This window comes from Trifolium pratense, linkage group LG2, assembly GCF_020283565.1.
Source record: "Trifolium pratense cultivar HEN17-A07 linkage group LG2, ARS_RC_1.1, whole genome shotgun sequence".
NCBI lineage: Eukaryota > Viridiplantae > Streptophyta > Magnoliopsida > Fabales > Fabaceae > Trifolium > Trifolium pratense.
In genome coordinates this window covers 20894878-20955825 of record NC_060060.1, presented here as the reverse complement: position 1 = coordinate 20955825, position 60948 = coordinate 20894878, and the positions used below count along the sequence as shown (strand labels likewise).

Sequence of the window (60948 nt, the reverse complement as noted above, 5' to 3'; positions counted from 1 at the left end):
TGGTCTAAGGCTTCAGTTTACAGTACAAGTCGAATCGGTAGATATTTTTCAATGATTCAACCAAATCCAAGTTTTTAAGAATAATTATTCAAATAAAATTTTTATTTAAAGTTTTTATAAAAAAAAATTATACAAAATTATGTAATAATATAAAATCTATTTTTAAAAAAATCCGAAACAAACAAGCCATTTATTTTTGACAAAAACTTTGTTAAATAACTTCTTATAAACATTATATTTATTTTATTTGATGATTAAATTGACTAATCCATTAATATACAATTGCTTATCGTTTTTCAATAAAAACAAATTAGAGTTGCTTGTATCACTTGCAACAAACAAAAATTCTATCAATGCTAAGTATACCCTACTAGGCTATACGTACTACCTTACAAAACCAGAGGTACCTAGAGATCCATGCTTTTGTTCTGCAATAAAGGAGCCAAAGAAGATGGTTGAAAATTATTTTCACTTATTATGTGTTTTTCTTGAGCTTGTGCCCACATCACAGCATAAAATCCAATAACTATTATAGTAGCTCCAATAATGCTGCACCAATAAATAAAACAATTATTATTAAAAATGGTAATTTAAATAGTTTTTCACAATTTTGTTTTTTTTATGCATTTATTTACCTTCAAAGAATCAAATTCAAAAATAAATAGTTAAGAAACTCAAATATGTACAACGTTGTGTCACCATGTTGTTATAGTCCACCACACTATATCTCGAGCAACACGAATAATTATTTTATGTTGTAAAAGATTTCTTATGAATCCGACAATTTACTAATTTCTTGCAACCAAGTAGTAAAGACTTCTCTGAATTTTTAAAGTGATCGGAAAGGTACTGAGAGTCTACCAACGTAACGTCAATCCACGACCGAACTATAGCGCCCAAGAGAACCAAAGAACCTACTTGAGAGGAACAAGTGTTGAGTTGATTCAACACGCCACACCCGGAAACACAAATCTAAGCGTCTGAAGAGATAATGTCACGAGTTACCAAATTTGTTTTTTTTTGCAACCTGTCACGAAGACTCTCCACGCAAAAATAGAAACCTTCGGGAGAACCTGTTTATGTCAAAGTACATCTTTGACTGCATCCAAAGTAACAGACTCCTGAGAAGTCAGCAACGGATAAACACCACGAACATAATAGCCTCTAACACGATCAAGATGCCATACTGCCACCTATCGGAGAAATAGTCCTACAAAAAAACACGGTGAAGTAAAGCCTGTCTCCGCCACACTGACGCCTCCCCTCCAACCCCCCACCCTAAAATAATTAAGCTTTCATTTTCGTCCCCATAACAAAATTTTATTTTTCAGTCTCTACAAAAATTAATATATGATCAGTTTTATATTCCTTGCGCATGTATACTGATACAAAACTTGTTCAATTATCCTTCAATTTTAAAATTATGTCGACTAATTTTTTAAGTTAGTGTAAACCTATTTTAAAGATTTTATCATATTCTAATTTTTTTTTTTTAATAATAGAGACTAAAATTTTATCTTGCAAGAAAAATTTGTAACGACTAAAAAAGTATAATTATTTTTAATAGGTCGGAAAACAATATTTGATAATTTTGTATACATACATGAAAAATTTCTTATTAGCCCTATACATATTTTTATAATGTCAAATAAAATATAAATTGCAAGATAAATAAATAAAAAAACATGCTGCTAAGTTTGAGTTAAACAATTACCATAGAAAAGACTGATTTAAAAAAAAGAACAGAATATAGAATACCATAATATAAATTAACTTTACACTGTCATATAATATTAATTATTTTCGTCAAGTTACTTTTTTCTACATCACACTTTAATGATATAATTGGAGGATTTCAAAATAGCCATGGAAATACATCCTTTAATTTTGGGTTTTTGCAAGAAAAAAAATATTTAATGAGCAGCGCTAATTTAATTTTATACGGATATCCAATTAGAATGATTCAATCTTCCATGTCATATTAATTTTTAGAATGTGAGGTTAAGTGGGGTGACGTGACGAAAAACATTGTTGTGAATTGTAATTGATTGACAGTATAAAATTATTTATTTTTTTGGTCAATTTTTTATATTAAGGTCGATTTTTTTGTATTAACCATATTAAGAGAAATAAATCCGATAATTCAAAATTTAACAGCGAAAATAAGTAAAATCAGAGGAAAAATAATTTCTACAAAGAATTTTATTAAAATGGATTTGAATATGAAGACTCGTAGGTTTGAATGTTTGATATTCAATTTGAGTGGTTAAAAAGCCATGGCCTTCCATTTGTTGGCCCACGCTGCAGTTTATTCCTCCGGGTCACTAATAATGAAAAGAATTGTTCTTTAGCTTCATTGAAAAAATATATATTTAGTTTATATTAGAGCTCAGATACATTATTTTTTTAATGAATTTAAAAAATAATTTTTTTACTTATAATAGTGATCGGAGAGAATACACGTGTTTAATCTTCCTCTTCACCATTTCGTATGTTCGGTTGAATGATTAAAAAATATCTAACGATTCGAATTCTCTCTCATTTAAGTTTCTTAAATACAAAATAGAGAGAAAGAGAAATATTAATTAAGTGTTGAAAATACTAAAAATACCCTAAATAATAGTTAAATGTAGATAATTTGAATGTAGGAAATCAAAATCAAACAATTGCTATCATGCGTGGTAGTTGGAATTTATATTTCAGGGTACAATGGATATTTATATTTCAAGGAGGGTTTCTTTAATTTTCTCTTTCAAAAAAAAAAGGAGGGTTTCTTTTCTTTCACCGTTGCTCTGTATAATAAATTAATAACGTTCTTTAGCATTTTATTTTTATTAAAATATAAATTAAAATCATATCTACAAAGCATTGTTGGAATATTATATGGGGTTTAGTGGACTCATTTTAAAGTTTTTGATGAGTCGTATGAATATTTAAAAAATGTAGTTGAGTTGTTAAATTTTTTTTTTTTTTTTACTGCAAGAGTTGTTAAAATAATTGAGAAGTGTGAAATAATATAAAAAATTAAGTGGGGTTAATATAAAGAACTCAAATGACTGTAATATGTGGATGCTTTTACACTCCCATAAATTTACACCATCGTTTAATTAGTTGTGATTGACTTTTATCATAGAATCTATTGAACACACAAAATTAATTATCATCGCTCAACTAAAACTTCTCCATATGCATGTAGAAGTTAGAGATGCATAAACTTGGCTTATTTAAGGTGGAGATCGCCTTAAGGTGCATGGATCAAACTGAACTGTGATGGTGTTACAATAGATTGCGGTAGTAAAGCGAGTTATGGAGGTGTTTCTCAATAACTTTATTTTTGACAAATACTTTGTTAAATAACTTCTTATAAATTATATTTATTTTATTTCATGATAACATTGACTAATCCATTGATATACAATTGCTTTATTGTTTTCAATAAAAACAAGAGTTGCTTGTATCACTTGCATTTTTAGTGCAACAAACAAAAATTCTATCAATGTTAAGTATACCCTACTAGGCTATACGTACTACCTTACAAAACCAGAGGTACCTAGAGATCCATGCTTTTGTTTTGCAATAAAGGAGCCAAAGAAGATGGTTGAAAATTATTTTCACTTATCATGTGTTTCTCTTGAGCTTGTGCCCACATCACAGCATAAAATCCAATAACTATTATAGTAGCTCCAATAATGCTGCACCAATAAATAAAACAATTATTATTAAAAATGGTAATTTAAATGGTTTTTTCACAATTTTGTTTTCCTAGATGCATTTATTTACCTTCCAAGATAAAGATTGTCTCCTAAAAATAACACCCCCAAGCCAAGTGCAATGACCACTCTTAATGGGTTGAACATTGCTACAAATATTGGTCCTTTAATACGACATCCCCATGTGGTAACAGTATTCCTCATTGATACCACAAAAATTGCCTATAAGAATAGCCCACAAAATTAAATGTCTATATTGCTTAAATAATAATTGAAAGGAAAATGCTAACAACATTCAACTTTTTATAAATTAATATTTTATTATTTAATGCAAAATAATTTTGTTTAAATATTTTAACATATGTCTTTAGGGCATATGTTAGCATGAGTCTAACTGAAAAATAAATAATTTTAAGTTAATATTAATTTTCATATAAATTTTTTTTTAAAGTAATCTGTAAGATCTAACTCAACTGACAAATATTAATATTGTTAGGTTTTGTGTGAGTTTTTTTTATAGTGATTGTCAATTCGTCTACAATCCATGCAAGTTTTATCTTTTCTAAAACATAATATTAAATACTTAAATTTTTTTAACACTTTTAAAATTTCTTAGCAACAATAATGTTTATACTTACTGAGAAACACATAGATAGCAACTTTTTATCAGGTCTTAGAATCCAAACATTTGAATTTCCCTCTGCAATGAGAGCTACAATAGCAGATAGGATTACCACCAAACAGCAACAAATGGTTGTTACCACTAGCTCTTCTGGATAATCCTTTACAATCCAAGTCTGTGTATAGGTCAAAAAATAAAATTAAATAAATTCTCAAATTAGAGAGCAAATCATGGTTACAATGTAGACATTCTAAATTACGGTCGCTTTTATGTTACGATCCTTTACATTGAGGAAAATTTTAGACGATGTTGCAAATGTCACTAAAATTGTGGTTGTGATATTGTTGCAGAGACATCGTTCTAAGACCTTTTCAATGGCAGCAATTGTGTACAAAGAAAATATTGTACAAAAAAAAAATCATACATATATATAAATAGTTTGTTTACCTGGATAATAAATAAAACAGAAAGGCAAAAGCTAGCAGTTGCAAGAAGGAAAGCACCAATTATCCAATCTGATTTGACTGAAAGGTAAATTCCAATTGCTCCCATTTCTATATTTTGAAAGGAATCACTAATCAATGGTATCCCTTTGTATAATGTCACAATTAAGGCCCCTCCAATGGAGACTAATGTACCAATAACTTTTGCCTGACTGCTATGTTGTTTCAAATTTAGATTTTCCATCCTGAAAGTGGAGATCACATTGTTCATACCAATTTTTTTTTTCCTTCTTGTATTTGAAAGTATTAAAGAAGAGTATTGAAAATTATATTAATGAAACTTATTAAATCCAAATTATTTAATTTGCTTTATTTTATTTTTAATTAATAATACACTTTTTAAATTGTTTTTCTATTTTTGACATAATTTTTTATGTAGAGATATTTTAGCCTCGAAATAATTTTGATGCTACTATTGTCTTTCTCAATGTCAAATTTTGATGCCATTATTTTACACCAAATAATTTTCCATATGAACATTATATGTCAACGTGAGTAGTTATTGTACTCTATTGGAATACTGAGCATAGTTCATAAACACCACAAGATAAAACTTTTCAAGAATGATAGGTGGATCACTTATACACACAAATTAATATCAATACAAATTAATATCAATTAATTTGTACCATAACTTTAATAGACATTTATTTTTCCACCCACCACACTATTTATTTATTTATTTAAGGAATTGTTCTCTTCCAATAAATTATTTTTACCAATTCAAAGAATCAAATTCAAAAATAAATAGTTAAGAAACTCAAATATTTACGACGTTGTGTCACATGTTGTTATAGTCCACCACACTATATCTCTAGCAACACGAATAATTATTTTATGTTGTAAAAGATTTCTTATGAATCCGACAATTTACTAATTTCTTGCAACCAAGTAGAGAACATGAAGCAATAGCTCACACTTGTTGGATACCATCGTACCACAATAATAAGATAATATCACACAACTAAAATATTAATAGATAGAAAAAAGGGACTATAACACACCATATTTGTGTTGGTGCAGCCGGAGAGATCATCTATATTGGATTTAAGAGTAAATATATAAGTGAGTTGGACACTTTTTTTACTCAAAAATTTAAGGCTCAAGGTTTATAGGAGAGCACTCACTTATAAAGTAACCTCCACTTTTCTAAACAATGTGAGACTTAACACACTTCACACTTGCCACAATAATCTCCCGTCAAGTGTGAGTCATTTAATTCATTTTGTCCCTCCCTTAAACAGAAGGTTATACTTTTTATCCATACATTTACATAGCCGTTGACGTTGTACTCAACGAGACACGCCGTCTGTCCACCTTTGTCAAGAAGACTTTCGATACAAGGATTCGGTCAAACCCTTCGTCGAATTATCGGCTCTAATATCATTGTTGGGTCATGAGGGGCAATTAGGGAGATCATCGACATTGGGCTTAAGAACAACTACACATCTGTCCAAAACCTTAAGACATCAAATTTATAGGTCTCTCATTTATAAAGTAATCAAACTCCACCGTAACACTTAACTCCTTGCTACAACTAGGGGTGTGCAAAAAATTTGGTTATCCTTAACCAAATTACTAACCAATCCATATCCAATTTTAGTTTGCAAAATCCATTTTAAAAAAAAAACCACACCACTCCAATAAAAAAACACCAATTATAAACCATGACCACATTTTGTAATTTGGTTTGGAATTGGTTTGAAAATTTAGGCCCAATAGCTAATTCAGGCCCAATCTTCAATTTTTTAAAATTCTTTATTATATAATAAAATAATTAATTAAAAGAGGGGTGGAGGACCGGTGGTTTCCGGCGGACCTCCGGTGACTTTCACGGCAGCCGGTGGTGGTGCTCCAGTGGCCGGCGGTGGTGCTCCGGCGGCCGGCCACCACCAACCCCCCGTACTATTTTAATATTATTTTATTTTAAAAATCAGATTTTTAATAATTATTTTAAAAATAATTAAAAAAAATCAGTTTTTAATGTTTTTAATTTTTAAAAATAATTAAAAAATTCAGTTTTTTTTAAAATAATTAAAAAATCAGTTTTTAATGTTTTTAGTTTTTCAAAAATTTAGTATTTTAATTTTTTTCCTATTTATTAATTTTTTTTTTGTATTTAAAAATCAGATTTTTTAATTTTAAAAATTACTCTTTTTTTAAATAATAAAAATTATTTTTAAAACAGTATAAAAAATAAGTTTTCGGCTAAGTAAAAAATAATTTGGGTTTAAAAAAAATATTTTGTGGGTTGATTATAAACCAATTCAATCATAAAATTAATGAAAAATTATGTTTTTAAAATAATTAATAAATCTATTTTTTTTAATCAACTAATAAAAAAAATTAGTTTAAGTAAAAAACCTATTTAAAATTGGATCATGTGAATAACTTAAATTTTATTACAAACCGGTTATAAATTGGTTCGATCCGGTTAATAACCAAATCCAAATTAGTTTTAAAAAATAACCGGTTTGTTATTGAAATGATTTTGGTTGAGAACCAAAACCATCAATTAGGTGTGGTGTGGTTTCCAAACCATGCACACCCCTAGCTACAACAATTTGCTTAGAAAACCTTCACCAATTAAAAAAATATCACATGGGGAAAGAGGATATAAAATTTAGAGAACCTAACATTATTAGAGAACCCCCACTAAAAAAATTACATAGAAAGAAAAATTACAAAGTAGAAGAATATATAACCACTTCTTTTTTTTTTTTGGTAGAATATAACCACTTCTTTAATACCCATAAACTTGCTAAATGAATCTTCTATTGAAGGTCCGTTAGATGGAAGGTTGGAGTGAGAGTTAAGGTGGAGAAGAACGCTGTTTCAATGGGAAGTAGAAACGATTATGCCAAATACTATCCGAGATTGACGGAGAGGTTTGTCGAGAGACTAAGGGCCTGTTTGGTAAAAATAAGCTATAAGCTAGCTGATAGCTGATAAGCTAGCTGATAGCTGAAAAGCTAGCTTATAGCTGATAGCTGAAAAGCTAGCTTATTGAAATTAAAGTGTTTGGTAAAATTAGCTTTTAAAATGGTTATTAAATATAAAATTACATAATTGATAGTGGGCAATTTATTTTTTAGAGTGGGTAGTTATTAAATTAAACGGTAAAAATGGAATAAAGTGTAAAAAGCTATAAGCTATAAGCTCAAATGCTACTTGAAATAGCATCTGAAAAAAAGCTATAAGCTAGTACAAAAAGCTTGTTACCAAACACCTCTAATTTTTTGAAACAAGCTTATAAGCTCATATAATAAGCTATAAGCTAGCTTATTTGTATTACCAAACAGAGCCTAAGAGATAGATTGGTTTCGAAGGAGGAAATTTCGGTGATTTATTTTCAATAAGATAAGATTGGCTTATAACTTATAAGAGCTTGATGAGGGAAGCAAATAAGCGATTGGAGCAGTTCAATACATTGGTTTAACATAATATCATTCCACTTAAGGTAGAGAAATTTTGTATGAAAATTAATTCAATATCGGATTACAACTAAAAAAACCTACTTAGTGGCATGAATATTACTAGGGACGATGTGATTTTAATAAGACAAATCATCGTTTATTCATTAAATGCTCGAAATATGCAAAGACTACATTCATCATGTAGCACCAAATACACCCTAACCATTTCTATAAGCCATACCAAGTCTTTGGGTATATCGAGCATTTAACGAATAAACGATTATATGTCTTATTAAAACCAAATACACCCTAACCATATATCGAGCATTTAACTCTATCACTTAGTACCAATCAAAAAAGAGTTGTGTTATTTAAACACAAATTTGGTGAACACGTATTTGACATCGTATAAATACAAAAGAGAATGAATGTGCACGCAAATCTATAAAAAACAATATATTATTTTAAAAATGGAAAAGTGTATATTTATTTGATTTGTGTCTAAAAATTATGTTTATATATCATTTCTGATCAAAAAAAGGTATTTGGTATTTGGTTATGTTGTGTTCTGTTTCTTGTTGCTTTCCTTGTTCTGTTTCTTTCTAAACTTGTACTCCCTCCGTCTCGTAATATAAGTAAAAAAAACCTCTTTTTGATGTCCCAAAATATAAGCAAAAAACAACTTTTTAATACTAAAGTTACAAAATTACCCTTAGTCATAATTCACTATTGTTTAGTTTCCCAATAAACTTTTGGGTAGTTAGCTTCTTTCAATATGACTTTTTAGCTTTCATCATTCAAAAAACTAATTTTTTCCATTAACAAGAAGTAATTATAACAAGGGTAATACGGGAAACTCAATTATTTGTTTTGATAAAATTTAGAGTTTCTTAATAAGTGTGAAAACTTTTTTTTTGCGTACCTTTTTGCTTTTTCATTGTACAAAAGTGGATTTTATAATATTACAAATATTATATAAGATAAATTAAATAGATCACATGTCTCACATAATAGAGTGAATAAAATATATTTATGGTTCAGTAATTGTTCAGTAAAAATATATATATTTATTGCTGATGACTTATGATGCAAGTGATTGCTAAATCTCAAAATTTCAAAAAAATAAATAAAATAAATAAAGAACATAAAACAAACCTTGAAATTAGAGCAAGTATGAAGGTAAAAGCAGGAACAAGATCAACCATAGCAGAAGACAACGTGGGAGAACTATATCCAATTCCAGTATACATCAAAGTTTGCACTGTAGTTCTGCATAAATTAAGATTCCTTATAATAAGATGCTATAATATATATTATATTAAATTGATGATTATAGTTTTGTTGATACCTGAAACAACTAAGAAGAAAAATTCTGAAGAAAATTGATATTGAAATTGGTGGAGGAGCTCTTTCTCTGTGGTAGAAAAGGGTTGATGGTAGAAGAAAAAAAAGAGCAAAAAGGTTTGAGTAAAAAACGAAGATATAAATACTCATTCCATCTTTTGTGGCTGATTTCATTAGAGTGTCACCACCTACTTCTAAGAATTGAACTGCAACCATTGCTGTTGTTACACTTGCTCCTTCACTCACCATTTTTTTTCTCTCTCTGTTTGTCTTTTTCCTCCAATTTTCTTGTTCTTACTTCTAACTCTGACTTTATATTTATGCAGCTTAATTTAATTTAATAATTTGATTGAATGTCTTATCCATAAATGCTAGCATAGTAAAATAAATGGGTTTGGATTCTCTACATTCAAAAGTCTTAAACTGTACCGAAGAAAACTGTATCGGAGAGATATAAGGTGATAATATTTTTATATTCCAAAATAAAATGGGTATTTTCGAATTTTTTATAGTCGTAGCGTGGACAAAAAGTTATCATGTGGTTTAGTGAGGACAAAAAATCTTGTTTTTGTCTTGTCCCTTGCTGCCTAATTTGTCAAGTCCCAGTTTCAAATCAAACAGAGTACAATAAAAACTGTTCAGTCCAATCTCCTGTTTTTTAGCAAATCAAACGCACTTTTAGTTGTTGTGGTTTTTTTAATTGCGTAGTAGTTATAGATAGTGAAGTTATATTGGAGTAGTTAGAAAATTTAAAATAAAAAAATAAATAAAGCAAAGAATAATAATAAAAGCTTCATTGATATTCACAATTGATAGAGAAATATTACGAATAATGCAAAGAATAATAAATAAAAGCTTCATTGATAAAACTTAAAAGCTTCATTGATAATCACAAGTGATAGAGAAATATTACATATAATAAAATATATTTTATGAGAAGGAACGAGTAATTTAAAAAAAAGTGAAATGTCAAATGCTCCCATGAAATTTTACAATTCATCAAATATTTTCTAAAATTTAAAAATTGTCAAATATATCCCTGAATTTGTAAGACGTCTATCAAATACCTCCTGTTATATGTTTATTCTGTCTGTTGTGATGACAGACAATTAATTGCATATGTGGTGTCACGTCACATGGGATAAGAAACCTTATAATTGATCAGGACACACGTCACAAGGGATAATTGGTTAAAATTTGCAAAATCAGTAGGCTAATTGACTGAAATTTTTAAAAGAAAGAAATGTAGAAGGGGGAGAGCGGGGAGAGAGAGAAGCAAAGATAGATAGAGAGGGGAAAAGAAAGGGAGAGGGAGAGGGAGAGAGTTAGAGAGAGAAATCGCAAACAAAAAATAAAATAACTTCTATATTTTTTTTTGTTTTCATCTAACCATTTATGTTTTTATTTTCATACAATCGGACCACATAGACGGCACGGACCTGTCTGGCCACTAGTTAAGATAATTTTGATGAACCGATTATGGTCTAAATTTGGTCTTAACTTAATACACTATAATTTTTTTTTTGGCTAGTTACTAATATACTAGAATTGTTGCTGCATTCGATTCTTATAAGCGTATCTTACTTTGTCCTTCTCTTTTCACTTTCTATTTTTTTTTTTTTGAACAATTTTACTTTCTAACTCTAAATACAATATTTGAACAAAATGTCTAATGTGAAATATCAATATATAGTTAGTTGGTTTAGTGGTAATTGACATTGAACTTAGTTGGGAGATCCATGATTCAATACACTGTAATTGCGATCGAAAAGTGGCTGAAACTACTTGATGACAAAATTAACGCTCAAACCAGATTAAACCATTAAGTATATCAGTTAATGGTGGTGAAAAAAATGTCTATGTGAAATAAAATTCAGGAAACATTGTGCTGTAAAAAATAAGCGAAAACCGGAACCCAATTATATCAACAAGGTTATATCCATTTTAATTTAAGGGTATTGTTAACATGTACATATAGGGCACATGATAAAGTATCTTAATATAAAAATTTAACATTTAATGATACAAGATATTTAATGCTTGAAAAGTTAAAATACACAAATTCTAAGACATAATTTCTATTTTTACTAGCTTAACATGTGTCATATATGCACATGTTAACATTCTCCTTAATTTAATTAATATTTTAGTGTTTTTTTTGCAATGTCCTTTTCACGGAAAGGTTCTGCTTTATAATTAAGCCATTATTTTCTTCATTTCTCTCGGTAGACAAGACAATTCCGTCAAATCAGATTCTCCGATTTTACAAATTTGCCGTGTTCAAACATTCCTTATATCGCAATCGTTAGATCAAAATTCAACGGTTTATATTTTAATATAATTTTTAACTTCATTTAAAATAAAAATATCAACTTTAAAGTCGCAACCATCTAGTTAATTTCAATCAAATTTTGTACTAGAAAAAGTCATTAGAAAGAAGTATGTTAACCCAGCCAGTTCCACATAATTTTAGTGATTTACATATAAAGTTTATTTGAAAGTCTTATAATTTAGATTGAATCTGGGGATGACAATGGATATGGTATGGGTATGGTATTATAGTACTCATCCACATATTCGCAGATTGAAAAAATATATGTACTTATCTCATACCCGCGTAGGTAACAACTTTTGCCCCCATCCCATACCCTATGAGTACCTAAATACCCATACTCGTACTCGTTACCTGCATTTTTACTAAAAAAAAATTGTTCAATTATAAATTATCATATCATTTTAACGGAATTAATAATTTTCAAAGATTTTAATATTGACTAATGAAAATTATAAATAAAATTATTACCAATTTTATGTTAAAGTTCGTATTATGTTAAATATTCACATTATTTTGTATAATTTTGTTATAAATAAATATTTTTACTAAAAATATGTAATAATTTAATAGTGTTATATTGTTTTAAATTGACTTACATATAGGATAAAACTTATATGCATTTCTTTAGATGCAATTTTTTCTGTTTCTCTCACAAAAATGTAGTTATTTATATTTTTTAATTAAAAAAAGAAAAAGAAAATTGTTTTTAAATAAAAATAGCTTCCCCATGTATCTAGCATAGTAAGAACTGTGTATATGGAACTGTACATAAGTTTGATCCTTACATATATTATTATATAATAATATAAATAAAATAAATAAATATATATATATATATATATATATATATATATATATATATATATATATATATATATTATGTGGGTATGGGGCGGGATATGTATTAAGGTACCCGTACCCGTTTATTTTTGCGGGTAATTACTCATATCCATACCCGTACCCAAAATACGGGTTTTTACACTACCCGTTGTGGGTAATTTTTACGGATACCCTTTGGATATGGGTCAAATTGTCATCCCTAATTGAATCTAACTCAAATTTACAAAATTAGTTTGTAAAGTGAAATTTACATTAACTTATAAACTAATATTCTTGTATTTGAATCTTATATGTACGGGCGTATGTGTCGCACACAAAGACAGATCTAGAAATTTTTACCAGGGGTGAGAACATATCAAATGCTATAAAATTAAAATACACAATATATAACGACATTATTTATACTACTATGTTTACTTGTTTTTCTTGGTACAAAAGTTCAATTTTAAAAGGAAAACATTTTTGTGAACATGATAAAATAGAGGACTAAAAATGAAATGAAACATAAAATTAAAGCTAAGTTGCTAACTTTGAAAGTAAATACCCTATTAGATACTCACAAAACTCTTTTTTTTTTCTTCCTTAGCAAGTGACACTGTTAATTAGCATTACCTTTCTAACTGTTAGTATTATTATTTTTCGTTTTAAAGTCTTGCAAAAAAAAATCACAAACTACAAAAATTTGTGAGAAATTGTAAACTCAAATCTACGCTTCAATATAGTATTAAGTATCTTTGCAATTTTTTTACCATCTGAGTTATATTAACGGTTATATATATTATTAGTATTATTCATATAAATTATGTCTTGTTTCGTATCGGGGAAGAACTTTTAACCATTTCTCCATGTTTTCATTCCCTCTCTCAACCTTCTCCTTGGTCTTAGAAATGAGTATTGGGCCTAACTCATCCTTATAAAACCGGCTTGTAAGGTAAGGTACGCGGATATAAATGGTAGGTGGCCCGATATCGGACTCTGATACCATTTTAGAAATGAGTATTGGGTCTAACTCATCCTTACAAAACCGGCTTGTAAGGTGAGGATTACCTCTAGTTTATAAACACTTAATCAGGTCATCTCTCAACCGATGTGGGACTTCTTAACACTTGGAATCTTCCCCATTCATAACTCTAAATTCTACCACAATTTATTCTATTGTTATTGTTATATACAAAAGAAAATGTTATGAACATGGTCACTTTGTTTGTCTTTATCTGTAATTTCAATCACGAATGCTGACAGTAAAAGTAAATTAAATTAAGATAATATGGAAACATAATCCCGTTCGTAAAGGTTTAAAAAAAAATTAATTAACCCTCAACATCTAGTTGGCTCGTTTCGCCCCATTTTTTACGGGTTAATGGCAGGGCGGGTTGTGGGGGAAGGATTGACCCTTTTTATCATCCCTCTAATAAATCAGATATGCTTTAGTCGCGAAGATGAAGAGTGGGAGAGTACTCCTCATGCCTTGCCTCTTCCCCCTTAAAATCCCTTACAAGAACCATGGTTAGGACTATCTCTATACGAACCCTCACAATACAACAACTATTAGTTGTGTTGACCGGATACAACAATCACTAAATTAAACCGAAGTTTACCAAATAATATGAACAATAGTAGCCAAGGAATTTGAATTACAATTATAAATTTCCAAGATATTGGTTGCATAAAGATTTTGTATCAAAAGACCCTGCAATCAAAGCAGAGTTACACTAGCTATGAACTATGTATACATCTCGAATTAGACGTGTCTAAGTGGCAAACATGCGTTGGTATCTGACAAAATACTAACACACAATGTGTATCGGAGAAATGTTCACCTCAACAAATATTTCGGTATGTACCGAAGAATTCATCTTCCTAGAAATCCATGCTTTTTATTGATAACAAAGAGTCTGTGGTAGATGGAAATAAATTATTTTCTCTTGCTCTATGTTCCTCTTGAGCTTGTGCCCACATCACAGCATAAAATCCAATCACTATTATAAAAGCTCCAATCATGCTGCAACAAAATATAATACCAAATTTTAAAAACAAAGGTTAGTCTTGTATTAATACATCATTAAAATTATTTTTCAAAAATTTCTTGCCCTTTAAATGTATTTTATTTACCTTCCAAGATAAAGATTGTCTCCCAAAAATATTACCCCCAAGCCAAGTGCAATGACCACTCTTAAAGGGTTGAACATAGCTACATATATTGGTCCTTTCTTACGAAATGTCCATTTGTATACAACACTCTTCATGGATACCACAAAAAATCCCTATAAATCATGAACCACAATAAAACTTAAATTTACATAACTACATCTTATCTTATAATTATGAAACTTAAACAAACACAACATAATTTATATATACTTACTGAAAAACACACAGCTACCAACTCCTTATTATGTCTTAGTATCCATACTTTTGAATTTCCCTCTTTAATAAAAGCTACAATGGCTGATAGGATTACCACCATGCTGCAACAAATGGCTGTTACCACTAGCTCTTCTGGATATTCATTGATAATCCATGTCTGTATATAGGTCAAAAATGCAAATTAAACAAATAATTTTTACCAAATTGTTGTATTATGCACTGTGATTTTTTTTTTAATAGTATAAAGTCAAGATCACAAGCTAGAGTAGAATATTATATCAAAATTTTGATGTCTCGAATGTACATATTAAAAACTTATGAAGCACGAACACTCCTTAAATTAGGTGTGTCCACCGACACGACCCTAACACTTATTATTTCACTGAATTATGTCATTTTCTCAAATTATTATCGATGTCGACGTGTCAGTGTCTATATCGTGTCAAGTGTTTGTGTTTATGTCCGTACTTAATAGTTAAAGACCCATATGCCATATTTACGTGTTTCTGGATTGGGCAAGTTTCAATCCAACAAGACCTTCACTTCTACCTTGTATCCTCTCCGATTCATAACGCCTCAACAATTAGTAATGTACACAATAACTACCAGATCCCAACATTGATGGGCACTGTTCGTAACGGCATCATCCATAAATCCGAAGGGCTCCTCCCCGGTGCCCATAAAAAAAACCTCCACTATAGTACAAGGTACATTATTTCTAATCCTAAAATACCTTACACTATTTGCTCTCTCTTAAAGACTTGAGTGTCAGAATGTTTACCGGTACTGCCTCCATCATCACTTGATCGATGTTGTTCTAGCTCGGACATCTCTCTCGACCACATCACATCAACAAGTAATGTAACCACAATTTCAATTTTAAATCATGATTTGTTTACCTCTGTGATAAATAAAACTGAAAGGAAAAAGCTAGCATTTGCAAGAAGAAAAGCACCAAGTATCCAATTTTGTTTCACTGATAGGAAATTTCCACTTGCTCCCATTTCTATATTTCGAAAGGCATCACTAATCAAAGGTATCCCTTTATATAATGTCACAGTTAATGCCCCTCCAATGGAGACCAATGTACCAATAACTTTTGCCTGGCTGCTACGCTTTTTCATATTTAGAATTTCCATCCTGAAAGTGGACATCATAGTGTTCACTCAAATTAATGTTTTTTCTTGTATTTGCAAGGAGTAAAGAAGAGTAATGGAAATTATATTAATAAAACATTAATGCATATAGTCCAATCCAAATTGTTGAATAACTTTTGTGAGCTTTAGCTCAGTTGATAGAGAAATCGCATTATATATGAAGAGATCGGAGTTCAAATCCCGAACACTCAACTTAATTACTTACATTAAAATAGAAAATAGAATTTCTAACTACTTGACAAAAAAATCCAAAAAAGAACAAACCTTGAAATTAAGGCAAGTATGAAGGTAAAAGCAGGAACAAGATCAACCATAGCAGATGACAAAGTGGGAGAGCTATATCCAATTCCAGTATTCATTAAAATCTGCACTGCACAACTGCACATAAAATTTACTAAATTCATACCCATAAATAAACACAACAAAAATTGATGTATCTGGTTCAAAGCATCTGGTTCAGGCTTTGAACCACATACATCAATTTTTGTGGAATCAATTTTTTTCTGATAATTAAGACAAGAAGTAGTACTATGTTAATCAACTTGTTGCTATAACTTGTTATCATACTTGAGGAAACTAAGAAGAAAAATTCTGAAGAAAATTGATGTTGGAATTGGAGGAGGAGGTCTTTTCCTATGGTGGAAGAAGGTGGTTGGCAAAAGGAAACAGAGAGCTAAAAGATTTGAGTAAAAGATGAAAATATAAATACTCATTCCATCTTTTGTTGCTGATTTCATTAGAGTGTCACCACCTACTTCCAAGAACTGAGCTACAACCATTATTGCCGTTACACTTGCTCCTTCAATCACCATTTTTCTCTTCTTTTTTTTTTTTTTTTGTTTCCTTCAACTCCTTTCTCCTCAATCACTCTCACTTTAATAATTTGGTTTCATCATTGAATAATTTAACCATTATTTTAATGACAAAGGGTCAGGCTTGTTAACAGATTCGATGAACAATATTATTAAAAAATAGGCAAAATATATATAAAGTTATCTTAATGACAAAGGGTCGGGATTGTTGACGGATTCGATGAACAATACTATAAAAGTATTTTCAGTCTCGCATTTATAATAGTTAGTAGTTACTATGTCGTTAAGTTTTTTAGATAAGGGTCTTGCTAACCAGTGCTTCTGGGGCGCTAGTTAATGAACTAAAAGAAGAAATAAAATAAAAGTTGTGCATGAAAAACATCAAAATATAGACTTTTGTTGTATTGACTACACAGTTACTTTTGTTGTATTGACTACACAGTTTCCAAGTAAAACTTTCTAAATTTGAATCCTTAACAAGTGCCCCTGAGGCACTATTTAGCATTTGTCTTTAGATAATAGTTAATTCTTTAAATAGATAATAAATAAGTCTTTTAAATTTTTAATTTATTGCACCGTTAATCTTTCAGTTATCATTTATTACAAAAATTTATAAATTTTCTTATTTATATATAATGCTCAATCTCGACTCTTTCAACCATTTCAGTCACTCTTTCGACCATTTCTGAATACGAATTTTATAAAATTCATCGTTGGATTGAAAATTTATATTATATAGATCATCCATAATTTTTTTTGAAAAAAATTAAAAATCATTTAATATGTTATTGAGATCCGTCAAAATTAACAGTTTATAGAGTTCTTAGATAAGATACATATCCATCAAAATTAAAAATAATTTGATATGTTGTTGAGACCGATCAAATTTAAAAGTTGTCCGCTACCGAGTCACCAAATATTTGTCTTTGTTTAATTCGTCTGCTACAAGACAAATATATGAACCTTTGGTGCAATACATTTGCCGCCAAGCGGTGCTGTCAAACAAGTAGATGACAGCTTAGACTACATACAATGGGGTGTTGAATCTGTCTTTCAACAGCAAAATATGTGTTGAAACCATTGCATGTGCCTTGTTGAATCTGATGTGGAAGAAAGAGATGTTGAACAAATTCAACATGTTGAAGTCTGAAAAAAACTGACACGGGAGGGACACGTGCTGCCTTGCTTTTGGTCCAGCGTAGCGCGTGTGATGCACGCGCCGACAGGTGAGAATGGCTGTTGAATCACGCGGAGAGAGAAGAATGAGTTGGACAAGTGGCAGATCGTGATTGGTTGCTTCGATTTTTATCTTATCAAAACTTTGAACTCAATTATTTCATTGAAAATTAATTTTTTATTTTTTAATTTTTATACCAAAATTCGTGATTTTTTTTTTTCTCTACAAATAGAGACTTGGTTCATTTCATTTGGACACAGAAAAAAAAAAAACCAAAATTTTCACTATCTTAATCTATTATTATCTTTCTAATTAGTCTTTCTTTTGAAGTTTTAATTTTTTTTTTAGTGAAATGGATCCCAACAATTCTTCTAATTATCCCAACAATTCTCAAAATCCCAACAATTATCAAAACTCCAACAATTATCAAAACCCCAACAATTATCAAAATCCCAACAATTATCAAAATTCAAATCAATTTTTCAACCAACATCCTCAAAACACACCTAATTTTGGTTTAACACCAAATTTCAACCAATCATCCTTTGTTCCAAACTTTCATCCATATTATGGAACTATGCTGAGAAATTCATCTCAAACACCCCCGTTTAATGGTTACATGCCGATGGTTAATGAAAATTTTTCGAGCGTGCATTTGGAGTGCTTCAAGCTCGATTTAAAATCATCCGTGAACCAGCTCGCTTGTGGGACATAGCCGATCTGAGTATCATCATGAGGTCTTGCATCATATTACATAATATGATTGTTGAGGATGAACGAGATTCATATGCTCAACGTTGAACCGATTTTGAGCAGTCTGAGGAAAGTGGATCTAGTGCACCGTGACCATATTCAACCGAGGTATTACCCGCTTTTGCAAATCATGTGCGTGCTAGATCTGAGTTCCGTGATCAAAAAGCTCATCACGAATTGCAAGCAGATCTAGTGAAACACATATGAACAAAATTTGGAATGTTTCAGGATTAAAGATGATTTGTTTCGTATTTGCGTGTTGTTTCGTATTTTAAGTTAGTTTGCATCGTATTAATTACGTAACTTGTGTGTTGTATTGCATTTTAAGTTAATTTGTATTGTACTAATTACGTTATTTGTGTGATGTATTGCATTTTAAATTAAGAAGAAAAAAAATATTTAAATAAATTTTGTTAAGTGTATTATTTTAATTTAATTTTAATCAATAATTATAATGTTATTTAATCATAAAAACAAAAATTAAAATTTAAATAAGAATATGAAATAGAAAGTGGTGGGGTATGGTGTTGAATATAAAAACCATTGGAGAGGGTAAAAGTTGAATGTGTGTTGAATGATTAGGTGGAAGAAAGAGAAAATGATGTAGAGTGAAAAAGTGGGTGTTGAATGTTTTTTGGTGTTGAAACCATTGTATGTAGTCTTATCCGAATGACAGGAAGTGAGTGCGTGTGATGGGCTTGAGTGTGGGGGGATAGCCCAATTGATAAAAATGGACCACAACAAACACAAGAATATTTATAATTACAATTTTCATTAGTGTGAATTTATAAAATACCATAAAATTTAATTTATATTGCATAAGCTGTTTGTATAAGCTCTAAAAAAAGCTGGGTCAAACGTGCCCTTAGACTCTCCCAAAAAAGGTAAAATGAAGGGTGCAAAATGTTAAATGGTAAAATGGATATATTTAGTGGTACTATTTGAAAAAGTTTGATCTCGTGAGCTTGACTCAATTGACATAGACATTGTATTATATATGCAGGGGTCGGAGTTCGAACTCTGATCATCCCATTTATCTATTTTAAGAGTGAAATTTATAATCACTAAGCTACTTGACAAAAAAATTATTTCTTACGGTAAAAAATACTTCATTGTTAGTATTGAGTATAACTCATAGACACGTAAACTCATATTCATTCATCCAATGTGGTATGTGGTACTCTTAGAAAAAAGTTTCTTGTGGTAAAAAATGCATCCATTGTAACTAAAATTTATATCAATATTCAAGTATCTTCATATATATTATATTTATTTATCATTTTACACGGTTTATGTATAAATTTCTTTTAGATGCGATGTTTGAATTTTAAATAATTTTACCACTAATTTGATTAAAAATAATAATTTTTTTATTATATGATGGAATTCCTAGGAAAATAGTGACAAGGAGCCGAAACCATCCACTCCATTGACATCCCTTGATGGGGACCATGATTTGGCCCTTGGAGCCGAACCCTGATAATTATATAACCTTAGTTCAACAATTATTAGTTGTGTTGGCCAGATATAACAATCACTAAACTGAAGTTCATTTCTACAAAATTCAGCTTATGGTGAGAAATCGCCATGATCTCTTATGTGAAGTTTTTTTTTTTTTTTTTTACGTAATTTTGGAATGAAAAATATTGAACCATCTATGAACATAATTTTGGAATTCAGCTTATGTCATCTTAAAAACTAATTCAATTCATGTTGTCAATGTATATAATCAACAATCGATTTACTTCCATCATTCATCTTCAACCTCTCTCTATGAAGTTATCTATAAAATTGAACCATCTATATGTCATTCACATTCACAGTGAAACAAACTCTCATGTTGATGCCCTTGTATTTAGAAGTCATGACGTTGGTTTCACGCTTGTTATGCTAGACTTAATTTCTACTTATATTAGTATTTTTTTTTTATAAGGACTTAAGACTAACATGTTTCTCTATAGTGATGCTTTCGTTTTTTTTTCTTAATTTCTTTTTTTATCAAAAAAATTGCACCAAATAGTCAAATACTATAAACAATAAACCCCGTAATTGGGAACATGAATTACAATTACAAATTTTCAAGAGGCTATACATAATAAAGATGGAACCTAGCTACCTAGGGTATGCTTTTGATTGACAACAAAGGGTCTGTAGAAGATGGAAACAAATTATTTTCACTTGGTCTATGTTCCTCTTGAGCTTGTGCCCACATCACAGCATAAAATCCAATCACTATTATAGAAGCTCCAATCATGCTTCAACAAAATATAATACCAAATTTTTAAAACAAAGGTTAGTCTTGTATTAAAACATCATTAATATTATTTTTCAAAAATTTCTTGCTCTATAAATGTATTTATTTACCTTCCAAGATAAAGATTGTCTCCCAAAAATATTACCCCCATGCCAAGTGCAATGACCACTCTTAAAGGATTGAACATAGCTACATATATTGGCCCTTTCTTACGAAATGCCCATTTGTATACAACACTCCTCATGGATAACAAAAATATTGCCTACAAATGAACCACCACAAAACATAAATTTACATAGCTACATCTTATAATTCTCAAACTTAAACAAACAATTAAGTTATAATTAAAAATCTATATTTTAAATATAAAATAAAATTATATGCATTCCTTTTTGTTTTTTTTTAAACAAAAATTATATGCATTCCTTTAATACTTTATGTTTAATGTTTTTAAATTTCACTTGTTCAAAAAAAATGTTTTTAAATTTCATAATAATAAAAGAAATTACACTTTGTCGCACTCACAAAAAGTGAAATAATAAGTACTTGAAAAAATAATTAAATAATATTTAAGTTTTAAATTATTAAATGATGTAATATTTTTTATAAGTGTGACCAAATGTAATTTTTTTGGTCATGTGACCATCTAAAAATATCTAAATTTATATATAAACTTACCGAAAAACACACAGCTACAAACTCTTTATTATGTCTTAATATCCAAGCTTTTGAATTTCCCTCTTTAATAAAAGCTACAATTGCTGATAGGATTACCACCATGCTACAACAAATGGTTGTTACTAGTAGATCTTCCGGATATTCCTTGATAGTCCATGTCTGTATATATAGATGTCTCGGTGATCATATTAAAAGAATTATACAATAAATTTAAAAAGTTAAATTTTATTTATATTTTATTACGGATGAAGTATATATGAGACTGGAAGAATACATCCTAATGATTTATTTACCTCGATAATAAATAAAACTGAAAGGCAAAAGCTAGCAATTGCAAGAAGAAAAGCACCAAGTATCCAATCTGATTTCACTGATAAGAAATTTCCACTTGCTCCCATTTCTATATTTGGAAAGGAATCACTTATCAATGGTATCCCTTTATATAATGTTACAGTTAATGCCCCTGCAATGGAGACCAATGTGCCAATAATTTTTGCCTGGCTGCTGTGCCTTTTCATATTTACAATTTCCATCCTGAAAATGGAGATTATAGTGTTCTCACTCCGGTTAATGTTTTTTCTTGTATTAGGAAGGATTAAAGAAAGGAAAATGATAAACGATGTTTATATTAGTAAAAAAAATTGTGTATTTAATATTTTAAAAATATAAAAGATTATCTTTATATAATTAAATTTAACTTTAATTTCTTTTTTAAGTATATACTTAACAAGTGTCCCGAATACACTATTTAGCATTTAGCATGACCTTTAAAGAAAGGTGAAATTATATTAATACTAATATTAAATTATTAATTTTGTCAAAAAAATATTAAATTATTAATTATATACACAATGATGTTGATTTTTTGGTTTTTTTCCTTATAAGATTCCCTATAAGATAAATACAAAAAAAAAAATGATATGCTTAAAAATAGAAATAAAACATATTATAGATTGGAACAAAACGGAACAATCTATACTCATAAAAATATAAACAAAACAGATTAATACGATCAACTCAATAATCTACTCCCTCCGGTCCTATATATAAAAAAAAGTTTGTTTTTTTAGATTCATTGTAGATACATCAACTTTACAATAAATCTAAAAAGCAATTTTTTTCTTATATATAGGACCGGAAGGAGTATTAAAATAAAAAAGAGAATAAAATAGTCAATAAATAAAATTATAGAAAAAATAAGATGAATCTACTATCTACTACTAATATATTAAAATCGATTACCGCTAAAGTTACATATTTATCCTTATTTCTTTTAACCATGTTGCAAGTTTTATATCCTTCATTGTAATTTCACTAAAAAAATAAAAAATATATAGAAAGAATATAAGATATAAATACAAAAAAAAATGATATGCTTAAAAATAGAAACAAAACAGATTATAGATTGGAACAAAACGGAACAATCTATACTCATAAAAATAGCAACAAAATAGATTAATACGATCAACTCAATAATCTATATTAAAATAAAAAAAGAATAAAATATTCAATAAAAAAAATTATAGAAAAAATAAGATGAATATGAATAAATTTAGGAATATAGAAATAGAAACATTGCTTCAAAAAGAAATAGAAACATAAACAATATTTTCATAAAAAATAAATAAACAATATACTATTAACTATTAATAATATACACAGAACAATTTTTTGTGACTGATACATAAAAAATTGGATAATTTATCATTTATAATTAGGCTTAACTACACATTTGGTCCCTTACGTTTATTTTAGGTTTCAATTTGGTCCCTTATGTTTAAAAAGTATCAATTTGGTCCCTTACGTTTATTTTAGGTTTCAATTTGGTCCTTTCCGTCAATTTTGTCACTAACACCGTTTGAACAGTACACGTGTCAGTGTGTCCAAGTGCCACGTGTCAGTCCACATGTGCAAATTGACTGCCACATGTGACAAAATTGACGGAAAGGACTAACTTGAAACCTAAAATAAACGTAAGGGACCAAATTGATACTTTTTAAACATAAGGGACCAAATTGAAACCTAAAATAAACGTAAGGGACCAAATGTGTAGTTAAGCCTTATAATTATAATCAAATTTATTCGTTTACTAAGTTTTTTTTTAAAAAATAGCACAATAGTTTCACTTATATTTTAACAATATTATAAATTTTTAAATATTTTATTCTAAATAAATTTTCTACCATAATATAATGACAAACTTAAATATCGAATAAAAATCAATGACCCGTGTGAATACACGGGTCTTTAAACTAGTAAAAATAATAAAATGATAAACCTTGCAATAAACGGATTTTAAATTAGGTTTTTATTTATTTTAAAAATAAAAAATATAGGATTTGAAATCACAACCGTCTGACCGAGAGCGCTGTCAAAATGGGCTAATCCGAACAATCCGGCCCGCCAAGTCCGTTGTTTTTGGGCTTGGGCTTAAAATTCCAGCCCAGATTTTCCAAGTTTTTAGTCCGGACCGTTAAACCCCGTTTAAAATAAGGGTTAGTTCGAATGAGTCACGGGTAGCCCGAACCCGAATAAATTATAATAAAAAAATTAAAAAATAAATATGATTAATAAGTCTACCAAGTGCACTGCCATTACATTCTAAATTTTAATTTTTCCTTATTTAGGTCAATCCAATACATTAATATTGATTTGATTTGATTCACATTCACTAAATATAAACGTAAAAAAAAGTTACAGAGATAGACTCAGAGAGCTTATATTATATGTTATGTCGTTCTTCGCACCTCCATTTTCCTGACGCGTTCCTCTTCCATCATCCTCGTAAGTTCTTTAATCTCTGTTCTTGAGTTCACGATTGCTAAAGAACTTATATTATATGTTATATATCTGGTTATGCTCTGCGGGCTCTATCTTTTGCATATTTGATATTTTGTCTTACTTGAATTTTTTCTAATTAAAAATGTACATAATGTAAACTGTACTGTTCCGAACAATCGAGTTTATGTATAGTTCAATTTGTGAAAAAATTATTGACAAAAATCTTGCTAAACAACAAAATTTAAAACAAACAAATTATAAAAAACAATTTTTTGCCATTTTAAGGATTTTTTTTGGAAAAACTTAAAAATATATGGCGGGCTAGCCCGAAAGCCCATATAGGGCCGGGCCAAACTTTTGTCAACCTTTTTATTTTGATTGTACAATTCAATTGCGATTGACAAGGGTTTTAATGCAAACGAGCATGAAAAATGAATGTATCAAATCATGAGCACCTACAATAATTTTTTATTTTTTTTATAAGCAGAGCACCTCCAATAATGATCTACATATAAATGTATTTTGTGGGTCCCAATAGATCCACATCGTTTTGAAGCAATCCACTTATTACATAACAAAAAATTAATTTTTTTAATGAATGCAACTTTAAAGAACAGTTGCTTTGTGAAGTTACAGCATCGCCAATTGGCATACTCCACTTATTTTTGGTCAGTCCTTGCAAAAGTTTTAATTTTTTTTTAATAAAAGATGAATTAAATATAAATTTTTTAATTTTTTTCACATAAAAGTTCATAAGTAATTCATTTTATTTTTAAAAATTCTAAATTTTTATCGGAGTAGTTCTTATAATATTTTTTTTAAAGAAGCTAAATTAGTCCAACCAAATTGACATCATAGAGAATCGAACATGAGCCCTTAAGGAGGAGCACACTATTAGGTCTCAAGTCAATACCACCAGACCAACCCAAGTGAGTTTGATGTTCTTATAATATTATAAACATGAATACAAAAAAATATTCAAAAATGTAAAAGTATACAAGAGTTTGATTAAAAGTAGGGACCAAAAGTTGCAATAGAAAATTTTTCAGGACCAAAAAGTGCTAAAAAATATTTAGCAATATTCTGAAAAACTATAGGAATCAAAAATATATCTAACCCTATATTTTAATTGTTTAATTCACTCCAATTATGATAAATTGTTCGAGATAATTCCAACTTCACAACAAATTTAATTTTTTTTTTTTGACACAACTAAATTTTAAATTATTAAACTCTGTTCCATCGTGAACCAGAAAATTAATGAAAAAATTTAATATCTAATTATCTATCCAACTTAGTAAACAAAAAACATGAATGGATCCAACTGACTTTATGGTGGTGCATGCATAGAATCTAAAAAGAACAAACCTGGAAATCACAGCAAGTATGAAGGTAAAAGCAGGAACAAGGTCAATCATAGCAGATGACAATGTGGGAGAGCTATATCTAATTCCAGCATTCATTAAAATCTGCACTGAAGTGCTGCACATCAAATTTACCAAATTCAAATGCACAAGTCGCCGAAAACACTATAACAAATACGAATTTTACAAAATCTACTGTTGGATTGAAAGTTTATATCGTATAGATCATCCATAAATTTTAAAAAAAATAAAAATTGAAAACTTGGTATCCGGCCTTAGACCGACTAATTCAAGAGGACCAATTCCACCGCCCACTTGCGGAGGTCCATTTAAAGCCAGAGTTTTTTTCCTCTGTATGAACTTAGTCCACCGAAATTTGCACCAGGGGGAATCGAACCTGAGACCTTGAGAGGAGCATACTCCAAGGACCTAGGCCAACACCACTAGACCAACCCCGAGTGGGTATTTTTTTAAAAAAAATTGAAAATCATTTGATATATTATTGAGATCCATCAAAATTAACGGTTTATAGATTTTTATTGAATACCGTTAATCTTTATGGGTCTCAATAACATATCAAATGATTTTCGAAAAAATTTAAAAAATTTATGGATGATCTAGAAGATATAAACTTTTCATCCAACGGTGAATTTTGTAAAATTTGTATTATGTATAAAAATATCGAAGATTTGTGCACCATGCACAACTTAATCAAGTGGTGCATGTTAGACAAAACCATTTTTATAAGCTATTTTATCGTAAACTACCTTGACAAACTTATAATAATACATAAAAATTGCATAAGCTGTTTGCATAAGCTCAAAAATAAGCTAATCCAAACGAACTCATACTATATTAATTAATTTGGTGCTAATTAACTTTGTCCATACCTTAGGCAACTAAGAAGAAACATTCTACAGAAAATTGATGTTGGAATTGGAGGAGGAGCTCTTTTCCTATGGTGGAAGAGGGTGGTTGGTATAAGGAAAAATAGAGCCAAAAGATTTGAGTAAAAGATGAAAATAAAAGTACTCATTCCATCTTTGGTGGCTGATTTCATTAGAGTATCACCACCCACTTCCACAAACTGAGCTATAACCATTGTTGCCGTTACTGTTGCTCCTTCAATCACCATTTCTCTCTATCTCTCTTTTTTTCCTTCAATTCCTTTCTCCTCAATCACTCTCACTTTAATAATTTGGTTTCATCATTTAATAATTTAACCATTATTTTAATGACAAAGGGCCAGTCTTGTTAACATATTCGATAAACAATACTATTAAAAAATAAACTAAGATAATAGATTCGAGCGGTTAATGAGTTCACTCTATAGGACGAATTGTTCGGGAGAATCTGAGTTCAATTTATAGTAGGAATAATTCTTTGTTAGACTTTACTTATCTCGCGGTCGAACTCTGAATTAACTGGCCCCCTTTCCTGAGAATCGGAGCGTTAAAAAACCAAAAACCAAATACTATTTTTTTACGCAAAAAAATTAAAATAAAATACTATTAAAAAATAATAAAAATCCAACCCACTAATATGTTCCACAATATATATATAGCTCCCCATTTTTTTAATACTTAACTAGATCACACGTATACACATCATATATTTATAATTTTTCAATAATAATACTTAATAAACACTTTATTCCTCCAACTCAATATCTCTTAAAAAAAATTAAATGCGTCCCGACAATAACTCTATACATCTCAATTAACTCTACATTATTATAATTGAGACAATAAATTATAATTTAATCTTAAAACTTCTGTAATAAATAATACTGGAGAATAAGTGCTCATGCATATTAATGAACAATCTATGGTAATTTAATCTTAAAAAGATGGCTGATGCATATTAAGAAACTCTAATAAATTAACTTTGAGCATCCACAACACACAATGGTAAGTGTTCAACTATTAGCACAAGAGTACTTCAATGCATCTCCATTATGTATCACTCTCTTTGCTTTTTTGAATCCCACTAAATAAATTGATTTAAAGCAAATGAGTTTTTATTTTATTTTTATAAGCATTTAAAGCAAATGAGTTAAATTGATACATAATAATAAAGTTAGATAATACATGCTTAAAAAAAAAAAAGTTAGATAATACAGTATAGTTTACTGCTTCAAAAAAATATAATATAATTTACCTCTTAAATTTTTTGAATAATTTATTCAATAACTAATAAAATTTAGACACATAACAAGTGATCGATAAAATACAAACTAACTTTTACTCTACTTACAAATTTATTAATAATTTTTATCTATTGTTCAGTAAACTATTCACGATTCTTTAAAGTTAATTTAAAAAAACAAAATCATTGATGTTGTAGCATTTTAGTTGTTAGTTTCCGTTGTTTTCTTGCTTCTTTATTTGTGGCTTTTTTCCTTTCCGTTGTTTTCTTGTTTGGTGTGGATAGCTCTTAGCTTCCACCTTTTGATTAAAAAAAAAATAAATTCTCAGCACACCTTGTGCCAAAAAAATTATAAATTAATAATTAAAAAAAAAATTATTGGTAGAATTATTTAATAATTTGTTTGACGTACGAGACAACGTGCTGAGTTAGAAAATTTAAGTATTTAATAAAATAATAATAATAATATTATCAAATGAGTGACTGCACAACAAAGCTGTAATGGAGAGAATCTTTTATTCTACAAATCAAAGAAGATACGAACCACATGATTACTGATTAGTAGAAAAATATTTAAAGGCTAACTAGTCACCAAATTTTTGTTTTGTTTTTGTTATCAACTGTTTAAGAGTTTTTATTAAATATTGTTGATTTTGATGGATTTTAATAATATATCAAATGATTTTTAATTTTTTTAAATTTTTTTATGGATGATCTATATGATATAATCTTTTAATCCAACGATCGATTTTGTAAAATTCGTATTCGTTATAATGTTATTCGAGACTTGTGCACCATGCACCACATCAATAACTTGTGCATGTTAGACTTGACCAAGACAAAGTTATGTAACATTCGTCTTCCGAGACAACAAGAAACGTCAAAAGTAAAAATAAAATAAAATTGTGAGTGTGACAGAAAATAATTTATATTCCTCTAAAGAAAGTAATATTATTTCTAAAAGTGATTTTCATATATTATTTTATTTTGGTACATGATCTCTTACTTTTTATTCAAGTAAATGTTCAAGTTTACTATTGACTTTTAAAGGTGACTTTTGAGCAAATGTCATACAGTTTTCGACATTTTTGAAATTATTATTGACTTTTAAAATGTTTTTCCCTCTAATCTTTAATATGAAAAAATTATTTTTAAATTTATAGAATGATTGACATTTTTTATCTAGAAAATGGATCAATTACTACATCATGTTATTAATAGATTGGTTAGGTTTTTGTTGTATCTCTAACATAAGCTTGTTTGAGGTTTGCCTCATTCAAAACATTAAATCCGAAGCATGTGATGAGACAAAAGAATATATGGTCTAATATATTGGCGATTCTAATATTGACGCTTATGGTGATTATGATTCTCAAGTAAGAAGTGTGTTCTAATTTCATATAATATATTTCGATATCTAATTTTATCTTACGATTAAGGCATTTTGGCTCTCTCATGTTCAAGCAACAAAGAAAAATCAGTAGTGATAATAGGTAAAGGATTAATTCACAAAATTTGAGGTTTCACCATTGCAAATTTTCATTCAATCCTTTGAAAAAAACATGTAACATTATCTTCATCGTGATACATCTTCATGTTACACAATGAAAATATCCATCACATGATATACAAATCGAATTGACATTTTTACAACACAAATGCGATAAACTCGAGCAAAACATTCTTTAACATTTTTCCACACAAGCAAGATCTTTGTAGATAATGTTTTATCTGATTGAAGTAGAAATGAAATTGATGATCAAAGAATGAACAATATTGTTGCATCGCTTCCAAGCCTGATAGGTAAAATCGGGGATCGGGAACCAAAATCGAACCATCAACAAATGTGAATTTGTTTTTGTCAATGAATGCTATGTCCATCAAACACACCCAAGAATGGTAATTGTTAGGTGTTAATTTCTTTATTACGAGAAATTGTGGGATTTTCATCAGATGTATATGTATACAAAATTTCATATATAAAAGTTATTACGATTTATAATTTGTCATGCCTCTAATCTCATAGTCAGGTGGTTAGCACTATTGGAACATGTAAAGAATGACTTAAAATAAATAAAAAATATGAGTTTAGATGAAATCGCTTAAAGAATGTAGATTCGCTTAGCAAAATATGCTAATAACTTTTGTTTGCAAATTCAAAGCCAATAATATTTATCGACGCATATGCAAGACAATATCCGATACATGCATGTGTGCTTTTCTGCAAGATCTGTGTGTGAGATTCTTTTTGATGTATCTGGTCCATTTCTTAAACCAAATACATCAATCATTTCATGAATCTAAAAAAGTATTATAAATTTATACAATGTGATCCCACTTATATGATATTATTGTCTCCACATAGTCAATTCATTATATTACACTACAACAAACTATAAAATTAATACTAATGCTAATGAGTTTCATAAGAGAATTGATTAAGAAACCAAAGTAGATTTGCATTGTATAAAAAAAAAAAAACATTGTAATTATTTTTTTATGGTATATATATTTGTTTTTTATATTATGATTTTGACCCCACTTATTAAAATTTATGGATACATCCCTACTCTCTTGATCATAGGTAGAGATTCGAGAGAAAATGGTATAATTTGAATTGAAGTGTAATTCTTGTAACTGCTTTTTAAAACAGACGATTCCTCACTCCTAGTCCCATAGACGTAGAACATTGTTGACTTCATTTGAGTGAATAAATGTCATGTGTTCTTATTTCTTTTCCTTTATCTTATTATTTGTTCTTATAATTATCATTGTTTTACCGTAGTTATTGATTGTTGGTAATTTTACTCCATACATCAAAATATGATGTGAGTTTTTTTCAAATCAAATTCACAACCGAATATGAGTGTCTGTGTGGGTTTGAACTCATGACGCCCGCTACTCCCTTGATGACAGTTAATTATATGATGTTTTTAGTATTAAATTAGGATAGTTTTAATAGCAATTGAAGCCCAAAAGCAAGCAAATACCTGGAAAAGGGAAGTTACTTAGCCCAGAAGCAAGAAAAGTGGAAAAAGCATAAAAAGGGCAAAAACGTAATAAAACGCGCACACCATCGTATCCACGATGAGATTCAACGCGGCACGATGAGAGGCGGTTTAAATTAAAGAAAATCTGCAACAAATCTTTCCATTGTACCACGATGAAGTACCATCGTGGCACGATGAAGGCGGTTGAAGAAAAACAGAAAATCTGGAGGAAATCTTCCATCGTACCACGACATGATCCATTGTGGCCACGATGAGGCAAAATTAGACGCCATCGTGGCTACGATGGATACGATAGGTGTGCAGAAAAAGCCCAAATTCAGCTGAAAAACTATAAATAGAGTCCTTCTCCTTCACAATTATTCATTCAGAAATCACTCAACAATAGTGATACTCAAGAGAGAGTTAAGAGAACTCTAAGGAGGGGCAAGGAGGCCAAGGAACTCCAAGGCCAATAAGGTTCTTTTCTTTTATTGTCTTTGTTATTTATTTTTCCTAGGTTAGGTCGAGTAGATGAACTCCCTTATGAATGCTTGATAATGTAATTATGGTTCGATAAAGTTTATGCTCAATTATTGTTAAATTATTTTCTATATTTGTCTTTGCCTTAATTATTCATTCTTAATATTGATCACATTAAGTGAATGAACCTAGAGGAAATTAGTTGATCCTGTGACAACAGAATTAATAGACCAGACTAAAAAGACATTTCATCCTATCAATATGAGACCATTAAATTCAGTATCTGACGATACGGGGGCAGGATTAAGAATCACACGTGTTAAATTCTGCAATGATATTAGGAAACCGAGCTGACGTAGAGAACTTGTTAAATTCTGAACTTCTAAAGGTTAGGACGCACTCTTTAGAGGTTGAACCCGTTAAAGGTAATGATACAAAATAACGAAGGTTAAACATAACAAAGCTTAATTGGTTCGACCTAAGTCAGATTGCAATAGAAATAAGTATAGTAATACTAGGCTTATTTTAATAGAAATTAATTCGGTAGCTTATAACTAATAATGAGGTATAATATAACGTCAGTTACCAAGCCGGAGCAAGGGAGGGATTTGAAACATTTAACCACCCCGTGCATCTACTCGCACACCTTTTTATATTAATTGCTCTTTAATTTCTCGTCCTTTACTTTATTGTTATTTATTTTTAATGCAAAACTCTCTCAAACAAATAAAGCGAATGCAAAATATTTATTTTCTAAATTCCTAAGCGAAACTAGAAATTTTGGCACAATCCCTGTGAAGCATGATAACTTATCACTTTATTACTTGGTTGCGATTTTGTGCACTTGCAGAGCCACTATCACCCCTACTTATTTATTTTTGTTAGTGTTGGCCACCAAGCCAACGACAAATTAAAAATTGTTATTGAATGATCGATTTTTTTTTAAATAAGCAAAGAAAATTATATTAAGAAAGTGATCAATATATTGAATACTCAAACCCATACAACCAACAAAATCCGAACCCTGCATTATGGCGAGAATCAACTACTCAACTTAATTAAGGGGTTGAAGAGAATCCATCTAATCGTGTGCTCGAAAGTCGGATAAATAACCAACAATAAAAGAAACTAAGCTAGAAGATTACGCACATGAGCAACATAACCCTGTATATTACTTTTTTATTAACTGCTAAGTATTGCCTTTCCATCTTACAAAAGCAAAGTCATCTAGAAATCCAAGTTTTTGTTTGACAACAAAGGGGCCGAAGAAGATGTGGGAAAATATTTTTCACTTGTTTTGTGTTCCTCTTGAGCTTGGGCCCACATCACAGCATAAAATCCAATGGCTATTATAGCAGCTCCAATCATGCTGTACAAAAATAAATAAAACAAATTTTTAAATAAAAGGCCAATCTTGAATTAATACATATCAATTAAATTATTTTTCACAATATGTTGTTGTATAAGTGAATTTATTTACCTTCCAAGATAAAGACTGTCCCCCAAAAATATTACACCCATGCCAAGTGCAATGACCATTCCTAATGGATTGAACATAGCTACATATATTGGTCCTTTCTTACGGAATGCCCATGTGATTACAACACTCCTCATGGATACCACAAAAATTGCCTATAAATGAAATCACCACAAATTAAAAAATTTACATATAACCTTCATAAAAAAAAAATAATCACATAGCTACAATTTATAATTTATAGGCTTTAATACAGTTTTGATCCCCCTATTTTGAAAAACCTGAACTTTTGATCCCCCTATTTTAAAACTCAGCACTTTTGATCCCCCTATTTTAGTTTTTTGTTAGTTTTAGTCCCCCACCTCAATTTGGTCAAACTTTTGCTAATGTGTCATGCTTACTGATGACGTGGCATTGTACATGTGGACAACTTGCTATGATGATGTTAGAAAAATTGGTGACACGCAATATTTGACCTATAGAGATGCATGTTTTGCAATGAGATTCCTTAAAGATGATCGTGTTTACATCACTGCAATCAAAGAAGCAAAAGATTGGGGCTCGGGACACTATCTAAGGAAATTGTTTGTCCACATGTACAATGCCACGTCATCAGTGAGCATGACACATAAGCAAAAGTTTGACCAAATTGAGGTGGGGGACTAAAACTAACAAAAAACTAAAATAGGGGGATCAAAAGTGTTGAGTTTTAAAATAGGGGGATCAAAAGTTCAGGTTTTTCAAAATAGGGGGATCAAAACTGCATTAAAGCCTAATTTATATAATATTATAATATTACAATCATAAGGTATAATATACTTACTGAATAACACACAACTACCAACTCCTTATCAGGTCTGAGAATCCAAACATTTGAATTTCCCTCTGCAATGAGAGCTACAATTGCAGATAAAATTACCACTAAACCACAACAAATAGTTGTTACCACCAACTCTTCAGGATATTCCCTGATAATCCAAGTCTGTGTATATAGGTGGAAAAAGAAAAATGAAATAAATTTCTGAATCGGTGCAAGCAGGGTAAGTGCAATATGAAAAAGAAAAAAAAAAAGAAGAAATTTGCATAATTTTTGAATTGGTGCAAAGAAAAATGAAAGGGTTAATAGATCTTTATTCCTTGTAATGTTAACGAGTTTTGTTTTATCCCTTGCAATATTTTTTTTATTATCCCTCCTATAATGTCAAGATTCTATCATTTTAGCTCCTTATTGAATATGTTGGCTTAAAAATATTCCGACTTTTTGCCCCTTTAATGTTAGCAAATTTTAATTTACCCTCTCACTAAGCATGTCACGTCATCATTTTTAGGGAATCAATCTTAAGACAAAATATTCAATAAGGGCTAAAATGATGGAATCTTGACATTACAGGGGTAATCGAAAAAAATAATATTACTGGGGGTAAAACAAAACTCGCTAACATTACAGGGGACAAACACCTAATAACCCAAAATGAAATAAATGTTTAAAAAATGTCGATGATCACAATTTGGACAACAAAATCAAAGTTTTCGATCTTGCAACCATAAAAAAATTTGCATCGGCCACATTTACATATTGTTATACATAAATCGCAACTGCAGCTGCAATTTAAAACCATAATGTTCACAATTGTTTGTTTACCTGGACAATAAATAAAACAGAAAGGCAAAAGCTAGCAGTTGCAAGAAGAAAAGCACCAATTATCCAGTTTGATGTCCCTGTCATGTAAATTTGACTTGCTCCTATTTCTTTAATTCGAAAGGTATCACTAATCAATTGTATCCCTTTATATAATGTCACAGTTAATGCCCCTGCAATGGAGACCATTGTACCAATGATTTTAGCTTGGCTACTATGTTGTTTCAGATTTAGATTTTCCATCCTGAAAGTGCATGTTGTGTTCATGTCAAATTATTTTTATGTTCATGCCAAATGACATATATTAAAAGTTGTATAAAGGAAAATTATTATGTTGATGCCAAATGCAATATTGTGAAGAATTGCATAATAAGGTTTTGAGTTGTATCATTTGAATCAAGTAGATATTAGAGATATCATCTTATTCGAATCAATTGAATATGTTCCACCTTTTCCAAAAAAAAAAAAAATTAAATATGTTCTGCGTGTTTTGTGTTTCGAACCCGGCCCCCTACATATATAATGTAATGTTCTTGCCAAATGAGTTGAACTCATGAGACCTTATACGATTTAACTATCTAACTGTTGTCCTAGATGTGCTACTTCCACCTATTTTCATTGAATGCAGTTCTCATTACAATTGTTCAGAAAGTTGATTTACATTTAGAAGTGAAAATATAAGAGTTAGACTTTTTAAGAATTAATTAAGTCTAGTAGGCCTAAAATATTTTTAAAAAAGTCTTACACCTCTATTTAAAAAAATGTCAAATATAGATTAGGTTATACATAAATTTCATTTCAATTTCTTGACAAAAATATTTTCATCTAAATTTTTAATCAAGTTTGTGGTTGCAAAAATTTAGCAGATGATACTCCCTCCAGTTCTTGATATGAAAAAGATTAGGTCAACAAAACTTGTCGTCTGATTTTAAATATAGGCCACATATATCAGTTTTTGTTTCTGTGAACTCGATTTTTCTTATATAATCAGGATAATAAGGGTTTTGGCTAACATGCACAAGTGCATGATATGGTGCATGATACACAAGTCGCCGATTTTATTATAACGAATACGAATTTTAGAAAATCCATCGTTGGATTGAAAGTTTATATTATATAGATCATCCATAAAAAAATTTAAAATCATTTGATATGTTATTGAGTCTCATAAAGATTAACGATATTTAATAAAAATTCATAAACCGTTAATTTTAACGGGTCTCAATAAAATATCAAATGATTTTCAATTTTTTTTTAAAAAAATTACAGATGATCTATATGATATAAACTTTCAATCCAACGGTGAATTTTGTAAAATTCGTATTCGTTATAATGAAATCTACGACTTGTGCACCATGCACCATATCATGTACTTGTTCATAGTAGAACTTGCCTTGGTTACTACTTTCATCCTCCAAAATGACAAACCTTGAAATTAATAGGAAGGGAGGTAATAGTAAAATAACAAACCTTGAAATTACAGCAAGTATGAAGGTAAAAGCAGGGACAAGGTCAATCATAGCAGATGCCAATGTGGGAGAGCTATATCCAATTCCTGTATTCATTAAAATCTGCACTGTAGTACTGCACAATTAAGCAGGGACAAGGCCCATCAAATTCAGATCCATAAAATAATACTCTCTCCGATCATTTTTATAAGAGACAATTTACTTTTTAAATTTATTGAATAACTAACGTATATCACTTATATTATAGTCCAGATACATCATTAATTGAATGAATTTACTTTCACATATACTATGTTACATAATTAGATTCTTAATTATTATACTATGTTCATACCTTAGACAGCTAAGAAGAAACATTCTGAAGAAAATTGATGTTGAAATTGGAGGAGGAGCTCTCTTTTCCTATGGTAGAAAAATGTGGAAGGTAGAAGGAAACAAAGAGCCAAAAGATTTGAGTAAAAAGTGAAAACAAAAATACTCATTCCATCATTTGTGGCTGATTTCAATAGTGTGTTACTGCCCATTTCCAAGAATTGAGCTGCAACCATTGCTGCTGTTACAATTGCTCCTTCACTCACCATTTTTCTCCCTCTGTTTCTCACTCACACTAATGATTTGTTTGGCTTTTTCCGATAATAATTTTCTTCTTGTACATTTTTCTTCTTGCTTGTGAATTTCGCCTAGTATTTTATATTATGTTATATTTTTCTACTTTCAACTATTTCTTTTTTTAAATATTAAATTATCAATAAAAAGATTTACGCGTGACAAATTTAAAGTAATTTATATTCCTGAAATAAATAAAAGTAGTTTATAAAGAAGATCTACATTTAAATATGTTTGCATGTGGGCAGAGTGGCCTCAATTTGAATATTAAAAAATTCATTTAAGGCTCAATATTTTATAAAAACACGAGAACACGTACTGTCATACTAATACTAATCACTTATTAAAAAAAAAATACTAATCACTAGTTGTTTAATAAAGAGGTAAAAAATTGTGTTGGACCAAACTTCTTCTTATTTTCTACTTTACTTTATTTTTCTAATTTTTTAAGGAGAAATATGGTCAAATACAATTTTGTACATCTTTATTTCTTTTAAAAAGAAGTAGAAAAGTAGAAAATAAGGAGGATCAGGGCCATAAGTTACTCCGTATCATTTTTTTGACAACAAGTTACTCCGTATCTTATTAGGTTGAGTTGTAAGGGACTTACTTATACCTCTTAAAAAAATGTTGGGTGGTTTTGTATATGTTGAGCACTAGGTTAAAGGTTTACCTCATGATCCAACAAATTGTTTAACTTTAAAATTGAACTCGAATTCTTCCGAACATTCATCATTTAATGAAATTCATTAACTACTTGATCTTAATCTTAATTGAAACCAGAGATAACAAAAAGCATAAAACTACTAATTTATAATTGTTAGTTGTTACATATGGAATGAAAGAACAAAATATAATCAAGGATATTAACTTGTCTACCTCTTAGAGTAACTAGAGTTAAATAGTTAGATTTACTTTTGTGATGTTTGTTATCTTTAGTTAGTATTAACCGCAACTTTTAACTCACACTTATCTCCTGTGTGTAGGTGTAGGTTATATTTTTTTTAAGTGTTACTTCTACAAAATTCTTGTAAAATTGTTCTTGAGTTCAATGTGGATGATGCCCCGATCGCCCCCTCGTGTACAAACACAATGGAGTTAAAAAAAATTGATATAAAATGGAGTTAATACTTTTCTTTTTGGGTATAAGATGGAGTTAAATTTTTATAATAATAAAAAGTGCAGTTAAATTATAACTTGTCAGTTTCATTGTTCGTGAATTGTTTGTCACATATATGATATATCCTTAAATCAGTTTCATAATTTTTTTTAATACTTATTAATTACCACCCCAAAACATTAACAGTTTCCCCTACATATTTTTATTATGTTGTTTTTTATTAGTCATTTTCTCTTGTTACCAATGTAAAACTATACATTATAAAAAAAAAATCTAAAACTATACATATCTTACAAAAATTAAAATAACAAGAAATAGCCTTCATTTAGAATAGTTACATGGAAACATGGTTAATGATAACATTTTTGTGCTTAATTTTTTCACTAATTCTCAAATCTATAAGAAACCTCTTTCTTCAATCTCCCCTGCCTCCAGGACCACCAAAAGTACCTATCATAGGCACCTTCACATTGCTACAACAATATTTTAAAGATCCTAAAACCCTTCTTCAAAATCTTCATGCCAAATATGGTCCAATCTTCACTCTTCAAATGGGTTCTCAAACCGACATTTTCATCGCCAATAGGTTTCTTGCACATCAAGCTTTAATCCAAAATAGTACCATTTTCGCTGATCGCCCTAAGGCTCTTCCAACAAAGAAGGTAATTAGCAGCGACCAACATGACATCCTTTTTAGCTTCTACGGTCCCATTTGGCGCCTTTTAAGACGCAATCTCACTTCAAGAATCCTTCACCCTTCGCAGGTTAAGTCATATGCTCAAGCACGCAAATGGGTGTTAGACATTCTTCTACAACGTCTCAAATATGATATAGATGAAAGAAACTCCAAGGGGGTTTTCGCCATTGATCATTTTCGATATGGTATGTTTTCCTTGTTGGCTCTCATGTGTTTTGGTGACAAACTAGATGAGAATCAAATAAGAGAAATTGAGGAAAGTCAACGCATTATGCTTCTTAACTTTTCTAGATACAATGTCTTGAATTTTTGGCCAACAATTACAAAGATATTGTTTAGGAATCGATGGAAGGAGTTTTTGAATCTAAGACGTGATCAAGAAGCCGTGTTGATTCCTTATATAAACGCTCGAAGAAAAATAAAAGAAGAGAGATTAAGAAAAGGTGGAGAGAATGTCAATGACTCAAATGATGAATTTGTTTTGTCATATGTTGATACTTTATTGGAGTTGGAGTTTTTGGAGGAAGAGAAAAATACCAAACTTGATGATGGTAAAATTTGCACATTATGTTCGGAGTTTCTAAATGCGGGAACAGATACTACTTCAACTGCATTGGAATGGATCATGGCGAATTTGGTGAAGTACCAAGACATACAAGAAAAGCTTGTAGAAGAGATTAAAGGGGTGATTGGTGATAATAAAGAAGAGAAGGAAATTGTAGAAGAAGATTTGAAAAAAATGCCATATCTTAAAGCTGTAATTTTGGAAGGGTTAAGGCGTCATCCACCGCTACACTACGTTGCTCCTCATAAAGTAACAGAGGAAGTTGTTTTAAATGGTTATTCGATACCTAGTTTTGCGTCTATAAATTTTTTGGTGGCTGAGATAGGGAGAGATTCTTCGGCTTGGGATGATCCTATGGCATTTAAGCCGGAGAGGTTTATGGATAATAGTACTTTTGATATAATGGGGAGTAAAGAAATAAAGATGATGCCGTTTGGTGCCGGGAGGAGAATGTGTCCTGGCTATGGTTTAGCATTGTTGCACTTGGAATATTTTGTAGCCAATTTTGTTTGGAATTTTGAATGGAAAGCTGTAGAGGAAAATGAGGTTGATTTGTCGGAGAAGCTGCAATTTACAGTAGTCATGAAGAACCCTTTGAAGGTTAATCTAATACCTAGGTTTTAGTTATTATTAGTGTTGATTTATTTATCTATATATTCTTAATATCATTTCATATGTTTTTCATAATTTAAACCTTCTCATGTTTTTAATATACATCAGTTTTTTCATATAAAGTCCCCTCACATATTTTTTATATAGCTATCTTTCTTTTCTTTCTTTTTTTTTGACAGAAATATAGCTATATTTCTTGTTAATCATGTTTTTGTTGTTACCATTTAAAGTTTTACAAATCATACAAGAATTACTCTAAATTATGTGTGAAAATCAAATTTTGTGAATTTATTAAAGATAATTACTTCTTATAAAACTAGTGAAAAGACTTGACGTCGTATGAACAAGACATTAAATAAAATTGTGTACACGAACGCCACACATATAAGTATATTAGATTGAAATTATAAATAACTCTCACAATCCCTTAACTTAATTTTAAGTAACGATTTATTCTTTTTATCTAGTCTTAATGTAATTTTTCCGGTTTTAAAAAATATCAGGGTGGAGAAAGGAATTCCCAAATCATTTTTTTTTTGTTTACAACAAATGTGCTAAAATGAAATGGGCTTCAACGGCCCAGAGAAGAGGGATCAGATTTCTTTTTGTTGAGTCCAAAAGGTCTACTTGCTCATTCATTAAAAATTAAGAAAACATTTACCCCATACCCCCTACAAACGAAATTTACCCATTTTACAAATTGGAACACTTAAAAAAATGGAAAGTTAGCCACGGTTGAACCATGATTAAAATGCAAATTTGTTAAATTAGAACAATTATATTCCGGAGCCAAGCATACATGTAAACAAAAACACTTTTGAAAAGGATTCCGAAATTTTACCGCGACTAAACTAAAAATCTGACAATGAAGGCTTGAAAATCTGCTACAGTGTATCAAAGAAATCAACCAAGCAAGACTTTTTTAAAGTTGGATGCATGTAATATCAATAGAAAATTGGATATAAGAAACTATGTATATAGTAATTTTATCTAAATATTTTTTGCCTTATAAAAAAAAATAGAAAATTGGATAGAAGAAACTAATGTATATAGCAATTTTATCTTTCCATCTCAACTATTGTAGCATATTTGATATACTTATGCACATACATTATTAACATCATAGCATGTCTTCAAGCAGATTTTGCAGTTTAGCCACGGTATAACTGTGACTAAATATTTTGAAGCTTTTTTAAAGTGTTTCCTTTTGTGGGTGGTCTTGGGTTTTAATTGTTCCTTTTTTTGAAGCATTTTAAAGTATTGTCTAATCAAAATATAATTATCAGATTATATGTTGTTAACAAATTTTAAAAAATAAATTGAGACCATCCTTTGGTCTAAATATTTAAGGTTAAGATCTTGACTTAAACAATTTGTTTATTGGATCAGTCCTATTTGTCTGAACACTTTTTATTTTTTTAAAAAAGTTCTTTTGATTTTTATAATTAATTATTATTTTTGTCTTAACCGTATCCAGTTTTTAGGAGAAAAGAAATTGAGTCATGTTGAAAATCATTCATGAAACGGAAGGTAGCTCTAAATAAAATATTGATTAAAATTAAAATGAATGACGTACTTTGGTAAAAAAATATAAACATGAATGATGTACAAAATAAAGACAGTATTCAATGTTTTATTTACGAATGCTATCAGATTATTTCAGTGAATGTGCAATTCATATTTTATTCAATGTTTTATATATTCACGGAAATATTTGGTTGAATCAAAATTTTATAATTACTTTTCTTAAATTAAAAACTCTCTCAATCTCACATAAACCTTATTGTTTACGGCGTATTTTCTCTCTCAGGCAAACCACGGTCCAACCACAGTCTCCCATAGACTATACACCATAGATTTCGTTGCAAGTTCTCGGTTCGAGGCAAATGGACTATATTTTATAAAATTTTGATTCCACTGCGAGAAAGGGAGCAGCAAGGATACCCAAACGTTTTGAGAACCGAGATGGGATTCTATTATTTATATTGGTCAGAAAGCGGAAATTTGTTAGAGAGTCGAGCTCGGTCATGTCTAGTATTATATAATTTGATTACTATTATAAATATTGGAGGTCCATGCATGCCTTCAATGTGAAAATCACAATGTTTTTAAAGTGCAAAACAAAAATGACATTTTTAATAAAATTTAGAAACATTTTTAATAAAATTTAATAAAATGTGTTTGATCTACTAAAAAAATAAAAAGACATAAAAACTTTAGTGTATTATATTTATATATACTAGTGAGGGCCAAGTGATTGAACAATCAAAAAAGCATAAACCAGAATTTACACCTCCCGCTCCCCTCCCCCACCCCACCGGCATTGCATTGCAACTCATACGTTTCCCAATCATTATGTAAGTCCCACTTCCATAAATCTCCATTGTTGAAAATCACAATGTTGAATTTAAGACCCAAAAAAGTTCACAATGTTGAAAATTCATGTTTGAAATAAGTGGGTCCGAACCAGCTATACTTAGAACTTTGCAGCCAAAAAAAAAAAAGAAATGTTTTTATTGATCAAAATTAACTTTTCTCTCAGTAATATATTAGATATTAAAATTTTTAGATAAATATTTCGGCTATAATATTAATAATTTTAACTATTTAAAACATATATTTAATAATTATGTGTTGATGCATCATTTAACATAAAAGAGAGTTAGGCAATTAGAGACCAAAATTAGATATAAATGAAATTGTCTATAATATGTTTGGTAATATCCTCTAAAAAATACATCATTTTATCCTCTAAAAAATACACCATTTTTAAATGGTGTATTTTTTAGAGGATATTACCAAACAAGTGCACTTTTTAAATTATTTACAAAAAGGGTAAGTCGTCACTACCATTGACGACTTACTCACCACTTCTGTTTTTTTTTTTTTTTTGGTTACACACCACTTCTGTTTTTTATTCAACTTTTAAGCAAAGTCGTGGATGATATATACGACTTTGATTTTTTTAATTTTTTTATAAAAGTTGTCACTGTCATTGACGACTTCCTTTTTTTTTTAAATACGTAAGTCGCATATATCACACGTACAATAAATGCATATATTTACTGGAATTCAATAAAAGCAAATGAATATTGCACACATTCATAATTTTTAAGACTTATAAACTATATTTTACTAATTTAAAAAATTTAAACATTCACTCTTTATGAGGACATTATTTCTTTTATGTCCCTCAGTGCGACATAAATCACATTTCTTTGTTGTTTTGGGTACAACTACATTCATCTTGTTATGTATTCTTGTTATATTTGGTCTACTCTTATTATGTCTTCTCATGTTACGATTAGGTTTCAATGTTTGACACAAATACGAAGTCCAATAATCCTTGCTTCCAAGATGATGAAACTGATGCATGTAAGCTTTATAGATGTAGTCCAGTGTAATATGCTACAATATTTCGAACCTTACATATACAACTTAGTACTTTCTTTTTTTAAAAAAAAATAAAAATGAAAGTCGTCAATGACGGTGACGACTTTTGTAAAAAAAAATTAAAAATAATCAAAGTCGTGGTTGCCATCCACGACTTTGCTTAAAACTTGGAAAAAAATATAACTTGTGGGTAATGACAGTGACGACTTACCCTTTTTGATAAATAATTTAAAAATACACTTATTTAGTAATATCCTCTAAAAAAATCACCCATTTTGGTAAAAAGGTTTACTAAACTTATTGACAAAATTAGACAAATTTCATCTAAGCTGGTTAATGCAATTTTTGTCTAGTAGTTAGTTCAACCACAACTTTAACCAAAAATAATTTTACAAAATTACAAAATAAATAATACATATGAATTATTGGAATCAATTTCACGTTTACAACTATACATATAGCTGTTAAAGTTATGAAACCTATATAGGCTAATAGGCATATAGCACCAAAGGAAAATTTAGAATCAAATCAATCATCTGCTAATAACTAACTACATGTCTACACTTTCCATTATATTATCACTATAGACTATAGTACCACCACATGTGGGGCATATGCCCTATTGAAAAAAGTTACCACTCTAGACTATAGTTCACACTTTAATAAATGTTATCTCTTCAAAGTATATTGGGAATGAATGAAAATGAGTGGTCTATATAGTAAAATTAGAAGGGAAAAGCATAGTTGAAAGAGTAGGGTTGATAATTTTGCTACTTACTTGTAATAGTTGGAACATGACACATTAAAGTGTTGTGGTTGGCCCCCATCTATCAACAGTAACATTTTTTGTACTTACTATATAGTTGAGTAGATAGTCAATTAAGATAGACCTGAAATGAAGATTTTCCAAATAATATGCTGTTCCTTTGCACTGTTCTTTGTCTGCCTTAAGAAAGGAAAAGAAAATAGACATCATGCTAAGTATTGTGCCTGACATAACAAGATCTAGTCTTTTGGAATATGCTTGGGACTTTGTTAAGATTTTTTTGGTCATATTTCCCAAGGAAAGTTAATTGGGATCTAGTGTAATGTAGCTAGCTAGTCACATTCCAAAACCATGCATTTTTTTTCTTACCCTAGAATTTTTGCGATTCCTGATTTGGACCGTATAATTTTAAATCAATAATTAAATTTATTGATTGTGTACGTAATTTAAATTATTTGATCTCAAATCAACGGTTGAAATCTTCTATAGTGTGGAACTTTGTGAAATCTGCTACCACAGATGATTCAAATCTCATTTATACACATTGATCAATCTTGACTATTGATTTGAGAATGAACGGTTCAAGTTACTGATTTAGTAAAACAATTTTAAGTGATCTCGATTGTTGATTTAGATTGAACAATTGTCACAAATAACATACAAAATGTATATGTTTCTATTATATTTTTGTTAGCTTTTGTGATGTTTTGGATCACAAATTAGAAAAGGAGAAAGTGTGGTAGTGACTATTCATGAGTTTCCTAAAACCCATAATATTGGCCCATCAAAAGTAAAATATGTATAAGCCCAAACTTTTTTAAAAGCTTTTTTAGATTAAAGGTATTGGAAGGATATGATGATTTGTGGTGGTTATCTTGGATGATTTTGCAACCAATCATGGAAATAATGGAGTTGTACGACGTGGTGGGCAGGCAATATATTTGATTATAGTGATAATGAACACACATACACACATGAAAAGAGACTAAAAATCCCATCCAACCTCGTAGAGAGACTATGGAAAGAGATTCCACTAATTATATATATATTTGAGAGAAATGATGGAAATTTTTGTTTCTAAATATTCAGCCCTAGTTTAACTTTTTACTAAAATGATCAATATGATCAAAGTGGACCAAGGAGGCAAGGACAACAACTAGATCGAGTTGGTGTGATTACAATGGAGAATTACAAGTTTTTCGATAGAGATTGTTATATTTGCAAATACTAGAGATTTTAAGTCGATCATTGATTGAGGTATCATTTTATAACAAGTATTTTGGGGGAAGGGTGAAAAATTCATTGAAAATTTTGCATTGTAATCTAGAAGTCGCACTCTAATTATTTCCATCATGCGGTGATTGATTGGTGGAAGATAGTATTGTCTAGGTGTAATAAATACTACTACGCAATTAGGGTATCACCTCAAAATCAATCTGAGAACAATTTATATATATATATATATATATATATATATATATATATATATATATATATATATATATATATATATATATATCATAAAACACGACGACCAACAAGGATAAAACACGACGACCAACAAGGTGAATAATCTCTTATAATTTAATATTTTTCAAACACCGAAATTATTTATTGCAAAATTAATGAACCAAATCATATTTAAATCTTTTACAATCGACTTTATGGAACAGTAAGCTAAAACCTATTAAACTAAAAGAAATAGTTGAATTTTTTTCCAATCAGCTTCCCATAAAAGCCAACTGTAGATCTATTTTTGACAAATACCCAAGTTTGGTGATGGACGCAAAGTTTTAATTTTTTCCGATTAAGTGAAAAAATCACTTGGAAAGTCACATGGATGTGGGGGACCTTCCCTTATAAACCCCTTTGACGTACGTACATGTTCTTCTTCTTCTCACTCTCTCATTCAACAATTCACCACCTTTGACGTCGCTTACAGTTGCAGTAAGATAGTGACTACTCGATCGTTAAAACCAATTGGCTCCTAGTAAGTAGTAGTACTAATGTTAATGTACGTCTATAATGTGTCTTCTACTTCTTTTTTTTTAACAATATATTATTCAAATGCAATTGCACGAAGAGTATTTCTCGATAATATTGAGTTTTGAACAACTACATAAACGAATTAGACACCACATCTTAACCAAAAACCTGAAGGGATTCGGTTTGTGTCATCTCACTTATAAAGTGTTTAACATCTACTTTTTCATCTGATGTGGGAATCAACTCACACTTAAAATACCAATAATTTCCCCCTCAAGTGTGAGTCTATCTATTCTTTATGGGCATGCTACCCCTCAAATGAAAGTTTTTTCATCCATACACTTGCACCGCCGTTGTGGCACTCAACGGGATACGTCGCCTAACCACATTTGTCAGGAACAATTTCGATACAAGGAGTCGGTCGAACCATCGGCTCTAATACAACTGTTGGGTCACGAGGGGCAGCTGGGGAACATCCACATTAGGTTTATGGCTTCGCTCAATTATAAAATGTTCATCCTCCACTTTTTTAAGCAATGTAGGGGCTTAACTCACCTCACACTTGCCACAACAATATTGACCGTAGAGATCAGTCTCTTCCAATAAATATTTTTCTGAATGTGCAATCGAACTTTAACCTAAATGGTTAAAAAATTCAAGTATCAATCTACAATTGATGTCACATTAAAATTAAAATAATAAAAGTAGTTCGGTTATAACTATAAATGAAATATTATTTAAAAGGTAGTGGTTAAACTCTGGATTTTTCATCTTCTCTACATTTATAATGTGTGAATATCTAGTCACTAAACGTTTTTTTTGTCAAGTAGCATAGTGATTAAAAAATTTGCCTTAAAGGTGAATAAATGAAGTGTACGAGGTTCGAACCCCGATTCCTACACATACAAGTATGATAACTCTATCAACTGAGTTAAGCTCACGGAAACATTTAGTCGTTAAACGTTTAAACTACTTAAGAAAAGATAAGTAAGGAAATAGTACAATTAATTAATGTGGGACATGTTGCTTGGCCTAACATTGTGTTTCCATCCCTGGATACCACCATCTATTACATTACACTATAATCTATACATCAATTATGTACAACTTGAACACTGTTTATCTAGTGTTTCCTCGAGAAATACTTGTGTGGTCTCTTAAGATTTGGTCTCAATTTAGTCACATACATTGTTGAGAAAAAAGTACAAAGAGAAAGTAATTAAATAATATATATTTTATTATAATTAAATAATATGTGTTATTATGTGTGTGTGACCAAATTAAGACCAAATTTGAAGAGGCCACGCAAGTATTTCTCTGTTTCCTCATGCTTGGGAATAGTATTTTGGTAATATTATTAGTTGATAAAAATGAAATTTATTTGTATAAAAAAAATGAAATCTATATCAAGCAACTTTAGAAGCTTCTAGATATACTGTTGATTTTACATGGTAATTATTGTATGGCCTACCGCAACCTAACCAATATGGTGTGTAACACATTTGATAGATGGTTGAATAATTTTTTAAGCATGTTGTCAAAGATGTTGTCATATTCCTTTGATCTCATATATAAATAATGTAAGTAAGGATTTTTATTTAGATTCATTTAATAATTGATACATTCCGTTTATCTATTATAGTTATTTAATAAACTTGAAAAAAATAATCTTAATTTATATATAAAACTGTAGCTGGATTATAGAAGAATATGTGTGTTGGAATATTTTATGACATCGATCCCAATAATATTATGTGAGCAAATATCTTTATATAATTATATTAGTGAGAGTGGTTATAGTGTATAAGCTTTTTCCTTATGCACCATGCATAAATAATGAAAATTGCTTAACACACCCCCCAATTTTTTCTCACACCCCCCCCCCCAAATTTTCTCGCACGCCCCCCAAAACCATTTTTGTTGTGGAATGGTTTCACATTAGATGTACTTATAATGCCAAAACCATTTTTACCATCGAATGGTTTTAGAGGGTTGTAATCCAAAATCATTCTGCTTGTGGAATGGTTTTGTGTGTTATTTATGTTGGGGGTGGGCGGCGTGCTTAACAATTTGGGGGGGCGCACAAAGCAATTTGGGGGCGTGCTAAGTAAACTAGGGGCGATAAGCAATATGGGGGTGCTATAAGCAATATGGGGGTTGCATTAAGAAAACTGGGGGGCGCGCTAAGCAATCTGGGGTATTTATGCATGGTGTGCATAACTTATGCCGTCATGGAATTGCCTATCTAAACTCTAATTCACAAACTAATGAAAACCTTTCATTTAGCCACATCATCAACTTACATTCATTTAATGTGGCGTACTAATTGAAATTATTATTATTATATTATTATTATTATTATTATTATTATATTATTATTATTATTGTTTTGGGTTATTATTCATTTTAATTTTTTGTGTTCATTTTATTATTTTGTGTATTTTATTGTTTTTTTTTTCAAAATAGTTAATGTTTTTGTTAATAATCTTTTGTCCAATCTTTGTAAATATAAGGAGTTGGTCGATTGTCGGGACTACATTTTTAATGTTGGTAAAAAAAAATTAGATAAAATAAAATTTACTAATGGTTGTTAGGCCCTGTATGATTTTTATCATATTCGATATTTGAGTATGAGTTAAATTGATTTATCTTTGCTCCAATAAATTTCAAATTAATATAAATGTCAAATTTGATAATGCAGTAATTTTTTGGTAAGAGATAACGAAGACTCCAATAAGTTTCAAATTAATATTTTTGCTCCTATTGTTTCAATTTAAATTTACTACTTATACAAATAATTTTTTAACGTTATAGTATAAAATTATAAGGTTAATTAGATTTTTATTTAGAAATTAATTAATTGGATATGAGCTCAATATTAGTGGATGTCAGGATGACCCGTTTCAGAATATTGGGAAACCTAATTTGTCATCACACTATATATAGGCTATGATCTCCAATATACACACTGCATATCGACTCTTCTCCCCATCTGAAGAATCCTAAAAGCATAAAGAGTCTAGGTTGAGGAAGAATCACAAGCCATCGGGTGCTTGTCATCCGATTCTCATAGATTCGTCATCCAGGTATTCATAATCCTATAATCTTGATAAATCAACATATCGTAGATCTTGTTTTATATACATGTTTGTGTGTTTATTTCACTTCCGCACTAAAGTAAGATTATGAATTTAATCTTTATTATTGAGGATGTTTATAGAATTAATAATAAAGTAATTCCAACAATGTGTTCCATTAGGAATATAACTTTCAATCACCTAAATGTTGAATTATCAATACACTAGCTTTTTTTTTCTTCTTCCTTTCCTAGGTTAGCTAATCTTATTTGAAACAATGGTAGACATTAATTATAAGTATTTTTTTAACCAAGATTTAAAATATTAGTTTGTTACATTGTGAGATATCAGACTCTTCCGCTATACCAACCCATGTGTGTGGAGAATGTGCCTTATAATTGGTGTTCTACAATTTATGGAGTAAGATGATTTTAATAAAATTTTCACGGATTAGAATCACGTTGAATTTGTTTAATGGATCAGGTTTGGAACAAGGTGATTCGAATCAAATTTTTGTTGATACGAATCACAAGTAATTTTTTATTATATAAATATTAGATCTAAAAAGAACAAAAGATAATTCCTTTAGGAAAACTTGAGTAGTTAGAAATCATTGGAGAAAGGATCAAAACTTTCTCTCTGTTATAATAAATTGGAAAATCAACAAAATTATCTTGAAAGACATTGGTTACTATTAATGTTGAAATATCTATCTATAATGTCAACTTAAAATAGTAATGTAAAATTATCAATGTAAATGTCAACTTGCAATAGTAAATCTAAGTTATTGTATTCATAATTTTAGTAGTATAAATATCACCCCTTGGATCATGTAAAACACACCCTTGAGAGCAACAAGTAATCTCATAAAACTTCTTCATTCTCTCCATTCTCTTCATTAGTATAATATATATTTATAGTATTATAACTACATTAGTAATTTATATCATTATATTAGCCCTTTAAGAATACTTAAATATTTGATTTTCTCAACACGTTATCAGCACGATCGTTTCTATCGGAAGTGATTTACCACCACTAGGTCAGACATGGAACATGTCAAACACATTTGCATCCCGGACAGTGGAACTACCCACACGATCCTCAAAAGTAAGAAATATTTCAATGATTTAAATTCTACTAAAGGTGTGATAAATACTATCTCAGGACCTGCTGATTTAATAGAAGGGACAGGTAATGCTATGTTCATGTTACCAAATGGAACAAAATTTGTCATTAATGATGCTTTATATTCTCCTAAATCAAAGAGAAATTTGTTGAGTTTTAATGACATATATCGTCAAGGGTTTGACACTGAAACTGTAACTGAAGGCAATATGAAATATATTAATATTACTACTAATGTTTCTGGAAAGAAGAAAACCTTAGAAAAGCTACCAAAATTGCCTTCGGGATTACATTATACATATATACATAAAATTGAATGTAATTTGGTAGTAAAAGAAGACCCCAAAACTATGATTTTATGGCATGACCGTTTAGGTCACCCTGGTTCAACAATGATGCGAAAAATAATTGAAAGTACTCATGGTCATCCTTTGAAAGGTTTAAAGTTTACAAAAGAGGATAAACCATGTGAAGCCTGTTCTCTTGGAAAACTAATAACAAAACATTCACCAGGCAAAATTCATACAGAATCACCTGCATTTCTTGAAAGGATTCAAGGTGATATATGTGGACCTATCCATCCACCGTCTGGACCATTCAGATATTTTATGGTATTAATTGATGCATCTAGTAGATGGTCGTATGTTTGTTTATTGTCAAGTCGTGATATGGCATTTGCAAAATTTCTTGCACAAATAATTAAATTAAGAGCACAATTTCCTGATTATACTATAAAGAAAATTAGACTTGACAATGCTGGTGAATTTACATCAGAATCATTCAATAATTATTGCATGTCAGTAGGAATCACTGTTGAACATCCTGTTCCTCATGTGCATACACAAAATGGCTTAGCTGAGTCATTAATAAAACGTCTTCAATATATAGCTAGACCATTAATAATGAGAACTAAGCTACCAGTTACTGTTTGGGGTCATGCAATTTTACATGCTGCAGCACTCATCCGTCTAAGGCCGAGTGCTGATCATAAACACACCCCTTATCAGCTTGCAATTGGTAAGGAACCAAATATTTCCCATTTAAAAATTTTTGGTTGTGCAGTATATGTCCCAATAGCTCCACCACAAAGAACAAAAATGGGACCTCAAAGGAGATTGGGAATATATGTAGGGTATGAATCACCGTCTATTATTAGATACCTTGAACCTTTAACAGGTGACGTTTTTCAGGCAAGATTGGCTGATTGTCATTTTGATGAAACAAAATTTCCAACACTAGGGGGAGAAAATAAACACATAGAAAATGAAATAACATGGTATGTACCATCTTTATTACATTTGGACCCATATAATAAATCATGGGAAGAAAATGTAAAGAAAATAGTACACTTACAAGATTTAGCAAACCAACTGCCAGATTCATTCACTGATTTGAAAAGAGTGACAAAGTCACATGTACCAGCTATAAATGTCCCAGCTAGAATTGATATTTCAAAAACAAATGATGTAGCAAGTACATCCAAGGCACGCTTGAAGCGTGGCCGACCTATGGGATCCAAAGACAAAAATCCCCGAAAAAGAAAAGAAACAGAAAAGGTGAATATGATTGAAAGTGATCCTGAAAAGACACTAGATAACAACAAATCCATGATTGAAAATTGTGCTCTCGAAGAAGCACAAAATGATGACAATGAGATCATTAATAATGAAGCTGATAACAAGAATGATCTCGAGATTTCAATAAATTATGTTAATACAGGAAATCTGTGGAGCCGAAAAGGTATGAACATTGATGAAATATTTTCGTTCTCAATTGCATGTGAAATCATAAATGAAAATGATGATCCTGAACCCAAAACTGTGAATGAATGTCAAAATAGACATGATTGGAAAAATTGGAAAGATGCGATAAATACTGAGTTAAACTCTCTTAAAAATCGAAAAGTATTTGGACCCATTGTGGATATACCTGAAGGTGTGAAACCTGTTGGGTATAAGTGGGTCTTTGTAAGAAAACGAAATGAGAAAAATGAGATTGTAAGATACAAGGCTCGTCTTGTTGCACAAGGTTTTTCCCAAAGACCAGGAATTGATTATGAGGTAACATATTCTCCTGTTATGGATGCCATTACTTTTCGTTATTTAATTGGTTTATCAGTGTTTAACAAATTGGACATGTATCTCATGGATGTTGTTACTGCTTACTTGTATGGATCACTTGATAGTAACATATATATGAAAATCCCGGAAGGATTTAAGATGCCTGAAAACTCAAAACCCAGAGAGACGTATGCAATAAAGTTGCAGAGGTCATTATACGGGTTAAAGCAGTCAGGACGCATGTGGTATAATAGACTGAGTGAATATTTATTTAAAGAAGGCTATGTAAATAATCCTATTTGCCCTTGTGTTTTTATAAGAAAAACAATATCTGGTTTTGTAATAATCGCTGTCTATGTTGATGATTTAAATATCATTGGTACCAATAAAGAAATTAAAGAAGCAAGAGATTACTTAAAGAAAGAATTTGAAATGAAAGATTTGGGGAAAACCAAATTCTGCCTTGGTTTGCAAATTGAATATACTAAAAATGGTATATTGGTACATCAATCAAACTATACAGAAAGGGTATTGAAAAGATTCAACATGGACAAAGCCAACCCTTTGAGTACCCCAATGATGGGCAGAACATTAAATGTTGAAAAGGATCCGTTTAGACCTAAGGAAGAAAATGAAACAGATCTTGGCTCTGAAGTACCATACCTCAGTGCCATTGGGGCACTCATGTACCTTGCCAACTGTACAAGGCCTGATATAGCCTTTGCAGTGAATTTACTAGCAAGATTCAGTTCATGTCCTACAAAGAGACATTGGAAAGGAATAAAACATATTTTTCGATATCTCCGAGGTACTTCTGATTTTGGTTTGTTTTATTCTAACAATACAAAACCAGTTTTACTTGGTTATGCAGATGCAGGATATTTGTCAGATCCACATAATGCTAAATCACAGACTGGATATGTGTTTACATATGGTGACACCGCAATATCATGGAGATCTCAAAAGCAAACACTTGTAGCAACTTCTTCAAATCATGCTGAAGTAATTGCCCTCCATGAAGCTAGCAAAGAATGTAGATGGTTGAGATCAGTAACTCAACATATCCAAGGAACGTCTGGTTTACCAACTGATAAGAATCCAACAATTTTGTATGAAGACAATGCTGCATGTGTTACTCAGATGAAAGAAGGTTACGTCAAAAGTGATAGAACCAAACACATCCCTCCAAAATTCTTCTCATTCACACAAGAGCTAGAAAGAAACAAAGAGGTTGATATTCAATACATTCGTTCGAGTGAAAATGTGGCCGATCTCTTTACAAAGGCACTTTCTACATCAGTCTTCAAGAAACACGTACGAAGTATTGGAATGCGTCACCTTCGAGATCTTTGAAGAAGAATTACCTAGGCTTGGTTAAGGGGGAGCATAATGTTGTACTCTTTTTCCCTTATTGAGGTTTTTATCCCAATGGGTTTTTCCTAATAAGGTTTTTAACGAGGCAACGTATGTTCCCATCACAAATTCGACTAAGCTTCAATAAAGCACCATGATAGATATTTCAAAGGGGGAGTGTTATAATAAATTGGAAAATCAACAAAATTATCTTGAAAGACATTGGTTACTATTAATGTTGAAATATCTATCTATAATGTCAACTTAAAATAGTAATGTAAAATTATCAATGTAAATGTCAACTTGCAATAGTAAATCTAAGTTATTGTATTCATAATTTTAGTAGTATAAATATCACCCCTTGGATCATGTAAAACACACCCTTGAGAGCAACAAGTAATCTCATAAAACTTCTTCATTCTCTCCATTCTCTTCATTAGTATAATATATATTTATAGTATTATAACTACATTAGTAATTTATATCATTATATTAGCCCTTTAAGAATACTTAAATATTTGATTTTCTCAACACTCTCTCTATTCTTGAGTGATTATCATTAAAGGATTTGAGCGAGGAAATGAGAGAACTTAGAGATTGCTCACCATATGGTGAACAATTGGAGATACTTTTTTTTTTATCATTTTTGTAACTATCTTGAAAAAAGGGTAGAAATTAGAGTTTGATCTTGTTGAACCCTTGTAATTAATTTGTTATAACTCTTTTGTATCTCTTGTAAAGACTCGTTGATAATGAATTGAAGAACTACTCCCTACCTTAAGTTTGGATCAATTTTGGTTGAACTATGTAAACAGTCTCTTGGTGCATGTCCTCTCTTTATCTTTTATGGGTGATGTTAACATGTTGTTTTCACTGATTTTTGGTAAACAAGCGCTAGTTTAAATTAATTACTTGAGAGATTAACTCGTAAATCTCGGGACAAGTGTTTGTGCATTGAATTCAAAGAGTTTTGAATGTTCATCATTGAATGAAACATTTGTTATAGTGAAGAACGTTTAATGCGAAAAAAAGGTTTTAAATGCAAGTAATTGCAAGAAAAATGTAAATTGCAAGTTTGAATGTAAAATGAACGAAAGTTCACTCGAACAAGAGAACCATTTAAATGTAGAAAAGTAGATTTGAAAGTAAAGACTTTGCAGAAATTAACTTTACATTGAATTGTAAATGATTACAAATAAAAGGAATGGTTCACAGATTCATACATGTTTCTTTTTGCATTCGTTTCTCGCTTTAGCGTTGATACTTTGAGTTTGTGAGAATTTCTGTATGCGAATTGTGACCAAGAGTTCGACTAAAAAACTAGTATTTATAATTATATAATTGTTGCCTAACATTCTAATACTAATTTTCTGCCACGTGTCTTCTTTCATTTGAAATGAAACGTTACTTGAAACGCTGCAACTGTCGAAATCGAACTGCGCTTTGAAATAAGAAAATATTCTAAGTCCACAATCATTAATATTTCGATATAATATATGTGATCGAATGAAAGAATAATCGAAAGGCATAGCTATATCATATAATAAAAGAAACTAAGTTATTTATTCATCTTTTGCCTTTTGGACTTAAAGTACGATACAAAATTCATACTTTTGAATACTTTCCATTAAAACTCTCTTATTCTTAAACACATTATCCTTAACCTTTATAATTAAGAAAATTTAAATAAAATCTCTTTTGTTCTTGAAGACATTGTTCTTGAAGACATTTATGTCCCACTTTATGAAAGTTCAATCCATCTTTGAATGTAGTCACCACTACTTTAAACAAGAGATTTAATACATATTTTAGATCAACTAAAATATTGGATAACACATATACACCAAAGATACATGTTAAGGTTTTAAATATAGAAAATTACATTTAATGTTAGAGTTTTTTTTTAATGTTTAAGAAGTTAAATGCACAAATTTCAATGTATTATTTCTACTTTTACTTCCCTAACATGTGCTCTTGATGCACATGTTAACATTTTCCATCTTTTATTTTTTGGATTTATTGTTTGACGTCTACTTTACATATATAAGTTCTAGATTTTGTTCTTGTTGAATTTATTGTTGCTTTGACTATTCAGGTTGTTGGTTGTCATTGTTATTTATTCTTTGTTGAATCTTCAAGACCCGGTTAGTTATCATTAATATATTTTATAGGTCATGTTGACATATGTGTTTTAAGAGCACATTTTAAGTTTTCAAATATAATAAAAAAACATTGCATTAAATAATTCAAAAAATATAATTTTAAAATTGTTGATTACATAAGTTCCAACTTCCATGAGAATATGTTTATATTTAGTTCAATAATATATATGTGCCTTGCCGATCTCTTGGTCATCGGCGCTGCGCCGCTGCGACCTGCCTTTTGCCACCGCTTCAGTGGTTCATCAATGGTTTTATGCAGCTCATGTCGCAGGTTCATCGTTCAAGGTGGGTGGTCATTGTCGCTTTTATCACCATCTCTTTACACAACAATTGTTTGTTGAGTTTGCTGCTACGTAGTCGGTGGCTGGTTTGCTCTTCCGTCGGGAACCGCTCTGTCAAAACTGCATCTGCCCTCGATTTGGATCTGTTGGTTCTAAAAAAATCCCAAAAGGGTCTGTCAAACGGTTGTTGTCGTCTCTGTTTGACGTTCTCATTTCTAGATTCTTTGATTTTTGTCCAACTCTGTTGAGATCTGCGGGTTTCGAGATTTTGAGTTTGCCTCCAACACGTCGGTGTCGCCTTAATATATGTGGCAGTACATTGATCGGACCGTTTTTATTATCCTCGTCATTCTCTTGTTTGACGTTGGACTGGTTGTCTCGAAAGAGTCGTTTGCTTGTTGATGTTATGAGGAGTTATTGGTTGTTGGACCCATTCTATGTTGACGATAGGTCCATTGACAAGTCGTACATACCTTTAACTAATGCTCGTTAGTACTAGAGGTTGGACACATTTATGTTGTTTTAAATGTTGTATTACTCGTTTAAGTTGATCTATTTTTATGTGCTTTTACTGATATCATAGTATATATATTATCCGATTTGAAAAACAATTCCGCTGCATTTTTTTTGGAAAATTCAGTTATCATTTATTTTTTCTATTTGTATTTCTATTGTCTTTTCTTTTTTGAGAAAATTATTTTCCTTCAATTTATCTGTGTCTTGTAGCAAAACCCTTCTTGATATAGTCCACACAAAAATAAAATCATTATCTAATTTCTTTTCTTAAGTTTCATTAATTCTAATTCATTTCATTTTCTTCTTCTTGTTTGATCTAATTTTATTTTTCCTACCACTCTTTCATCTTATTTTTGCAATTTTTGTTCACTTTCTATCTACCATTTTCACAATAAGCTCTAACGAACCTTTGGTATAATTTTTATGTGATTCTAAAATTTATGTAAAATAGATAGCAAGATATTTAAGCAAGTTGCATTACAAATTTTCAATAATTGAAGAATACTAGCTTATTATTCTTTCTCTTTTTGTTTTCTAATTGAGCAGAGAGAGCAGCTTTGCACTAAGGTGGGGGAGTATTTAATTATTCTTTTTCCTGTTTTCATGTCATGTTTTGCACTATGGTTTGTAACATTTATCGTCACCACCCAGTGCATTATAGGGGTCCATTTTTTGGGAGACATGCAAGATGTGGGAACGTCAGGGATCAATGAAATAGGCTCCCTTCTATATTTTGGGCCATGGCCCACTAACTTTACAGCCTAATTAGATATATCAAAGCTCTAAAGTACGTATATATATCCCCAAAATCTCATCATATAACACCATAGTATAGCATGTACCATGTTGTCACACCACAAAAAAAATTATGGTTTATCACAAAAATGTTATTTAGGTCAAGACGAGAGACCCTAATGATCTAAAATTCGGCTGAAAAAATTAGTAAAATCGTGTCAATAATTATTTCAATCTTAACTAAACGTCTACATTTCCAATAAATCTAGAACAATACAGAAAAGACTAACATAATGCGCTGGAATCATGATCGTCAATATCATCGATTTGGAATTCAGGGAATATTTATGGGCCTGGTGGGTTTTGAAAACATGAGTGGATAATGAATTTATTGAAAAGAAATGAATAAGTATTATAAGCATGAACGAGGATATATACTTTGAAGAAATGTGTTCCCCCATTGTCATATGTTCAAATTTTTAGTTACATTTTGGCCATACCACCATGTGATATCCATTCTGTAAAGCAGTTTTCTTATTTATATAGTGCTGAAAAAGGATAACAAAATGCAAGTGATGTGGTTTGACATGAAATGACATCGTGTTAATTTGAAATCATTCTTAGTGGAAAATAATACATATAATTATTAGGATATAGTTTAGAAAACAGAATATCGACCTCCAAAAACAAAATGAAAGAGTGTTCTTAGCTGGTTGAGCGATTTGTGTTTGGTTAATTTAAATACTTGACTAAATAGGGTGGCATGAGCCGCTTAATCGGTTAAATTAGTTGAGGTAAGCGTTAAAAGAGTTTGAAATTCAGGATTTAAGTCTTGGTAAAGTGTATAAAAACTAACGTAACAATTAACATTCTAATAATTTGCCATTAAAAAAAAACAATTACTGGAATAAATGGATCTAGATCCTCTAAAGTCTAAAATGAGTAAAGTGATAAAATCAATGGATGTAATTGTAATAATCTCATGATTTATTAATTAACGGTTGATATTGCCCACAGTAATCATATTTGAAATCTGTAGGCTTAAGATTGTTTACTATCACACTTATCTTTTCTTACTTTTCAAACATGACGGTCAATCCCCTCCGAATCACACTCAAAACATAAAATTATTAGAGGTTCTGGGTTCAATCTTCAACTAAATAATAAACAAAAAAACAAAACAGAAGCTAGAAGAAAATAATTTTCCACTTAAAGTCAAGTGGTGCAACACGTTAGGAAATAACAGAGGTGAAGAAGAAAAATAAACACAATCACAATACATGAATATAACGTGAAAACTCTAAAATCGGAGAAAAACCATTACAGTTGTCTGAACCGACAACTAGAAAATTATCACTATATAAAAAGTTTACAACATATATACTTCTCTCACTCTCACCTCAATGTCACAATACAACCACACTTTCACGAAGCAAATATTTAAACTAAGCAATATAAGACTTGTCCAATAACTAATTTTGTTTAACCTCTTTCTTTATTTAAAAGACAGAACAATCAACCAACACAACACAAATAAGATTCCATAATACCGAATAAATTTCCTCTTTCCATGTAAAGAATTATCGTCTCCAAGAGAGACCCCAAATCCTGTTGGTTTCAAATGGCATTCTCTAGTTTATTCATCACATAACAAGTCCTTATATAGGAGTACATCACACACAAGCAAGTACACACACTTACAAGTACTTAACTTGTTAGCCAAGCCACTTCAGGCCAAGCCAGGCCAAGCCTGCTTGCCTTGCGCGCGCGCCTAACCTTGCTCATTGGCACGGCCTAAGCCTGCTGAGCCTAACCACAAGCTAACAACACTAACAAACACTCCCCTAAACTGAACACATGTGAACAGTTTATACAAAGACAATAACAAACAATCATTCTAGCTTATGACCATCACATACACCTAGCTTATCCCTAAGATTACAAAAAGCTTCAAGCTTCAATGGCTTGGTCATGATATCAGCAAGTTGCTCCATTGTGCTGCAGTGGCTGAGCTCTACCACTCCTTCTCTAGTCAAGTCCCTCAAAAAATGATACCTCACATCTATGTGCTTACACCTCCCATGCATCACTGGATTCTTTGACAGCTTAATTGATGAGCTGTTATCACACTTTATTATAGTACACTCTTGCAGCTGGCCAAGCTCTGCAAGAATCCTCCTCAACCAGATACCTTGGCAGGCACAAGAAGCAGCTGCTACAAACTCTGCTTCAGTGGTGGATAGAGTGACAATGGCTTGCTTCTTTGAAGACCATGATACTGCACTTGAGCCAAGCATATACACATATCCAGATGTAGATTTTCTATCATCTAGATCACCTGCATAATCACTATCAGACCATCCAACCAATGTCAACTTCTCATTCCTTCTGTACCAAATGCCAAGTTCTAATGTCCCTTTGAGATACCTCATTATTCTTTTGACTGCAGCCAAGTGAATCTCAGTAGGCCTCTCCATATATCTAGCCACCAAACACACAGAAAATGTCAAATCAGGCCTAGATGCAAGCAAATACATCAAGCAACCTGTCATTTGTCTGTAATTAGTAGCATCCACCAATTTTCCACTCTCATCTCTGATCAATTTGTTTCCAGGCACAATAGGGCTACACACTTTGTTACATTGATCCATTTTGAACCTCAACAAAAGTTCTTTTGCATACTTCTGTTGACAGATGAAAATCCCACCATCAAACTGCTTTACTTCTACTCCAAGAAAGTACCTCATTTTGCCTAAATCAGTCATTGAGAACTTGCTTTTCATAGAGGTTTTGAATTCTTCAAACATAACTTCATTACTGCCAGTAAAAATCAAGTCATCCACATACAAACTCACAATCAACACATTCTTCTTATCATCTTGTTTTATGAACAATGTATGCTCATGAGGACACTTCTGAAACTTTTCTTGAGCAAAGTAAGATTCTATCTTACTATACCATGCCCTTGGAGCTTGCTTAAGTCCATACAAGGCTTTCTTCAACTTATACACTTTTCCCTCTTGCTTATTGTAACCTGCTGGTTGATCAACATACTCATCTTCAGCTAAGTCACCATGTAAAAATGCACTTTTCACATCTGACTGATATACATTCCATCCATGTGAAGCAGCTAATGCAAGAATGGTTCTAATTGTATCCCATCTGGCTACAGGAGCAAATACTTCATTGAAATCAATGCCATACTGCTGACTGTATCCTTTAGCTACTAGTCTGGCCTTGTACTTTTCAACCTTGCCTTGTTCATTATATTTTGTTTTAAAAACCCATTTCACACCAATCTTCTTCATACCTTGAGGAAGATCTGTCAATTCCCAGGTTCCATTTCTCTCAATAGACTCTATCTCTTGATCCATTGCCTCTCTCCATACAGCCAATTTCACTGCTTCTTCAAAGCAAGTTGGATCCTCATTATTACTAAACACAGCTAGATTTTGCAACTGTTCCTCCTCTTGCAATTCAGAACCAGTCACATAATCTCTCATCCAGCCTGGAGGTCTTCTGGCTCTTTGCCCTACACCATCCTCTGTGTTATCATAGTTTTCTTCACTAGTAGT

The 60948-nt window shown here is 30.5% G+C and overlaps 4 protein-coding genes and 1 pseudogene across 7 annotated transcripts; 1 reads left to right on the top strand and 4 right to left on the bottom strand.

The window, feature by feature from the left end:
- Positions 1–3313: 3313 nt before the first annotated feature.
- On the bottom strand, positions 3314–9907 carry LOC123906752 (WAT1-related protein At3g28050-like). Its single transcript, XM_045956732.1, has 6 exons — positions 9600–9907; positions 9407–9520; positions 4780–5020; positions 4349–4507; positions 3781–3932; positions 3314–3692 (listed from the first exon to the last, which is right to left on the bottom strand). The coding sequence occupies exons 1-6, from the start codon at positions 9842–9844 to the stop codon at positions 3551–3553; spliced, it is 1053 nt and encodes a 350-aa protein (XP_045812688.1). The 5' UTR covers positions 9845–9907; the 3' UTR covers positions 3314–3550.
- Positions 9908–14377: 4470 nt separating this feature from the next.
- On the bottom strand, positions 14378–17307 carry LOC123906751 (WAT1-related protein At3g28050-like). Of its 4 annotated transcripts, none has more exons than XM_045956728.1 (6): positions 16862–17307; positions 16559–16672; positions 16037–16277; positions 15136–15294; positions 14883–15034; positions 14378–14772 (listed from the first exon to the last, which is right to left on the bottom strand). In XM_045956728.1, the coding sequence occupies exons 1-6, from the start codon at positions 17104–17106 to the stop codon at positions 14631–14633; spliced, it is 1053 nt and encodes a 350-aa protein (XP_045812684.1). In that variant the 5' UTR covers positions 17107–17307; the 3' UTR covers positions 14378–14630. The 4 variants fall into 4 exon arrangements, with proteins under 4 accessions (XP_045812684.1, XP_045812687.1, XP_045812686.1 ...); XM_045956731.1 differs by having other exon boundaries at positions 16559–16659; positions 16862–16995; XM_045956730.1 differs by having other exon boundaries at positions 16824–16963.
- A 3701-nt stretch (positions 17308–21008) lies between these two features.
- Positions 21009–27348, bottom strand: LOC123906750 (WAT1-related protein At3g28050-like). Its single transcript, XM_045956727.1, has 6 exons — positions 27004–27348; positions 26118–26231; positions 22262–22502; positions 21969–22127; positions 21401–21552; positions 21009–21291 (listed from the first exon to the last, which is right to left on the bottom strand). Exons 1-6 carry the CDS (start codon positions 27246–27248, stop codon positions 21153–21155), a joined length of 1050 nt encoding a protein of 349 aa, XP_045812683.1. The 5' UTR covers positions 27249–27348; the 3' UTR covers positions 21009–21152.
- Positions 27349–32829: 5481 nt separating this feature from the next.
- Positions 32830–36991, bottom strand: LOC123906749 (annotated as a pseudogene).
- Positions 36992–38380: 1389 nt separating this feature from the next.
- Positions 38381–39928, top strand: LOC123906748 (cytochrome P450 89A2-like). The gene has a single exon (XM_045956726.1). The coding sequence runs from the start codon at positions 38381–38383 to the stop codon at positions 39926–39928; it is 1548 nt and encodes a 515-aa protein (XP_045812682.1).
- The last annotated feature ends 21020 nt before the right edge of the window (positions 39929–60948 follow it).

Bases quoted from the DNA above. Each gene is read 5' to 3' on its own strand.
- LOC123906752 (XM_045956732.1), bottom strand. From the start codon at position 9,844: ATGGTGAGTGAAGGAGCAAGTGTAACAACAGCAATGGTTGCAGTTCAA. The intron at 4,508-4,779 runs GTAAACAAACTA...ACCTATACACAG, and splicing joins CTGTTTTATTTATTATCCAG to ACTTGGATTGTAAAGGATTA. The intron at 3,693-3,780 runs GTAAATAAATGC...TTATTGGTGCAG, and splicing joins GACAATCTTTATCTTGGAAG to CATTATTGGAGCTACTATAA.
- LOC123906751 (XM_045956728.1), bottom strand. From the start codon at position 17,106: ATGGTGATTGAAGGAGCAAGTGTAACGGCAATAATGGTTGTAGCTCAG. The intron at 16,278-16,558 runs GTTTGTTCTTTT...GTCCACTTTCAG, and splicing joins ATACTTGCCTTAATTTCAAG to GATGGAAATTCTAAATATGA. The intron at 15,295-16,036 runs GTAAACAAATCA...ACCTATATACAG, and splicing joins CAGTTTTATTTATCACAGAG to ACATGGATTATCAATGAATA.
- LOC123906750 (XM_045956727.1), bottom strand. From the start codon at position 27,248: ATGGTGATTGAAGGAGCAACAGTAACGGCAACAATGGTTATAGCTCAG. The intron at 26,232-27,003 runs GTATGGACAAAG...TTTGATGTGCAG, and splicing joins TTTCTTCTTAGTTGCCTAAG to CACTTCAGTGCAGATTTTAA. The intron at 22,503-26,117 runs GTTTGTTCTTTT...CTCCATTTTCAG, and splicing joins ATACTTGCTGTGATTTCCAG to GATGGAAATTGTAAATATGA.
- LOC123906748 (XM_045956726.1), top strand. From the start codon at position 38,381: ATGGAAACATGGTTAATGATAACATTTTTGTGCTTAATTTTTTCACTA.